Below are 72,089 nucleotides of genomic sequence, written 5' to 3'. Positions count from 1 at the left end.
GACACTTGGGACCAACTCAAAGCAGCCTGGTGACTCTCACCCCCGGGGGAGGCATCCCGGATGGGACAGTGGTCCCGGAACGCAGGAAACTTTGTGAAGTAGAACTGCCGGCGAGACGCCCCTCCCCCCGCTGGAGAGGTGAACTCGAACAGCTGGGAGAGCCGTAAAGGAGGCCGCTCGGCACAGCGCTGGGACTCGGAGCAGCCACTGGGGCTCCGGCGGCTGCCCAGGGGAAGAGTGGCGAGGAGAGCTGTGTGGACTCAGGACACCGGAGCCTGCCCTGAGGACGAGGATGAGGAAGAGGAGCGCGGCCGCTTGGATTCGGGGTGACTACACCAGAGCTACAGGCCGTTGCCAGAGAAGGGGCTGTGTGGCGAGCTGTTTGGACTCAGACCGCTTCTGAACCCCGGGGCCTGCCCAGAGGAGTAGGAGGAGGAGGAGGAGGAGCACGGCGGGTCGTTTGGACTCGCAGTGACTGCATTAGCGCTCCAGGCGGCTGCTCAGAGGAGAAGGCGAGTGGTGAGTTGTTTGGTCTTAAAGTGACAGCTCCTGAACACAGAGGGGCTGCCTGGAGGAGGAGCGTGGTGGGACGCTTGGTCTTGAGTGGCCGCATCAGAGCTCCGGGCAGTTGCCCAGAGGACCCGTGCTGCGGGTCACGTGGACTCAGAGCCACTCAGAGCGACCGCTCCTGAACACCCCGGGGGTTATCTGGAGAAGGAGGAGGAACGCGGAGGGTCACTTCGACTCAGAGTGATTGATTGCCCAGGGCTACGGGTGGTTGGTGGAGGTGGAGGCACGCAGTGAGTTTCTTGGACTCCTAGTGACCCCACCGGAATACTGGGCGGCTGTCTGGAGGAAGAGGCGTGTGGCGGGTCTCTGGGACTCAGAGCGATTGTACAGGGCCCCAGGTGGCTGCTCAGAGGACGGGCCGCATAGCCAGGCGATTAGGTGCAGAGCAGGGTCCCAGGATCTAGGAGGCTTCTTGGTGGAAGAGCCGCACAGAGACAGGCTTAGGGCGGAGCGAAGGTTCCAGGCCTGCGGGCAGATTCTCTGAGGAAGGGCAGCCTAAGGAGAGTCATCTGCAAAGGGTGAGGCTCCCAGGCCCAGGAGGTAGGGCCGGGCCCCTGGGAACTTTGCAGAGGAAGGCAGCCCAGCCCAGGCGGTAGCTGTAAATTGAGGGGAACCTCTAGGAGGGAACTGACCAGCGAGACCTCCCCACCGGGTGAGTCTTCCCTGCTGGGTGAGGTTTCCCCACAAGGACAGTAAAACCAGAGACTCAGGCCCAAACAGGCCTTGCCTCAGCCCACAGCCTAGGTCCCCTTTGGATGACCTTTGGTCAACAAGTGGAGGCACCTCTGCCCACTAGCAGGGATTATACCCACCTGAAGGCCACCACTCCTAGAGAGGCAGCTTCCTTGTGGAGCACCGCATTATCAACTTCCTCCAAGACTTCAGCCTACTGAAGGCTAAGGGGGGATATATATAGAAATCTTCAGGGACATTGTAAGTCAATAGAGGAAATCTGCAATATCTCAGTGGTCCTCTGATACCTGAACAATATGAGAAAACAAGGAAAGAAAATGCTGCAAACAAATCTAGATGTTACATCAATAAAACTCAGTGACAGCATGGCAGAAGAAATGACAGAAAAGGATTTCAGAATGTACATAATTAAAATGATCAGAGAAGCAAACGATGAGATGAAAGAGCAAATGCATGCACTGAATGATGAGATGAAAGAGCAAATGCAAGCATTGAATGATCACACCAATCGACAGTTAAAAGAGCAAATACAGGAAGCAAAAGATCATTTCAATAAAGAGTTAGAGATATTGAAAAAAAAACAAACAGAAATCCTTGACATGAAGGAAACAATAAACCAAATTAAGAACTCCATAGAAAGCATATCCAATAGGATAGAACACCTGGAAGACAGAACCTCAGACATTGAAGACAAAATATTTAACCTTGAAAACAAAGTTGAACAAACAGAGAAGATGGTAAGAAATCATGAACAGAATCTACAAGAACTATGGGATATCATGAAAAGGCCAAATTTAAGAATTATTGGGATTGAGGAAGGCCTAGAGAAACAAGCCAAAGGAATGAACAACCTATTCAATGAAATAATATCAGAAAATTTCCCAAATCTGAAGAATGAAATGGAAAATCAAGTTCAAGAGGCTTATAGGACTCCAAATACACAAAATTACAACAGACCCACACCAAGGCACATTATAATGAAAATACCAAACATACAAAATAAAGACAGAATTTTAAAGGCTGTGAGAGAAAAGAACCAAATTACATTCAGGGGGAAACCGATACGGATTTCAGCAGATTTTTCAATCCAGACCCTAAAAGCTAGAAGGTCCTGGAACAACATTTTTCAAGCCCTGAAAGAAAATGGATGCCAACCAAGAATCTTATACCCAGCAAAACTTACCTTCAAATTTGACGATGAAATAAAATCCTTCCATGATAAACAAAAGCTAAAAGAATTTACAAAAAGAAAGCCAGCATTACAGAACATTCTCAGCAAAATATTCCACGAGGAAGAGATGAAAAACAAAGAAGCAAATCAGCAAAGGGAGGAATTATCCTAAAGGAATTGTCAAATAAAGGAGGAAACAAGTTGTGTCAAACAAACAAATAAATAAAATTTAAAAAATGAACCAAATGACCGGGAAACCAAATCATATCTCTATAATAACCCTGAATGTTAATGGCCTGAATTCATCAATCAAAAGACATAGACTGGCACATTGGATTAAAAAGAAAGATCCAACAATATGTTGCCTGCAAGACACTCACCTCATAGAAAAAGATACCCATAGACTAAAGGTGAAAGGATGGGGAAAAACATACCATGCACATGGACTCAGCAAAAAAGCTGGAGTATCCATCCTCATTTCAGATAATGTGGACTTCAAGCCAAAGTTAGTCAGAAGGGATAAAGAAGGTCATTTCATACTGCTTAAGGGAAGCATAAATCAGCAAGATATAACAATCATAAACATCTATGCCCCAAACAGTGGCTCATCCATGTATGTCAAACAAACCCTTCTCAATTTAAGAAACCAAATAGACCATAACACAATAATTCTAGGTGATTTTAACACGCCTCTCTCACCACTGGACAGATCTTCCAGACAAAAATTGAACAAAGAAACCATAGATCTCAATAACACAATCAATAATTTAGACTTAACGGACATTTATAGAATATACCATCCAACCAAGAGCGAATACACTTTCTTCTCAGCAGCACATGGATCCTTCTCTAAAATAGACCATATATTATGCCACAAACCTAATGTTAGCAAATACAAGAAGATAGAGACACTAGCATGTATTCTATCAGATCATAATGGATTGAAGTTAGAAATAAATGAAAGAGTAAAACAGAGAAACTATTCCAACATCTGGAGATTAAACAATATGCTATTATATGATGAATGGATAACAGAAGATATTAGGAAGAAATTAAAAAATTCTTAGAGGTAAATGAGAACAAAGAAACATCATATCAAATCTCTGGGACACTATGAAAGCAGTACTTAGAGGGAAATTTATTTCATGGAGCACATTTAATAAAAGAAGTAAAACTCAACAAATAAACGACCTAACACTACAGCTCAAAGCCCTAGAAAAAGAAGAACAGACCAGCACCAAAAGTAGTAGAAGACAGGAAATAGTTAAACTCAGAGCTGAAATCAATGAAATTGAAACAAAAGAAACAATACAAAAAATTGACAAAATAAATAGTTGGTTCTTCGAAAAAATAAACAAAATTGATTAACCTTTAGCCACACTAACAAAGAGAAGACGAGAGAAAACCCAAATCACTAAAATTCGGAATGAACAAGGAAATATCACAACAGACAGGATTGAAATACAAAACATAATTAGAAGCTATTTTGAAAATCTATACTCCAACAAAATAGAAAATTTTGAAGGCATCAACAGGTTTCTAGAGACATATGAATTGCCTAAACTGAACGAGGAGGACATAAACAATTTAAATAGACCAATTTCAAGTACTGAAATAGAAGAAGTCATCAAAAGCCTAGCAACAAAGAAAAGTCCGGGACCAGATGGGTTCTCAGCCGAGTTCTACAAAACCTTTAAAGAAGAGCTCATTCCAATACTTCTCAAAGTATTCCATAAAATAGAAGAGGAGGGAACCCTCCCAAACTCATTCTATGAAGCCAATATCACCCTGATACCTAAACCAGACAGAGACTCATCAAGGAAAGAAAATTTCAGACCAATATCCTTAATGAACATCGATGCAAAAATCTCAACAAAATTTTAGCAAATCGCATACAAAAACATATTAAAAAGATAGTGCACCATGATCAAGTGGGTTTCATCCCAGGAATGCAAGGTTGGTTCAACATCAGGAAATCAATAAACTTAATTCACCACATTAATAGACTTAAAGTCAAGAATCACATGATTATTTCAATAGATGCAGAAAAAGCATTTCATAAAATACAGCACCCCTTCATGCTCAAAACACTAGAAAAAATAGGGATAGTGGGAACATTCCTTAACATTGTAAAGGCCATTTATGCTAAGCCCATGGCTAATATCATTCTAAATGGTGAAAAACTGAAAGCATTCCCCCTAAAAACTGGAACAAGGCAGGGATGCCCTCTTTCACCACTTCTATTCAACATCGTTCTTGAGACTCTGGCCAGAGCAATTAGACAAACCAAAGAGATTAAAGGGATAGGAATTGGGAAAGAAGAACTCAAACTATCCCTGTTCGCTGATGACATGATTATATATTTAGAGGAACCTGGAAATTCCACCAGAAAACTCTTAGAACTCATAAGTGAATTCAGTAAAGTAGCAGGTTACAAGATCAATGCCCATAAATCCAACGCATTTTTATACACGAGTGATGAACCTTCAGAAAGAGAAATTAGGAAAACTACCCCATTCACAATAGCCTCGAAAAAAATAAAATATTTGGGAATCAATCTCACAAAAGAGGTGAAAGACCTCTACAATGAGAACTATACAACACTAAAGAAAGAAATTAAAGAACACCTTAGAAGATGGAAAGATCTTCCATGTTCTTGGATAGGAAGAATTAATATTGTCAAAATGGCCATACTACCTAAAGTGCTATACAAATTCAATGCAATTCCAATTAAAATCCCAGTGATGTACCTTACAGAAATAGAGCAAGCAATTATGAAATTCATCTGGAAGAATAAATAACCCAGAATAGCTAAAGCAATCCTTAGCAGGAAGAGTGAAACAGGGGGTATTGCAATACCAGATCTTCAACTCTACTACAAAGCGATAGTAACAAAAACGGCATGGTATTGGTACCAAAATAGAAAGGTAGATCAATGGTATAGAATAGAGGACATGGACACAAACCCAAATAAATACAATTTTCTCATACTAGACAAAGGTGTGAAAAATATGCAATGGAGAAAAGATAGCCTCTTCAACAAATGGTGCTGGGAGAATTGGAAATCCATATGCAACAGAATGAAACTAAACCCATATCTCTCACCATGCACAAAACTAAACTCAAAATGGATTAAGGACCTCGGAATCAGACCAGAGACCCTGCAGATTATAGAAGAAAAAGTAGGTCCAAATCTTCACCTTGTTGGTCTAGGATCAGACTTCCTTAACAGGACTCCCATAGCACAAGAAATAAAAGCTAGAATCAACCACTGGGATAGATTCAAACTAAAAAGCTTTCTCTCAGCAAACGAAACTATCAGCAATGCGAAGAAAGAGCCTACAGAATGGGAGAATATCTTTGCCAATCATACTTCAGATAGAGCACTAATCTCCAGAATCTATAAAGAACTCAAAAAACTTTACTCCAAGAATTCAAATAATCCAGTCGACAAATGGGCTAAGGAAATGAATAGACACTTCACAGAAGAAGATCTACAAGCAATCAACAAACATATGGAAAAATGTTCAACATCTCTAGTAATAAGAGAAATGCAAATCAAAACCACCCTAAGATTCCATCTCACCCCAATTAGAATGGCGATTATCAAGAATACAAGCAACAACAGGTGTTGGTGAGGATGTGGGGAGAAAGGTACACTCATCCATTGCTGGTGGGGTTGCAAATTAGTGCAGCCACTCTGGAAAGCAGTGTGGAGATTCCTTAGAAAACTTGGAATGGACCCTCCATTTGACCCAGCTATCCCACTCTTTGGCCTATACCCAAAGGACTTAAAATCAGCATACTACAGAGACACAGCCACATCAATGTTCATAGCTGCTCAATTCACAATAGCCAGACTGTGGAACCAACCTAGATGCCCTTCAATTGATGAGTGGATAAAGAAACTGTGGTATATATATACAGTGGAATATTACTCAGCCATAAAGAATGATAAAATTATGGCATTTGCAGGCAAATGGATGAAATTGGAGAATATCATGCTCAGTGAGATAAGCCAATCTCAAAAAGCCAAAGGACGAATGATATCGCTAATAAGTGGAGGATGACACATAAGGGGGGGGAGGGAAGGGTTAGTGTTAGGGTTAGAGTTAGGGTTAGGGAGGGGGGCAAGTATGGAGGAAGGAAGTACTGTATAGAGGGTAAAGAGGGGTGGGAGGGGTGGGGGGAAGGGAAAAAATAACAGAATGAATCAAACAACATTACTCTATGTAAATTTATGATTACACAAATGGTATGCCTTTACGCCATGTACAAACAGAGAAACAACATGTATCCCATTTGTTTACAATAAAAAAAAATAATAAAATAAAATATAATAAAATTCAAGCTCATCAAAGCTTTTTCTTGTTTCCTCCCTGAGTTTCATCTGTGACTCTGGTAAACTGAACATGTGTTGGCCAGAGTCACGCATCCTTCACTGGCCTTTATTGATTGCTCTCCACTGGTCCACAGGTCTAGAACTTCATTTCATCGTGGTCACCTTAGAGGGCCATGTACTCATCCAATTCCTGTCAGAATGTCCACCCCATATTTTCTGTGGTCAATTTTTTTTCTCTGTGTTAAAATTATTATGTCATTTAAAAGGATATAAGCAGCTGGGCACGGTGGACACATGCCTATAATCCCAATGGCTCAGGAGATTGAGGCAGAAGAATTGAGAGTTCAAAGCCAGCTTCAGCAACTTAGTGAAGCCCTAAATAGCTCAGGGAGATTTTTTTCTCTAAATAAAATATATAAAAGGGCTGAGGATATGGCTAAGTGATTAAACACCCCTGAGTTCAATCCCTGGTACCAAAATAAATAGATTGATAGATAGATAGATAGATAGATAGATAGATAGATAGATAGATAGATAGGTCATCACATTGTAAAAGATTTGGTATAGTGCAATTGCTCAAAATCATTTTTCCATATTAAAATTGTTTTAAGTCATTTATAATGATATAAGTCACCACTTATAAATAAAATAAAAATTAAGATTATTTTCACACAAGTAGTAAATATATACATGATTAAATGCCTCCACCAAGTTTCAACTCTTTTATACAAATTATGTTTACATGACACAATCTAAACTGTGAAATTATTTTTTTTGGAAAAGGAAAGAAATTAAAGTACAATTAATTGTTTAATTTTAAAAATGAATTACATTAATTAAATATTAAATTGTATTATCTTCCTTGACAGGGGGAAGGTTTCTGTTTTGAGTTATTTCTCTTGAGAACTGGGATTACAGTTTAGTAGGAAGATCACTTGGCATGAGCAAGGCCCCAAGTACAATCCCCAACCCTAAAAAAAGAAAAGGCAAAGTATTTCTCTTGAAATAGTTCTGTGAGTGTTTCATTAACATTCAATTAACATTGAATGTTGCATTTAAGATTTTATGAAAGTATTGACTAGTTTTTCTTATTATTTTGCTATTTTTATTTCAAAATACAATTAGAATCTATTTTCTTAAAACAGAAAAATGACTTTAGGAAAAAAAATTAGTATTTAAGTAATTTCATCAAAAATGTTAATGTAACATAATCTTAAAAGATACACAATTTTAACAATATTGGCAGGCAGAAGCTGGCAATGATTTGTATGCATTTGCACTCTGAAGCTCATGAGGGAGTTCCGTTAATAAAACCTTGTAAAATTCACAATTTCTGTTGGGTACATAAACAATTTAGTTAACATATTGTTAAAATTTGTGGTCAGAACCACTTTTGGTACAATAAATTACGATCTCTGTGGTCTTCTTTTAAAATTTATTTTTATTGTAAACAAATGGGATACATCGTGTTTCTCTGTTTGGATCTCTGTGATCTTTATCTTTCTAAATAGATCCCACAGACATTTGAATTTGCAACACCTGCAAATAAAAGTCAAGGAGAATTCGAATGCTCTAAAAAAGACTAACCTAAAAAATGAATCATGAAAGTATATTTAAATATTACATGTATTTCCCCCAATTATTTTGTTGTTGTTGTTTTTCTTGTTTTTGTTTTGTTTTGCTTTTGTTTTTGTTGTTTTTGTACCAGGGATTGAACCCAAGGGTGCTTAGCCACTGAGCTACAACATCTCCAGTCCTCTTTTTTTTTTTTTTTTTTTTTTTGGAGACACGGTCTTGCTGAATTGCATAGGGTCACAATTATCCAACTCCATAGTATACATTAATGTTTACGGCAGCTCAAGTCACAATAGCTAAGCTATGGAACCAACATAGATGCCCTTTAACAGATGAATGAATAAAGAAAATGTGGTATGTATGCATAATGGAGTATTACCCAGCCATAAAAAAAAGATGGATTTTATGACTTTTGCCAGTAAATGAATAGATCTGGAGACTATTATGCTAACTGAAATAAGCCAATCCCAAAAAATCAAAGGCTGAATGTTTTTCTGATATGTGGATGCTAATACACAATAAGGGGTGGGGTGAATAGAAGTTCATTGGATTAGACAAAGGGGAATGAAGGGAAGGGAAGGGATGGGAACAAGAAAGACAGTAGAATGAATCAGACATAACTTTCCTATGTTTATATGTGAATATTCTCGACCAGCGTAACCCCTCATCATGTACAACTTTAAGAATGGAATCCTAATTAGATTAAGTTATGCCTCATATATGTATAGTATTTCAAAATATACTCTACTGTCATGTATATTAAAAAAGAAGAAAAAAAAAGTTACCAGCTGCCAAAAGCTTATTTTCAGAAGTTACACCAAAGAAGATTGAAATTATACAGCCAGAAGAACTTGAGTTTTGTTTTTATGATCCTTTTTACATTCTATAAATGCTACTCTAATTTTGTTGGTGATTTTTATCTTACAGATACAGAATGAGAAATCAATAAAATCTATATAAAGTTGTTCTCTCTTCAAATTCCATTTCTTTTTATTTTTTAATTTATTTTTATTTTGTTAACAAATAGGATATATGTTGATTCTCTGCTTGTACATGGAGCAAAGGCATACCATTTGTGTAATCATTCATTTACATAGGGTAATGGTGTTTGATTCATTCTATTATTTTTTCCCTACCCTGCCCCTCCCACCCCTCTTTTCCCTCTATACAGTCCCTTCTTCCTCCCCCCCCCCATTATGTATCATCATCCACGTATCAGCGAAATCATTCATCCTTTGGTTTTTGGAGATTGGCTTATCTCACTTAGCATGATATTCTCCAGTTTCATCCATTTGCCTGCAAATGCCATAATTTTATCATTCTTTATGGCTGAGCAATATTCCATTGTATAAATATACCAGTTTCTTTATCCATTCATCAATTGAAAGGTATCTAGGTTGGTTCCACAATCTTGCAATTGTGAATTGAGCAGCTATGAACATTGATGTGACTGCATCTTCGTAGTATTCTGCTTTTAAGTCCTTTGGGTATAGGCCGAGGAGTGGGATAGCTGGGTCAAATGGTGGGTCCATTCCAAGCTTTCTGAGGAATCTCCACACTGCTTTCCAGAGTGGCTGCACAAATCTGCAACGCCACCAGCAATGTATGAGTGTACCTTTTTCCCCACATCCTCGCCAACACCTATTGTTGCTTGTGTTCTTGATAATCGCCATTCTAAGTGGAGTGAGATGGAATCTTAGGGTAGTTTTGATTTGAATTTCTCTTATTACTAGAGAAGTTGAACATTTTTTCATATGTCTGTTGATTGCTTGTAGATCTTCTTCTGTGAAGTGCCTGTTCATTTCCTTAGCCCATTTGTTGATTGGATTATTTGTATGCTTGGTGTAGAGTTTTTTGAGTTCTTTATAGATTCTGAAGATTAGTACTCTATCTGAAGTATGGGAGGCAAAGATTTTCTCCCACTCTGTAGGCTCTTCTTCACGTTGCTTATAGTTTGCTGAGAGAAAGCTTTTTAGTTTGAATCTATCTAAGTTATTGATTCTTGCTTTTGTTTCTTGTGCTATAGGAGTCATGTTAAGGAAGTCTGATCCTGGGCCAACATGTTGAAGATTTGAACCTACTTTTTCTTCTATAAGATGAAGGGTCTCTGGTCTGATTTCAAGGTCCTTGACCCATTGTGAGTTGAGTTTTGTGCAGGTTGAGAGATAAGGGTTTATTTTCATTCTGTTGCATATGGGTTTCCAGTTTTCCCAGAACCATTTGTTGAAGAGGCTATCTTTTCTCCATTGCATATTTTTGGCACCTTTGCCTAGTATGAGAAAATTGTATTTATTTGGGTTTGTGTCCGTGTCCTCTATTCTGTACCATTGATCTATCTGTCTATTTTGGTGCCAATACCATGCCATTTTTCTTACTATTGCTTTGTAGTATAGTTCAAGGTCTGTTATTGTGATACCACCTGCTTCACTCTTCCTGCTAAGCATTGCTTTAGCTATTCTGGGTTTCTAATTCTTCCAGATGAATTTCATGATTGCTTGTTCTATTTCTGTGAAGTACGTCATTGGGATTTTAATTGGAATTGCATTGAATTTGTATAGCACTTTAGGTAGTATGGCCATTTTGACAATATTAATTCTTCCTATCCAAGAACATGGGAGATCTTTCCATCTTCTAAGGTTTTCTTTAATTTCTTTCTTTAGTGTTCTGTACTTCTCATTGTAGACATCTTTCATCTGTTTTGTTAGATTGATTCCCATGTATTTTATTTTTTTCCAGGCTATTGAGAATGGGAGAATGGGGTAGTTTTCCTAACTTCTCTTTCTGAAGATTCATCACTTACGTATAAAAATGCATTGGATTTATGAGCATTGATATCATGTCCTGCTATTTTACTGAATTCACTTATGAGTTCTAAAAGTTTTCTGGTGGAATTTCCGGGTTCCTCTAAATATCTAATCCTGTCATCAGCAAATAGGGATAGTTTGAGTTCTTCCTTTCCTATTCGTAGCCCTTTAATTTCTTTGGTTTGTCTAATTGCTCTGGCTAGAGTCTCAAGAACGATGTTGAATAGAAGTGGTGAAAGAGGGCATCCCTGCCTTGTTCCAGTTTTTAGGGGGAATGCTTTCAGTTTTTCACCATTTAGAATGATATTGGCCATGGGCTTAGCATAGATGGCCTTTAAGGAATGTTCCCACTATCCCTATTTTTTCTAGTGTTTTGAGCATGAAGGGGTGCTGTATTTTATCAAATGCTTTTTCTGCATGTATAATCATGTGATTCTTGACTTTATCTGCATCTATAATCATGTGATTCTTGACTTTAAGTCAGTTGATATGATGAATTATGTTTATTGATATCCAAATGTTGAAACAACCTTGCATCCCCAGGATAAAACTCACTTGATCATGGTGCACTTTCTTTTTAATATATTTTTGGACATGATTTGCTAAAATTTTGTTGAGAATTTTTGCATTGCTGTTCATTAAGGATATTTGTCTCAAATTTTCTTTCCTCAATGTGTCTCTGTTTGGTTTAGGTATCAGGGTGATATTGGCTTCATAGAATGAGTTTGGGAGGGTTCCCTCCTGTTCTATTTGATAGAATACTTTGAGGATTATTGGAATGAGCTCTTCTTTAAAGGTTTTGTAGAACTTGGCTGAGAACCCATCTGGTCCTGGACTTTTCTTTGTTGGTAGGCTTTTGATGACCTCTTGTATTTCACTGCTTGAAATTGATGTATTTAAGTTGTGTATGTCCTCTTCATTCAGTTTAGGTAATTCATATGTCTCTAGAAACTTGTTGATGTATTCAAGATTTTCTGTTTCGTTGGAATATAGATTTTCAAAATAGCTTCTAATTATGTTTTCTATTTCACTCGTGTCTGTAGTGATATTTCCTTGTTCAATCCAAATTTTAGTAATTTGAGTTCTCTCTCTTCTCTTTGTTAGTGTGGCTAAGGGTTTATTTATTTTGTTTATTTTTTTCAAAGAACCAACTATTCATTTTGTTAATTTTTTCTGTTGTTTCTTTTGTTTCAATTTCGTTGATCTCAGTTCTGATTTTAACTATTTCCTGTCTTCTACTACTTTTGGTGTTGGTCTGTTCTTTTTCTAGGACTTTAAGCTGTAGTGTTAAGTCATTTATTTGTTGACTTTTTCTTCATTTATTGAATACATTCCATGAAATAAATCTTACTCTAAGTAGTGCTTTCATAGTGTCCCAGAGATTTTGATATGATGTGTCTTTGTTCTCATTTACTTCTTAAGAATGTTTTTTTTATTTCCCTCCTGATGTCTTCTGTTATCCATTCACCATATTAATATTGTATTATTTAATCTCCAGCTGTTGGAGTAGTTTCTGTTTTTTATTCTGTCACTTATTTCTAACTTCAATCCATTATGATCTGATAGAATACAAGGTAGTATATCTTCTTGTATTTGCTAACAGTAGCTTTGTGGCATAAAATATGGTCTATTTTAGAGAAGGATCCATGTGCTGATGAGAAGAAAGTGTATTTGCTCCTTGTTGGGTAGTATATTCTATAAATGTCCATTAAGTCTAAATTATTGATTGTGTTATTGAGATCTATGGTTTCTTTGTTCAATTTTTGTCTGGAAGATCTGTCCAGTGGTGAGAGAGGTGTGTTAAAATCACCTAGTATTATTGTGTTATGGTCTATTTGGTTTCTGAAATTGAGAAGGATTTGTTTGATGTACATGGATGAGCCAATGTTTGGGGCATAGTTATTTATGATTGTTATGTCTTGCTGATTTATGCTTCCTTTCTTTATCCCTTCTAACTAACTTTGGCTTGAAGTCCACATTATCTGACATAAGGATGGATACTCCAGCTTTTTTGCTGTGTCTGTGTGCATGGTATGTTTTTTTTCCCATCCTTTCACCTTTAGTCTGTGGGTATCTCTTTCTATGAGATGAGTCTCTTGCAGGCAGCATATTGTTGGATTTTTCTTTTTAACCCAATCTGCCAGTCTATGTCTTTTGATTGATGAGTTCAGGCCATTAACATTCAGGGTTATTATTTTGATATGATTTGTATTTCCAGTCATTTGGCTCATTTTTGTTTTTTGACATGACTTGGTTTCTCCTTTATTTGACTATTCCTTTAGGCTAGTTCCTCCTGTTGGTGATTTGCATCGTTGTTTTTCATCTCTTCCTCATGGAATATTTTGCTGAGAATGTTCTGTAATGCCAGCTTTCTTTTTGTAAATTCTTTTAATTTTTGTTTATCATGGAAGGGTTTTATTTCATCATCAAATCTGAAAGTAAGTTTTGCTGGGTATAAGATTCTTGGTTGACATCCGTTTTCTTTCAGGGCTTGATATATGTTGTTCCAGGCCCTTCTAGCTTTTAGGGTCTGGATTGAAAAATCTGCTGATATTCTTATTGGTTTCCCCCTGAATGTAATTTGATTCTTTTCTCTCACAGCCTTTAAAATTCTGTCTTTATTATGTATGTTAGGTATTTTCATAATAATGTGTCTTGGTGTGGGTCTGTTGTAATTTTGTGTATTTGGCATTCTATAAGCCTCTTGTACTTGGTTTTCCATTTCATTCTTCAGATTTGGGAAATTTTCTAATATTATTTCATTGAATAGATTGTTCATTCCTTTGGTTTGTTTCTCTATGCCTTCCTCAATCCCAATAATTCTCAAATTTGGCCTTTTCATGATATCCCATAATTCTTGTAGATTTTGTTCATGATTTCTTACCATTTTCTCTGTTTGGTCAACTTTGTTTTCAAGATTAAATATTTTGTCTTCAATATTAAAAATTTTGTCTTCAATAAAAGATTAAATATTCTGTCTTCCAGGTGTTCTATCCTATTGGTTATGCTTTCTGTGGAGTTTTTAATTTGGTTTATTGTTGCCTTCATTTCAAGGATTTCTGTTTGTTTGTTTGTTTTTTTCAGTATCTCTAACTCTTTATTGAAATGATCTTTTGCTTCCCTTATCTGCTCTTTTAACTGTTGATTGGTGTGATCATTTAATGCCTGCATTTGCGCTTTCATCTCATCCTTCAGTGCCTGCACTTGATCTTTCATCTCCTCATTTGCTTCTCTGGTTGTTTTAATTATGTACATTCTGAACTCTCTTTCTGACATTTCTTCTGCCATGTTGTCATTGAGTTTTATTGATATAGCATCTAGGTTTGTTTGGGGCATTTTCTTCCCTTGTTTTCTCACATTGGTCAGATATCAGTGGGACTCTGAGATATTGCAGATTTCCTCTATTGGCTTATAGTGTCCCTGTAGATTTCCAGTCTATCACCCCCTAACCTTCAGTAGCCTGAAGTCTTGGAGGAACTTGATAATGCAGTGCTTCCGAAGAAAGCTGTTCCTGGCCTGCTGCTGGGTGCGGGACTCGGGGCTGGGTGTGCTCGGAAAGCTTCTCACTAGGTGGGTCTGCTCAGAGAAGCTGGCCATGGAATGGGCCTGCTGCTGGATGGAGTCAGGCTATTTGGGAAAGCCTCTCGCTGCCCTGTCCTACTCTGAGAAGCTTCCCACTGTCCCGGCCTGCTGCCCAGTCCAAGCTTCACCCAGTGGGAGCGACTCACCCAGCGTCTCTGAGTTGGTCCGAGTCTCTCAATGCCTCCCCTTCTTGAATTCTGAGTTCTGGAGCAACAGGAGATGCAGTCTCCCTCTAATCTGCCATCTTGAAACCTCCAAAATTCCATTTCTAATTATATATTAAAATGTATCTATTTTTATTTTTCTTCTTTAGTTGGCTTAATGACTGAAGTAATGACCACATATAAGGATGGTTCTCATTTTTTAAGATAATAAAAAACTATACCTCTAAATGATTAGAATTTAAAAATGTTTGAGGACAAGGAACTTTCTTGAACTAAATCTACTTCTTTAAAAACTGTATAAATTGTTTTACTTAATTTTCTTCTTTCATTTCCTAAACCTTCCTCCTGAGAGAGTGCAGGAAATAACAGGAGAGTGAGGAGTCATCAACAGTGATCCTCTACCCTCCCCTGTGCCCAAACCACACTTCAGCTAGAGTGGAAGCACAGAGTCACCTTGGAGGTGGTCCGAAGTCAATCAGGAGCTTGACTTCACTTCCCATCCTCCCTCCTACCACTAGTGACCTAGAATTTTCTAATCATCAGGCTTCACATCTTGCTTATCCTTTTCTGCCACTGCAACTGCATCCCATTGAGGTCCCTCTCCCCTGACACCTGGATGCCATGCTTGCCATCCACTGCAACATCCTAGTTGCTTTTAGTCTGATCCCACAACATAAATTCACCGGAATGTTTAAAATACTGCCACTCACATTTGGATTTGGATTTCACATTCAGTTTTGCTGTCAAATTTATAAGGACTTATAGTTTATTGTTAGTTATTTGATAAGGTCTGAGATCTTATTTTCAGGACTTGCATATTCTAATACTTTGTTTTCTTTATTGCTGTTTTTATAATATTTTATTGAATTGTCATCTACACAAAAAAAGTATACAACTTACAATTTTGTAGTTTGAAGAAATAGCACAAAGAAGATATTTAATTATTGGAATAACATCTGAATGGCTCCCCTCTGGACTCCTGAAGACACACATCTGTACTGTATACCCACTCCCGCATCTCAGTAAATTAAACACCATTGGTCTAGTTACTAAGAACAAAAACAATGAGGCCTTCCTTTACTCCTTTCTTTGTCACCTGCCTCACAGGAAATCATTAGCAAATTGTAATAACAATACCTTCCATATATTTCCAGAATTGGCCATGTCATCATCTATATGCAAGAACCTTGTTCAAAACCATTCTCATCTCTCATATGAATTTTATAGTCGCCCCCCCAAACTGGACCTCTTGCTTCCATTATTCCTCCTTTTGAGTCTATTCTCAATATCATGGCAGAACTGATCTTTTTATAGTATTAGTCATATTTTGTCACTCTTCTACTCAAAACTTTCTATGAGGTCCCTGTATCAAAATAAAAGTGTCCTGTTATGTGTTGGTTCCTAAACTCTGGCTATGTCTACTAGTGTTGCCCCTTACTCCTCTACTCAAACTAGCCTCCTCTCTATTCTTTGGAAAAATGGATATATCCTCAAATCAAGGTTTCTTCATGGCTGTCTTTCCTCTGCCCGAAATGCTCATTTTCTACAATGTTTGCATCCTCACCTTCTCCAGATGTTAGTCATATGCAGAGTTGACATGCTCAGCAAAAACAAAGAACAAGATATCCAGCTCGATTTTAACTTCAAGTAATTAATGAATAGTTTTAAGATGAAATTACCCATATAATATTTGGAACTTGCTTGTACCAAAAATTATTAATAGTTTATCTGAAATTGTCTAAAATCCTTCAGGAAGAATGAATAAAAACTAACCTCTTCACTGTAGCTCTTCTAGTTAAAACAATTACTTAAATAGAATAGATGATTTTTGTGGCATCACTGTCCTCATGCCTGAATCCAGGTAAATCAGAAATGTTTACAGAACAATGTTTGCACAAAGTTTATTTATATTTATATTTGATTTTACTAACACTCTTGACGCTCTTATTTTCAGTATCTCTCTCTCTCTCTCTCTCTCTCTCTCTCTCTCTCTCCCTCTCCCTTCCTCCCTGGTACACATCTGTGCTCAACTACACTTACTTCAATCAGTATCCTTCTTGTTTGCACTATTATAGCTGTAGATTATACAATTTTATTCAAAGAAAGAGAGGAGAAACAATTTTGTTGAAATTAAAAAGAATTAATGTCTGAAGTTTTGTGGAAGATTAATGTTTCCTGTGAAAATCTGCTCATAATAAGTTTTTAAATTGTAGTAAACTTAAGTGAACTCAGTCTTTCTGCAAAGAAATGAGTGGGGTCGTTAGAGCCCAAGAAAGACTGTAATTAGCAGGCTTTAATGTGGCTAAAATTATCAAATAAGCATGTAAAGGAGAAGTTGGTCCATTCTGATGAATTCAATGGAAAAGTAGAATAATGCACACAAAGACATAGAAAGTAATATGTTGTTTGAAAGCTCTTCACTTACCTCCAAATTTGTTACCAAATTTTCATGGACACAAAGCAATTGTTACATGAAAATATATGAAAAATATTTTTTTTCTTTTTTTGCAGTGCTGGGGATTGAACCCAGGGCCTTGCGCTTTTGAGGCAAGTACTCTAGCAACAGAGCTATATCCCCAGCCCATACTTTTATTTTATTTATTTTGTGGTGCTGAGGCTCAAACCCAGTGCCTCACATGTGCAAGGCAAGTACTCTACCACTGAGCCACGATCCCAGCCCTGAAAAATATTTTATATTGTCTAATTTGAATCCCTGAAGCTTCTTTGGAGACTCTGGTTCTAATTCCTTTCTTGTGAAGAAAGGAAACAGTCCCCAGGGATGACTCCAGAAAAATTTCAAAAGCAGCTCTCCTACTCCCCCACTTGGAGGAGGCAGCTATTGCAGAGAGTACAAACCACCACTTCAACTTTGTGCAATATAGTTTCAAATACTGATGGTACCCAGAAATACTGTTTTAGTCAGGCCAAAATATCTTAAATCTTTAACCTACATGTAGAAATCAATTTTCCAGACATTTAATGGTCTTAATTATATCCTTGAGATTACCCATAAATCCTTCACACACTTCAAATCTAGACACACTAAATTCTTGGCCTTCAGTTTCCTAATTTAGAATGAAATTTCCTTATCTCAGGAAAACTGTTCTTTAACTCCAGCAATTCAACAGGTCAGGAAGATAACAAAACACAAAGGACAATTTTCAATAATTTATCAACTCCAGAAATAATTTAAGAGTCAAAAGGTGTCTTTAGTGTCCCCAAGCTAAAAAACCTGTTTTCTTCTACCCCAAAACACGTTCACTCTCTTCCTCTTTTAGTCCCATCTAAGCCTGGTCTGTCAAAGTTTCCTTAACAGTATGAGAGACATTTTGCAAAGCACCTTATTTTGTTGGGTACAGCTGTACTTCCATCCCTAGCCTCCCAAGGTTCCAAACACTTAGCAGTTCTTCATTTTAAGTAAATCCTTACACATTTCTTTCCAAGAAGGAAAGCACCTGATCAGACTCAAAACTTAAATATAAAAAAGTACAAAGATCAAAAACTCTGATAAAAATGAAATCTCACTTTTCTGGGGGAAATTCTGGCATCACTGAGAAGATGATAAGCAGAGCAGATGGATGGAAAAAAGTCTGTTCCTTGAAATTGCCAACCCACCTACACAATGGTCAAAATGACTGTTCTGTTTTGCCTTTGGATATGTACACAGGTGGCTCGCCCCTGGTCTGTCTTTTTAAGCCCTAGTGTACCAGTAATAGCATCGTCTATGAGACACTTTGAGGAAGCCATTGGATTGATTTGGGGTGGTTTCAGTTCTGGCTTTTCCTCCTGTCTTTATTTCCTTTGGCTTTCTCTGGTTGGTGAACAAGGTGCCCCTGTTCCTGTGTGTGAATGTCTTTATTGATTTCTGCTGTCACACCTAATTTCCTTGCACAAAACATTAATCCCTGGTATATGTCTTGGGTGAATTTGTCCTTTGTTGCTGTAAGAGATTTAGTAATCCATTCCCTTTTTAATAGAAATCCTGCTGAAGCTGAATACTCCTCTTAATGTTTTCAAGAGACTTGAGGGATCACTATGTAAGTTTCTCGGTTTCTGAATTTCTTCTAACATTTAACATTTTAAATACCTGTATATAAAAAAGAAAAAACACACAAATATGCTTAGATTTTTACTGTTCACACTGCAAGGGATATAACTATGTCACTTTATCTTTCAAGTAGGCTTGTATATTGACATTACGTAAGAAAGAGGAAAAAACAAATAGAAACTATTCCTCACATGTTAAATTTCATAATTAGATTTCCATAGAGACAGAAGAACCCTCTGACAAAAGCAGTTAGAATATTTTCTGATTTTTCAAAGTTCCATACTTTACTTACAGAAAAAGTGCTATATATGCACCTACATTGATGAAAAACAGTGAGCATTATCTGGTTTATCCAACATAATTTATATCTTAGCCCTGAAATTTACAAATTTCTTCAACATATCCAGTTGACTAAGATTAAGTGTGAATTATCTACAGTTTCGAGGGATGCATTTTCTATGGCATAGACCTATCTATGTGAAATGTACATGAAATTTGCACCTTATTTTTTTTATTAGAAAAAAGAATAAAACTAAAGGAGGAAAAAAAAAAAAAAAAAAAAACCCACACAGCAAATATGAGTATCTAATGATCTAATGTAGAGAGCGCCCTCATGTGGTATTGCACCAAACAAAGTTTGAAAGCATTGATGAACGTATTTAAACTGCTCTATGGATAACAGTTCTGTTGTATCATGGAGAATAGTGTGCCCATTGCAAACATTTCAGTACAACATTGTAAGTAACTATATACAGTCAGTGATGACAGGCACTTAGGATAAAATTTTAGTGCTTTCAGTTAGCCACCAAAACATTCATGAAGAACACCCAAAGGTAAGCAGATTTTAACGGGAACTAGTAAGACTCATTTGTTTAAGCCTCTGATTTCATATTTAATTCACTTATTTTCTTCACATTTTAATAGTTCTACATGAAAGACGTGTCAAAATAAACAGGAAGAAAAAAGTTCTGCTACTCAATCATATTACCAACAATATATTATCTTTCTCATATGCACATGTGTGTGTATGTACACACATGTACAATATCTCATTTAGCCCTTGGCCATTGCCTGTAGCTCATTCTTATTAAGGCCACCTAACAACATTTATTTTACCATCACCCAAACGAGCAATTATATACAAATGGTGTCATACAATTTGTAAAGTTGGCTGGTTTCTGCATATTTCATGAACCTGAAGATTTTGTATCCCAAAATAAAATTATTGACAAAATATGTATACTTTATATTCATTAGTGGATACCCTCAAGTAGCTGGTAGTGTTTTAAGAGTTAAGTTGTAATAAAAAATCATAAAGGACTGTAGCATTTAGCCCACTATTATATCAGTGAGGTGCAAAGACATGTGCAGATGTCAATAACAGAGTAACAGGACTTGAAGTTCAAAGGAAGACTGTTTGGTCACTGAATAAATATGTTACCAAAATTGAGTCCTTTGCATTACAGACTACCAGGAATCAAGGTGAGATGAATGAATTGGGAATATTGCAGCATTAATAATAATGAAGTTAGAGCTTCTATTTAATAAGTACTCACTTTATGTCCAATAATGTACAAAGCCCTTACTAGAATGTATTTTAAATTTCACAATAATCCCACAAAGCAAATACTATTAATTACTTTTAATTACTAATTATAATCTTAAAGATTACCAAAACAGTACCTGAAGAGGTTAGGTATCTCACCAAAAGTACCACAGACAAAATATCTCAGAGCTAGGATGTTCTGGTGGCAATAAAATTCACTGTCCCCACTGGAAACTAAGATTGGAAGAAAAAATTCCAGGAGAAGGCTTTAGTAGAATTAAGGGGAAAAGTCATTTGGTTGGAGTACAAGGAAAAATTGAGGCCAGGGGAAATTAAAATCAGAAACAAGAAAACTTACTGAGATCCACTATTTAATTTTTTAACTCTATATAAATAAAATAATACTTATTCCTATTATCCCCTGGGTCTGGTCTGTATAACAGAGTTTTAGAACTGGAAAAATTCCTATCTTATGAAATCAGTGTTTCTAGATCTTACTGGTAGTAAAAGGCAATGTCAGAAACTGAACACAGATTGAGTCCATGCCTTGACACACATTTCAATAGCACATCATTTGTCTATAACACTCCTACAAGAGTGATCTTGCAAAAATACAAATCTGACAATAATCATACAATAAAAACTCCAAAATCTCAGTGACTTGAAACTACAAGATTTGTTTCTCCCACACACTATACTTTTACCATGAGTTAATTTAAAATCTTGCTCCACATTGTTTTCACTGGGGGATCCAGTTGAGGAACTCGAGCTGATGGAAAAGCGATCATGTGGAACATTGCCAGGACCCACAGCAAAAAAAGAGAGAGTGGGGCATTATCTTAAACTTTCTGCCCAGAAGTGGCAACTGGTATTTCTTGCTCATATTTAACTGAAGCAAGTCAATAAGTTCAAGGGCTAAAAATTGAAACTTAAATGTGCCCAAGAGGAGGAATGGAAATATTGGTAGTCATTACTAATGGGCAACACATTAATTTCCTGTTTAATTAATGGAGGCCAGCTACCCGTAAGATAAAATTCAATCATATTAATTTGTCTAAGGAAACCCTCTGATGTGACCTCTACCTGCTGTACCTCATCTCCTGTAGATTTACCATGGTTATCCTTTATTTTAATTATCTTGAATTAGTAATATCCCCCAAATCATCAAGCTCTGTCATGCCCCATACATTTGTACATGATGTACATTCTTGGAGTGTTCTTGAAGTTTTCTTACAACCTATGTCTTACTGATGTAATCCTACTTTTTCTTCAGGGCCAGGTTGGGGATTTTCTGCACTACCAAGTTTTATCAGATCACTCCTTCCTCCATCCATACAGCCCACAGCCCTACACTTCTTCAACCCTCATCAAGGGATATCGCACTCACTTGCTTATAAGTAATTCTCACTTATTAGGTTGTAAGTGCCTTGAATGCAGAATTTTCAGATCATTGCTACTAATAAATAATGTTCAGTTGAAGAAATAAATTTATCTGCATTTTAATAGAGGATGCCAAGGTTTAGAGGTTTAGTGAAATAAATAATAATAAGCCAAGAAGATTTGAACAACAACAAAAAAATGGAACAGCAGGACCATAGGCATATGGGTATCGAGTTTTTTGTTTTGTTTTGTTTTCTTTTCTTTTGCTTGCTTTCTGTTACTTAAAAAGCTAACATTTCTTTCTAAGTAATTTTTAAAATTTAACTTGGTGATTCTTGGAGTAGAGGATTTATATATACATAAATCACTTTGGAGGTTTTTTTCAAATTCCATCTTGTGAGGACTTCTCTTTGGAAGATCAAAGTGTTCCCCTGAAATGACTTAGAGAATCATTACTATGCTGAGCAATGTGCTTTCCCATTTAGTGGTTTTACTTTCCATAGATAACCAGAAGTATATAATTTGTCCTATTTTACAGGGAAACAAATAGGTTAAGTGAAGTTAGAACTTGACCTGAAATGGGATTCAAATCCAAGACTTTTGGATGGTGAACTCTTGCTATCAGTATGCCATCTAAACAATACATGTAGGTGGATGTCATGAAACATCTATGTGCAAATGTATCACATGCATGCATTTATGGGAATTGATGTTCAAATAAGTCATCCTAAACTGTGTTCCAATAGGAGTCTTCTAACAATATATTTATCCAAATTGCATTTATAAGTTGGAAACTTCCAACTTTTCCACTTATGTAGGTGAAAGTTGGGAACTCAAAGTTTTTGTTAATGTCTTACTTCCTAAGCAGCTTCCATTTTCCCAGTGTAGAGTCTATGCTGATCCTGGTGCTGTGTGGTTGTTATACACCCAAAGTCTCATGACCATTCCATCCTCCCAAAACTGAACTCATGGTTGGATAGATTTCTTCTAATTCTTTGGTACTTTCAGTATTTGAAGAAAAAAAAATATACTCTTTTCCAGAAACTTCTCCTACCATGAATTTCTTAATATCACAAGGTAACTGCCAGAGATTTCTCAAATACATTCTCTGAATGTACACAATTACTTCTGGGCCAGGTCTTCACAATTATTCTTTTCTGGACTCAAACTGTATCCATTTGTGCCAAAAGAATTTTTATCAGAAGGCTCTTCTAATCTTTGAATCTAAAAATTAGTTTCTTAAAGAATCTATCAAATAAAGAATGAGAAAATTTGTTTCTACCATTCAATTCAATAATCCTTTACAGACAGGCTTTATAGGGAAGTATTAAAAGCATTTCCAAAAATTATACTTAGAATAAAGATTTTACTCCTTTATTCCAACTTGCAGTGATATTCCGGGCTTGGACTTTGTATGAAGCCCGCAAGTGCAAATTGCTGTTTCAACATTTAAAGAAAACAATGAGCATACTTTACTAAAGCAAATTATTAACATGAATACTCAGTGATTTTTGTGTTCTACAGAAATCGGGATGAGTAATATCTGATGAAAAAGTGCCAAGTGGTCAGGCTATTCCTGTCGTTCTTTCAGACAAACAGACGAATCATGTTGCCTCAAAATTATTTCCTACAAGTCATTTCATTCCTCCTGGTTTTTAGGAGAGTCATTTCAACCTAACCTAAGCCTTATTCAAAGTCTGGGCTTAGACAAATAACCCATCCTCAGACATTTCACAAATCATTACATAATGCTTTATTTCACCAACTCCATTAGGCTCCTTTACAGAGACTAGTTGCCAATTTAGTGAATCTTAATGGTTAACACTTTTTTGTCCATTCATACCTTCTAGTTAGAACATATTTAATAACACTTCAAGTTGATTTATCTCCAAAACACAACTTCTTTTCAACTTTGCCTAGTGATTAACAGCCTAAGATAATTCTATTTTCCAGGATATTGTAGAGTAGGCATCTCAAAAAAGTGATATTTTAATAATAATGTATTGACAAAGGTTAAACTTTTTCAACTCTTATGTATGGATATTACAAGATAGAAAGAAAAACACATGGTTAGTAATGTAGGTTTATATCCATTAGAGCCATGTCAAAACATCATTTGACTCACTGAGTAACTTTTTGTAAAAAATGCACACGTGTGAAAATACAATTATGAAGATTAGGGAATAGGTTCTTTAAAATTACATGTTTCATGTTTCAAGACAGTATGATTTTCAAAAAAAGGACTTTGGAGTGAGACTTAATTCAGCTAAGATTCTGTCACTGGACCAAATTAACCACATAATCTTAGGACGATATTTTAATCTTAATGAGCCATATGTTCCTCACCTGTAAAATGGGAATATCAACATCATCTCTAAATTTCAAAGCTGTAGTGAAGATTAATAAAAATTGAGCTGATTTATGTAAATAAAACATTTACAAAATACTTGGTACTATCTACCTGTTAGGTAAACAATATATGATTTCTGTTCTAATTAACATCATCATTCAAAATATGTCGCTGAGGTTGATGCTTCATAGGTGCACATAAGTAATCACCTGTGTGTCTGGAATACATGCAGACATGTTATATACTGGAACAACATAGAATGTGAGGATGATAACAATATGCTCTGGGAGATAATAATACATACATTTAAAAACTTTGCTGCTGCTTCCAATATAGTCATAAATTTTTTTGTAGTTGGACAGAATGCCTTTATTTGTTTATTTTTATGTGTTGCTAAGGATCAAACCCAGTGCCACACACATGCTAGGCAAGCACTCCGCCACTGAGCTACAGTCCCAGCCCTGATGTAGTCATAAACATGATGGAAAAAAGAAAGTAGAACTCTTTGCAAGTAATATCTTCTATTAAAAATAATCACAGGAAATTTTAATTTGATATAAACAAATTGACTTATAATTTTAAAAGAATCTGACTACTGAATTTGGAATACCCATTTTAACATATTTTATGTTATTTTATGAAAATAAAATATTGATGTTTTCAGTGATTTTACATTTTTAAAAGCAGTACCAATGAGGAAAGTTCTGTGGCACTAGTTTCCTAGTTCTTGGCTTCTGTTGTTTTAAGTGATTATTTTTGCAGGTGGAAAAGTCTCTTGGAAAAGGAACAGAGAAAATCAAATTTCTTCCATTAAAATGTGACCTGAACAATAAGCACTATTATTAGGTGACCTTCATGGTGGTTAATCTCAGTTGAGGGCACTTACGCTGTTGTCTGAAACAATCCTGGGTTTTTCTTTTTCCTCATATCAGACTGGGTTTCTTAAAGATCTTAGAGAAGCAGAGATAAATTATCTAGCTTAGTACCTCTGTCTTACAAAAGTCCCCAAAGATTTAAATGAGCCACAGAAAATACAGAAATTGGGAAATACTGACGAAAACAGAATACATGTTAGGGATACATATGTTCAAGAGATCTGGGAAATCTTCAACAAAAGATGAGATGAGAAAGACATGTTAATCAAAAGAGTTATGAAATTTATTTAATGCTTCTCAGAAATGCACAGAAAAATTATCTAATATCTTGGTCCTGTGTAAACCCATAAAATATGGTGTTGAAAAAAGTATTTATTTTGGAAAGAGACTTAGGTCCTATCCTGAGCTCTACCACTAAAGAACTACACCACCTTGGGCAAATTACTTAACCTCCTGAGTCACAGCATAAAGATGATAATGCTACTCTGCAGATGGTTATGAGAATTAATTGAAAAATGCATGCATAAAACTTACCAGGAACCCAATATATGGCACTAAACAAGTGTTAGATTCACAGATCTCCAAACACCTACACCCTCAGCATCAATTATGATGGTGAGTATTATATAAGAAATATCATGTCATACAATATGACCAGGGCAACAATGCTATGTCATTTGTGTGATTCTAGCATTATCTCAAGTGCCCCACTACTTGGGAGGCTGAGACAGGAGAACCAATAAAGCCCAGGAGTTGGTGACCAACCTGGGCAAAGTAGCAAGACTGCATCTCAAAGAATAATATATTTAGGAATTTTTAAAGTTCATTATTAAATGATAAATTTAAATCGGCCTTGGTGGGAGTATTTTCATAAGGAAGATTGGGAAATGCTTCAAATCAGGGGCCTTTGCCAAATGAAAACATATATGTATTTATTTATATATATGTAAATAAATAGAAGAAAAACTAGATTAAAGGAAGGGGAAGAGGGTGAAGGAGGAGGGAAGGAAAGGGAAAGTACTGGAGAATGAAAAAGAGCAAATTATGTTATGTGCATATGTGATTATATTACACTGTACCCCACTATTAGTGTAATTATTATACACTAATAAAAACAAAAGCTAATTTAAATGAAAAAGCACTATTGATTAAAAAATAAGTTCATATAGAAACAATTAACATTCTATGACCAACAAAGACTCACAAGTTCAAGGTTTGCTTCCCAATGCAGCAATGTTCCTTGAACATGTGAGTCTTTGGGGGACACTTCATATCCAACCTATGACAGTGAGCACCTTAGGTTGAGATTCCCCAGAAGCACACTGACGTGGACACTCGTGTGCAAAAAACTGATTAAGGATCCTTGGAATTAACTACCTCTGAAGAAAATGGAAGGAAGCAAGAATAGGCAAAGGAAGAAGTTGAGCTGCTGTATGGTCAACAAAGACTTCAGTCAATCCCACAGGGAATTCTGGAGTTGGAATAGTGACAGGCCAGACCTTTAATTGATTAGTTAGCAAGTACTCACTGATTAAAGAAGGAAGAATACCCTTGGAGGAGGAAGAGGAGGCAATTCCTGAAAAGGCTGCTGACAGCAACACTCCCAGAAGCTAGGGTATAAATCCTTGATTCTTCCATGGGCCTCTGGGTGGCACATCACAGTGTCTGCTACAAAGACTGATAGAGAATTCTGAAGAATGAGAAACTGAAGATGATAGGTTCCAGCACTAATTCCAGAAGATAGAGTGCTGTGAATATGGATAACCAACTGAGCAATTCCAATGTTGATAGAAATACTCCCATAGCAGAAGTAGGATGCCAGACTAGATCTAGTCACTTGTAACTCTTTTACCCATACTTGTCTTCATAATATGAGTTTATTAAATTAGGTGAATCCAAGAATACAGCTCTCATTTGTAGCATTACTTTTCATAAATGCTATATCTAATTTTCTACTATTTTTGATGCTGCTGACAATATAGCTACTATTTTTACTCTTCCCTCAACATTTAGATTTTACATTGTCTTATTTTCCAAGCAACAAGTATCTGTTCCCTTTTCATTGTTCAAATAACAAGGTGAGAAAATGTAGGTTTTTCTAAAAATGCTGAAGTGTGGATTAAGATCTTCAAAAAACAGAAACATGTAATTACAAATGTCCACTCATCCTTATCTAATTCCTCACATAAATACCAGAAATGAGGTCACAGATTCTATCACAGGGAAGCATTTAAATCAAGTATAATCTTTGTTTGGAATATAAAGAATACATTAATGCATTAACAATTCTGATTCCTTCTCACCCCACATCCTACATGGGCAAGCAAAAGAGTTCTTGTAGGAGGAATGGACTGGTTGCAAAATAAAAGCTGTAAAATATATTTATCAGAAATAATGACAGAAGACAGAATTATCTTTAAAGGCAGGGGCATGACCAATTGAGTCATCGGTAAGGGTCTGATTCTAACAAAGGAAAGAGACCGAGCTTGCTTTATTTAAGGCAGTATAGATCAAAAGGGGACCATTAGGAGCTTCTTCGAGAAAAACAGGATAGGGGGTGGAGGTAAGCAAGCCATTTGGCTGTAGCAGGTCACTCCTACATTCAGGGTTTGCGTTTGAACTTCATCGATGAACCAACAGAGTATAACTACATGACTCAGGCAGTTCCTGAGGCCAGATCCTCCTGTCTAATAGTTCAACCAAGCTTGGTTTGCATGCAAGCCATGGGTGGCTCCCTGCAATGCATTATAACATGTCTATATGAAAAAATATGGGTTTCTAGAGTAATTATATTAAGCAATACAAATAATGTCTTCTCAAACATTCAAATAACTCAATTGCTGTAAGTAATATTTAATCTCATTACATAAAATGATGTTCTTGGAATTTACAAGTCAGAACAATTATCATTTGGTTGTTCAGCAAATATTTGGGTGCCTATAATGGGACAGACACCAGATATACAGCAGTGAACAAAACAAAGATTCTGTTCTAATGAAGTTATATTCTAGTGAAGAAGGTAATACATGAAAACATATAATTATGAATAATACTGAAAGAATAAATAACCAAATAAGTAGGCAAATGTATCTGTTGTAAATAAGGGGTCATGCTTTGCAAAGAATTAGGATAAGGTAACATAACAGAGGTGTCTGCTCTAGAGTGAGTAGTCTGGGAACATTTTTTTCTGGGGCTTTACCTGAACTGTGATCCACATGACGAAGCAATGCCAGGCACAAGAACGGCAAGTGGAAAATCCTTGAGGCAGCAAGGATGTTCCACACTCAGAAAGAAAGCTAGTCTGGGTGGAGTCCATGAAACAAGAAGAGGAGGGAAAAGTCAAGTGGGAGAATAAAAGAAGGACCCAATCATTGAGGGATCTGTAAACCCTGTTAGGAAAATGAAGAGGGAAAAATGGGAAATAGGAGAAGGAAGAAGAGTAATGGAAGGAAGGAATCAAGGAGAGAAGTAGGGAAGGAGACAAAAGGAAGGCAAGATTTTTTTTTGTTTATTTGTTTGTTTCAACCATAGAATAAAATATCAGAAAATATAACATCTTGTTAAAGAGATAAGCTTTCAAGTCCCAAAATGGGGCACACTAGAATTCTGAGGGAGAACTAATGCAGACTGGCCTAGGGTCCCACTCTGCTCCACTGAGAATTCACAAGAGAACCCCGTGACTAGATGGGTCTGAAAGAGGAGAATACCAGAAATTAGCCAAACGCTGGGCACTTCCCCCCGGTGACACCAATCTAAAAAGTTGACTTACTAGAACTATAAGATTTTAGTTAAAATGAAGGTGTCTGGTTTTGTTTTGTTTTTCATAATGTTGCAGCATAGAAACAGGATTGAGGGCAAACTGATTACAGGCCCAAAAACAAACATGCAGGGCCAATTAGCAAGCAGGTCTGGAATTCACAGAACAAAAAACAAAATAAATACCACAAAGGTTTAGTAGGGAGAAAAGTGTTTCAGGCCAGGGAATAAAAGAGGTGATTTTCAGAGAAGGTCAGGACAGTTGTTTCTAGCCCAGTGTGCCTCCCATTGAATGTTCTGCTTGCCACAGTTGAGGGATCCACAAGCAGAAAAAGATTTCTAACTCAGTTTGGTTGTATGCTGTACTCTCTCAAGTCCTCAGAAACTCATGGGTCCTTGTGTAAAAGGAAAAAGCATAAACTTTACTTTTCTTAATATCTGTATTGTTAAACATGCTACTCCTAGAAAAACATCTTAGAATCATAGTTTGCATGCACATACCTATAAATCCTAAATTGAGTAACACTAGATTAATATAATCAAATTAGAGACATTTAGCTAGAGTGTATTAACTTAGTGAATTTGTGATGACTAATGTCCAGTATTCACAATCTCAAACAGAAGGGTGTACTTTAGTATAAAGCTTCATAGAAGTTAAGCATAAACACTCATGCAATAGAAGAGGTTAGGATGAAAGCTCGCTTATCTAATCTCTGTTTACTGTTTAAACTGTTATTGAAATTATTTTTGGTTATAAACCCTATTGAACTCATTGAGTTGAGATTCACAGTTCATCTCTGGCAATATATAAAAATGCTTTTAAATTATTATTTTTATTTGCTAATTATCTTTATTGTGGTACTATGTCACTTCCTTTCAAGCTATGTACCTTAGTGTTTTGATTAAGAATCAAGAGACCTGATTTCTAACCATTATTATGGTACTTGTTGACTATGGAAAAAACATAATTTCCATGGAGGTAGAAACTACATATATTATTATCAATACCAAGTTTTCAATGCTTAGCAGGGACATGGGCTGTAGAAGTGGCACAATAAACATTTGTTTCATGAATAAATAAATGAATGGAGTTACTTAACCTTCAGTACCTCAGTTTTCTCACTGAAACAGAGGGGATCTATGTATCTTGCCTACCTTGATATGTTATTAGAAGTTCCTGGGAATCACTGTTTCTATACAAGAAAATTATTTTATTACAAGCAATGCAAAAATCTAAATTCAGTTTTCATGATTCATGGAATATTGGTCTATATTACAATGGTACTCTATAAGTCTTTCAATTGATTTTTTTCAGAATAGTTAAAGGGAAAAAAAGCTTACATAACATTTTGAAAGGATTAAAATAAGCCATTACTCTTTACTCTTTGTCATTTATGTTACTGGACCAGAGCAAAGATATGGATAATTTCACTGGTACATAAGTCAACAGTCACCTGTTCTTGGCATTATAATATGTTTTTGTACTTTTATTTGAATGAAAGTTTGTCTAGTTCTGCTAATCAAACTAAAACAAAATGATGGGGTTATAGTGATTATATCTGGTTCAGAATTTCCTCATCTTGGACCCTGCACCTTAATCCATGTAGAAGGGCATTACTTTAGATGTGTCCCACCTTTCTTTCTCCCCTAAAGTGAATCACTTATTTTTTAAGGAAACTCAGTGAAATACCTAGTGAGTTACTAACTTAGGCAAAGAAAAATGAGTTAAGTCAACGTAGTTGAATAATAGAAACGGAAACATACCGTATGCACATTAAAACGTGATGAGAATTAAACTAGAGCTCCTTACTATGTCCCCTACCACCCAGAGATAACCCTTCCTCGAATGGTACAGGGACTTGGAAACTATCAGATATTAACCATAGCCTATTCTTTTCCACTTTGAGGTATAAATGGAGAGTTTCAGTTGCTTTTCTTTAAAATATTGAAGTAATTAAAAATGAAAGCAAAAAGAAATCAGCGACAGAAGCCTCCCAGTTACCTTCAGTTTGAAGAAAGTAGTTAAATGAAACTATTCATCATCCAGATACTTTTTAAATTGACTGTGTTTTGGTTCCAGAACATAGTTCCTGACCTGCTCAGTGCTTGGTCGTGACGCCTTTCTGGTTCAGTAATGGGGTCAGCTGCCTCAGACCCTGAAGAATGCAAAAAAAAATCTCAAGAAACTGACAATACTCAAAGTAGACCAGGTCATTAATTGTAAATATCAACATCATCGAGTAATATAAAACTTTTTGTCTAGTTCACCCACTCAATCAACCTGCTGCACTTTGCAGGCAATAATTTGTCGTATTAACCACCAAGCTTTTTGTTAAATCTGCCATCAACATCTAGGGTGTTCTAACTAGTTAATTCAAAAAGACAACTTTCACGAATCTTGGAAAAGTTCCTTTCTAATAGATACAAAATCCTAGTGGTAACTTCTCTTTTGTAGTAAAGAAAAAAGGTTTTGTTATTTTAAATAATGTTTTGGGTTCTTGTGAGGTTTCTTTTGACCTAGAGAAATAACAAATGGCATAAGCATATTACTATGAATGAGTTCACAAAATTTAAGTGTCTAAACCTACTAAGAAAGACACATTTATTGAAAGGCAATAACTTCTTACTACATAAAAAGGCTACCATTAATTGTTCAAGATTAAATTAGCTGAATAACTCATAATGGAAACTGACAATACACTTGTGATTGTGGGCTGCCTATTATAGTGGAGTCAATATCTATAGCAACAAAACAAATAATGAACTTTTAAGAAGCAAATTTAAATGATGATATGCAGGCTAGTTGTATTTAGTAGTATTTGAATGTTAGTTATGTATAGCAAAGAGAATTTTTTTAAATACAAACATTCCTTCACAGTACCTTTTAAGACATAGTTCACAATGCTTCATATTTAATTTAGTCAAAGCAACACAACTTGTATGGACATACATTTCATAGACATACAGAAATTTAGCAAATGTTTAGGGTTTTATTCCTTAAGGAGAGGGAGATGTACTGGTATTTTCAAAGTCAAATCTAAATGAAACTAACTTATATTTACCCAACCCACTATTAAAACACTGAAGAATCCTGAATGCCACTAACTAGACTTTGGAATTTTTGTTTCTTAGACCTGTAAACTCTGTTTTATAATCCTCTGTTTTACTCTTAAAAATAATCACCCATTTGTCATTGAATTTAATAAAGGACTTCAGGTTATTCAATTAGGGTACTCATTTCAAAGATGGTAAGAGGACTAGAATAAAATCATTCTAAAAGAGTTAGTCATAACCAAGGAGAAACCAGGCATGATCACGGGAAAACATTTCTCGGGATAATTTAATAGCATTACTAAAGGTGTGGGAAGCCATACCCCACCTGGATGATGAGGAAGGGGGTGATTAGCTGAGCCATTGTCTGAAGCCCACTGAATCACTGGTACTTTGAAAAATGATTGGCTCTTTTTTCCTAAAGATGGGTTTTAAATTTTAAGAGAAATTCCAACCAGCAGAGCTGAGAGAGAAAAAGAGCACAGAACTTGCATGGTCCTAGATTTCTTAAGCCCAGGAGTAAGGTAAGATATCAAATCTTTGCTTTCCTAATTTTCAGAACAAAATTCAGTGAATTCTGCTCTGAGAGAATACCAAGGACTACCAAAGCTTGGTTAGGTCAGTGATTTGAGCTATGACAGGAGCTTTTACATCAGAGAACAAGAGGTAATAAACTTCCACAGTAAACTATAAAGCAGTTCTACATTTTAATTTCATATTCCATTTCCCTAAATTAGAAAAATACTGACTTAATGGCTACATTTACTATACTTCAATATTAATAGATTTTAAATGGAAATTATCTTGTTTTGAACTAGTATCATCAGATCTTTATTGTAGCACTTTTCCAATGTAAACATTAAGATCGTTTTAATAAGGACCCAGGTAGTTGACCCCAGTCATGAGTCTCCCAAGGTCTGATAGACATAGTCCCCCAGTGCACAGCATCGCAAGGATGAGACCATATTATTCATTAACCCATTCAACTACATCATATGCTACCAAATGAGTCTGTTGGTCAAGCAATTTTGGTTTCTATAAGATGCTGATCTGGAGTGAGAAGAAAGAGTTCTGTTATAAATATTTACTTTTTATTTTAAATCATAAAATGTAATACTGAAGAATTTGCTCAACTATTTCTCTGATTGAATAATACCACTTGATTATTTTGTCATTACTTTATTTTTGACATGAATTTTAAGGAGAGAGTCTTTTTAAATTATTATAATTCATTTTCTAGGAATAATCATCTGAAAATGAAAATTATGATTTTTCTTGGACTCTTCGGAGTCACATTTTCAGCCCCGGTAAGTGTCTCATTTTACTCTTGATCTCAGAGTGTAAACCTATGGCCATCCCTTTTTACCATTTTTTTTTTTCTTTTTCATTCTTAGCTTATCCCACGGCGCCTTATGTCTGCTAGCAACAGTAATGAGGTTAGTTTCAATAATTAAAACAAGATCCTCCATTTTTTTCATAAAACCTCAGTGGGAAGAGATAAAAGGCCTCCTTTGATTTAGCCTACATCCTATCCACTAGCAAGCACATATCCAGATAAATTCCAAACAGTGTTTGCTACGAATAGAAGCTTGCTTATAAAATAAGCTTTGCCTCCTTGTTTAATTGGGAGTTCTTCAAAGGCAGAGACAACATTCTCTACATATTTTGTTCTAACAGCCCTTAATTCAGATGTATGTTGATATATAAAATGACTATCTAAACCACTGGACTAGGATAAAATTGTGCAATCTCATACACAGCAGAGATGACGTGATTAAATCTCAAGCTTGCTTTTTTCAACTGTAACCTCTAATCGCTGTGATTTAAGTATGTAAGCTTTGTGGGAATAACGTCTCATTTCTAACAGGAAACTGATCAACCAACTCTGACTTGTACTGTATTTGTAGTAAACATTGTTCTTAATCATTTTACCATGTATAGTAATCTTTTCATATTATCTTTCCTTTTCTAGTTACTTCTGAATCTTAATAATGGTCAACTTTTGCCACTACAGCTTCAGGTATCTCTACCTCAATGATCGGCTTAAGGAGAACATTTTCCTTCTGTTCATCTCTTATGGCATTTTGTATAAGAACAAAATGATGTACCCTGATTCTGCTTTTGAAATTTCCATTTTTAATATTATAAATTTGTTCTATATTTTATTTTTTGTTAGTTTGTTTTATTTTGTTTCATACCAGGGATTGAACCCAGGAGCACTTAAGCACTGAGCCACATCCCCATTCCCCAATTTTTATATTTTTTAAAATTTTGAGACAGGGTCTCCCTAAGTTGCTCAGGGCCTCACTAAGTTTCTGAGGCTGGCCTTGAACTTGCAATCCTCCTGCCTCAAGTCACTGAGATTACAGTTGTGCACCCCTGGGTCCAGCTCGTTCTATATATTCTAATGAACATTTGAAAATTAAAGTAAAAAACTATAATCTAGCATTTATTTGTTGAGAACTTATTATATATATTACATATATATATAATATATATATTATATATATATATATATATATATATATATATATATCAGGCACTAATTTTCCCTACTATGAGATAGTTCAATTAACTATTTTACACAAAGTCATAACTCACCTAACTAGTGAGAAAGGGGGAAAATCGAGATTTGAAACCAATCTGGCAACTGCAGAAATGGCCCTCTTTTATTTTCCTCTTTTTGCTCCATATTTCTCATGACCACTAAAAATTTATTACTGTTTCGGTGGCTCATGAGTCAGGATGCTGTCCATTTTGGTAATGCAGCATTGAAAATATAGAAATTATTTAGATTTTTTTCTTTCTTACTCATGACTGATTTTAAATTCTTTTCAATATAAAAGAGACCGTCTTCTTTCTTTGTATCCTTCCAGGGCCCATTTAATTCATGGATTCCTCCCTTCTCTGGCCTTCTACAACAGCAGCAGCAGGCTGGGGTTCCAGGACATCCCCAGTTCTCACTGTCAACTCTAGACCAGTTTGCTGGACTATCCCCAAGTCAGATACCTTTCCCAAGACAAGTTGGTTTTGCCCAAGGATCCCAGGCTGGCCAGCTAGGCCCCTCACAGCCTCAGGCACCATCCCAGACCCAGCAGGGTCCCAATCATGTAAGTAGGGCCTCTTCTATCTTCTCGTCCTGAGAAAAGAGAAATGCACGTTGAATGTGGCAATTGAATATGAATCATTTTTGGAATAAGGCAGAGGAGACCTAGTCAAGAATTTTTTTTTTCATACTGTGTTTCTACAACCACTGAAATTCTTCCTTATATTCTCTGATTTTTAACACGCAAAATAACAACAATAATAATAATAATGTTCAAATCAGCTATTCTGGATACAACCAGAAATCAAAAGCATTAAAAACAAGTTTCAGACAAGATAATTAGGAAAATTTCATTTTAAAAAGAAGACAAATTTTGTTAATGATAATTCATACAATGGGTCATCCTTTTGCGCAGAGCTTGGTAATGCAAATGATAAAGTTACATGGTGAGATTTATAGATAGCAGCTTGATAATTTTAAATAACAAAGTTTAGTTTTCTTATATGGCTCTTTTTTTGGCAGATGATGCCCTATGTATTTTCCTTCAAAATGCCTCAGGAACAAGCACAGGTGAGTGAACAGAATATCATTACTATTGAGACATGTGGCTGCTTGCATCATCCACTGTTTTCTTTTGTTCTTTAACTTTCTGATAGCCAGGCTGTTAACACCCACACCATGGTATCACTCTGTCTAGATACCATCATTGCTGGACTGGCATTAGTCTGTGGATGTTGGGCTCACTTTGCAACTTAAGAACAAGCAGCTAAAGAATCTCTAGGACACCTGAATTCCCAGGATATTCCTCTGTTGGAAATAAAGGAACTTCACTAATCCCCAGGGGATGCCCTCTCTGCACCTAAAGTACTGGCATTTAAGAGTACATGAAGAGAAATCCAGTGACTGAATGCACAATCCTAAATTTTGTTGCAGGGAGAGACACATTCATATTTCTGGTTCTCCTAAAGCAGGGCTATAGAAATCCACACCTATTAAACTGGTAAGTGTAGTATGATGTAGAGATAAGAAACACTTTCCCACATTATTTGGCAGTTAAATTCTACAGAAAACATATCCAAGTCCTTGCATGAAGTATTTCCAATTTGACTCCATATTATAATCAAATGGTGATGATTTCCACTAAATAAGAGAAATTTTTTAAAAATGAATGCAAATTAATAGAATTATATTAATATGGAAAAATATCAGTATTAGGACAATTAATAATATGGGGGTTCAAAGAAACAGGACTAGAGATAAATGATATCATTCACCAGCAGAAAACCAATCTTTTCACAAAAAGTTACACTACTTGGCTCTTCTGTAATTATAATTATGTGACTTTGTCTCACCCCACCCCCATTACAAAACAGAACTTAATTCTAGACATTATCTCATTCTATGCCAGCAGCACTTGGAGTTAAATATGTGACAACAGAACTATGTCATTTTAAGGATCAGGAAACTTAATCTTAATGAGATCCAATTTCCAATCCCAATAAAGAAAATAGCTGAGTTGGTATGTAATTCTCCAGCCTTTCTTGAACTACTAAACCTGTGGCTTTCCACCTTAACTTTACTTCAAAATCACTGGTGATAATTCTGAAAATTACAAATGACTGAACCCTATCCTACACTTAATAAATCAAACCCTACAATTAGAAGACAAATTGCTTATCTTCCAAAATGCTCAATAGGTGATTTTGATCCTTAGGATGGACTAAGAACCACTACACAAGCCAGGCCCAGTGGCACACACCTGTAATCCCAGTGGCTTTAGAGGCTGAGGCAGGAAGATCTCAAGTTCAAAGCCAGCCTCAGCAAAAGCACTGCACTCAGAAATTCAGTGAGACCCTGTCTCTAAATAAAATACAACATAGGACTTGGGATGTGATTAGTGCCCCTGAGTTCAATCCCTGGTAACTCCCCACCCAAAAGAAAAAGAACCACTACACAAAATATACTCGTTCTGAAACCACCATTGCTGTTGTTCTGAAATCTCATGTCTAATATAATCACTTATTTAATGATGTAAAAAAACAAAATAGCATAGAAAACTTTATGTATGTGCAAGTAAGTAAGACAAGTAAGTGGAAGCCTGTACATGATAAGGTAGGTAGTGGGGATTTTGTTACTTGTCTATTTCTGGATTTTCCTCATATTACAAAATGCACATGAATTATTTTAATAAAATGGCAATTTTTACATTTTCTAATATTTGCAAAGTAAAGTTTTCAAGATGTACTTTTATTTTAAAAAGGCCTATTTTACCTTGTTTAATCTGCTATATCCTAAATTGTTTGATTAAGTAACCCTAAACACAAACCATGTGGGATTTAAGTTTGAGAAGGACTGCTTTAACTGCTCTTTTGTTCATACTTAATATAAAACTGCTATATATAAAACAGCTTTTAAAGAATATTGACATTAGAAGAGTTGAAGTATGACATATGCTGATCTAATGGAAACTCTCATATGCTTTTCTGATTACAAATAGATGCTTCAATATTATCCGGTGTACATGCTCCTACCCTGGGAACAAGCTCAACAAACAGTCACTCAATCACCCCAACAAACAGGGCAGCAACAATTTGAGGAGCAGGTACTGAAAGTGTTTTACTTATTTTAATTTTTTTCAACTCAGGGCATTGTGCATTCTAGGCAAGCACTCTACCACTAAGCTACATCCTCAGACTTATCTGGCTAGTTCTACCTGACAATATCGAGATTAAGGCAAATTCCCAGAGAAAAGAATAACTAAATATATTTGACCTGGCAGATATAAGAGGATATATAGTGCTTTCTCCTATAAATCACTCGTGTAAACTGATTTGGCAATACTTCAAGTCGTCTGGACTCTAAATGAATTAAATCAGTGAATGAACTCTAATAAAATCAGAGGCAAAAAGCTGAATCACCTCTGAAAATGAAGTTTTCTCACTTTAAACTTTGTCTATAAATGCTCGCATATAGTTATTATTTAAAATAATAAAATGTAAAAAACAATAGCAATCTTGAAATATCCCTTGACCACTAGATCTTGAGTTAAAATAAGATATAAATATATTTAATTTTGTGAGTCCACAAGGACTATTCAGAATTATACTGTAAATTTAGGTGGCCCATGAATAGCTAGCATTCTTTCAGTTAAAATGAAAATGTCGTTTTGAACAGTTTAATCACCACTTTAAAATTTGTCTTCACAAATTGCAGAAAACTGAAATTGTACTTTAAATAACTGGTGATATTAATTCTAATTCCATCATGTTTCTGTAAAGAGAATTTTATCCTGGAAATAATATGGTATTAAAAGTATTCTTATTAATTTAATAATAATTGTTATCATCTGAAACATAAACTTTAAAAAAATTTAATTAATATAAAAGATATAATCGTAAATAAAAATTCATCATAAACTTGTGACAAAAACCATCAGTAAAACTAATGCATGTTTCAAAAATCTGACAGGTACCATTCTATACTCAATTTGAATATATTCCACAACAAGCAGAACCTGTGAGTAAATGAATATCTTCATTTTTAAACTATCCTTTGAAACCATTTGTTTAATTCTTTATTAAAGATATAAACGTCTTTCAGCTAAATACCACCAGGGACACTTCTCTAGTTGAACAAAGTTGTAATAATCCACATGTTACTATGAGGAGAACATACGGGACCTATGAGATGTCTTCATAGGAAGATGTGAGCATGACCTCAAAGGATTTATTTGGCTTACATTAGATGTTTGGGAGAGAGTTCAGGGAAGTGATCTGCTCTGATGTGGGTATAGTCAAGAAGTGGGGGTGGTTCCATGATAAATACCTTCAAGATTTGTATCCAGAAGATATGGATGAGGCAAGGCTGTAATTGGTGCCTGAGCAGCAGACATAGTATTAGCCAGACTGTGAGGACACGGGCAGTTCTGTGACTTGCACAGTGACCTTGCTTTCAGCAAGATTATCTTGTTTTTATAATTTCATCACATACAGAGACAAACTTCTCTGATGTTGGTGTCCTCTGAGACTGTTGATGCTTGACAAGAGAACACAAGAGCCAAGTGGGAATGTCAGGAAGCAGAGCTTCCAGAAGTGAGACAGAACTGAGTGTCCAGCCAGGGCGCTAATATGACTTTTTGAAACTTTCTGGTTTTTCAGGGTGTACCAGGAGGACAACAGCAATTGACTTTTGACACCCTCTTGGGCACAGCTCCTGAAACTGTTGTGATGGTAAGACTCCTGACAGCACTTTGCTAGCAACTGGAAATCAACAACTGATGATTTGTAGGTTCCTTCACTAATGTTTGTTTCAATATAAACTTTATTATGATTCCATCAACAATCATTGCTTCTTCTGGAATATTTTTCAGTCAGGATTCAATTCAGTCTGTTCCACAAATATTGTTATCTATTCCAATCACTCTTGTTTATCCTTATTCAAAAAGCAATATCAAGAGACAATATTTATGAACTACAGTCATAGACTTGCTAAAAATAATTTATGATATGGAAAACCAATAAAGACCTTACCTCTTGAATATAATGCCTGATTTTTATCTCAATCCTGTGGCTTTATATTCTTCCCAGTTTTGACCTCCAACTAGAACCTGTAACCACTTTGCTTTCATTCTCTTTCTATAGCCAGGAGGAGAAGTGATCCCGTATTTACAGAAAGAGGGGATAAAATTTATCCATGACAGTGCAGGAGTTCTCGTGCCGTCAACTTCACCAAAACCCAGCACCACCAAGGCTTCTGCTTCTGCTGTAGATCCAACTATTGCCCCCGTGCTTCCAGAAGAGAAGGTAGAGTAACCAAAGATTCACTAAACATGAGAAATATCTGTCTAACGGAAAGTATAAAGCTAACCAAAGATTCACTAAACATGAGAAATATATAACGAAAAATATAAAGCTAGTACCTAATTTATAGACTCTGTCATGAAAATAACAATAAAACAGAAGTGATATTGGCCAAATTATATGTAACAAGTTCCATCAGAATGCACCAATAAAAAATATGGGAAAAAACCCAAAGTACTTAATAATATAGTAGAGTATGGTATTAATCAATCACTTTTGATAATCAGAGTATAGTTTAATTTTAATTTAATAAGAACTTCTTATGAACGCCCTTTTCTCACTAGGCCAAGACTGATAGCCTAAGAGAGCCATAAGATGTTGTTCTAAGCATTCAGAAGTTTTGGGTAGGTATTTGCCAAAAGTCATGCATCAAAGAAACTAATAAAGAATTCTTAACAAAATGATTATGAAAAACAATCTAGTGTTTATATATATCTACAAAAATGTAATAATTATGAGACTTTTAACAGTTTTTAAAAACCAATATTGACTTCTGACTATACTAAATCAGTTCTCCCAAATCATTTCATTTTGCAAGCTAAGCATTATAATAATGCCAATATATCCATATTATCTTGAAATAAAATAAAATATCAAAATAATAAAGAAATTGCATAACGACCAGGAAATTTCAATGTTGATGTCCTTAGCAAAACAACCTGATTAATTACCTGTCTAAATGAGTTTTGCTGACTACTGTAGCTACAGTGGGTGTTTGATAGAAGGGCAGGCCTGGAATGACACTAAAAAGTAAAAATACACATGAAAAATCAAACTATTTGACCTGAAGTGCAAACTAAAAGACAAATGTTTTGAAATCTCCTTCCTGCTGCCTATGAGTCTCTTCTGATTCCTACTTCTCTGAAAAAGAATATTCAGCATTCTTCAGATAAAAAAAAAAATTCTATAGAAATACAATCAGGAGTAAATACTATCCATATCTCATTACAAAAGTCTTCTCATTAATGTACTATTTTGTACAACACAAGTTATTTAGTCAGAAATACTAAAGGGATGTCAGTACAGCTTGGCCTTTGCTTAATGTGAAATCAATACCAGTGTAACTAAAGCTTTCTATTTCTTTAGTAAGCAATTTACAAAACATCTAGGAAATTTTACACAAACCAGCCTAATGATTCCAAAATGCTCTTTTACCTTATTTTACAGAGAAAAAGATGTGGCAGTGCCTTGGATGTCATTTTAGACTATTAGCTTCCTCAGTGCTATTATCAGTGCTTTGAAATGTGCAAAATATCTTCACTCTTCTCCTGAATTTGTCCTACTTATAAATGGTATTGTCATGTTTAAATGTTATAGAAAAGCAATACAATCATGCAATAAGTCCTGTATTTATAAAACCTTATTTCTTTTCAAATATTCTATCATTGCCTAATCTGAAATATAATAACACAAAAAGCAGAGCTGATATCATTAAATCAATTGGATAATTGTACTAATAAAGGATGCCTCTGTACAATTGTGTCATCCATGAGAATAAAGATATACAGTCAATTGATTTGTGATGGGTGTGATAATTGGGACTTGTCCTAGCTTTCACATGTCATCATCTCTTTATTTTTCCTGAACCTATTCAGTCAGCTTCCTCCTGTTGCTTTCCCCATGAAAACCAAATTTATTTGGTAACAGATGTGAAATATATGTTCTCAACATAACACGTCTTCATAGAGAAATAGATGTCCTCTTCCAAAAAGATAAATCCTCAGGAAGATATACGCTTGGTCTGAAGAGGCAGGATCCTACGGAGACTAGAGCATTGATTTTGAATTTCATCATATTTTTGCCTTGAACCTTTGAGAAGTCTTAAATAATCTTAGATCTCTCAGGTATAAATTAGGTATAATAATACTTGACTTTCCCTATTTCTGAAAGCACTAATTTAAAAAGCTAAGGATAACTGGATGACTGGTAAAACATTATTTCTGGATGGTTTTGTGAGGATGTTTTAGAAGATACCAGTATTTGAATCAGTAGACTATAAAAATCACCCTTATGGCTATGAGCAGTCATCATGTAATCTAAGGGCCTGACTAGAACAAAAAGGTAAGGGAAAGGCAAATTTGCACTCTCTCTCTCTCTCTCTCTCTCTCTCTCTCTCTCTGAGTTAGGACAAACATCTTCTCCTACTGTTAAGCACTGGTGCACTCAGTTCTCCACCCCTTCAGACTGGGACCAGGATGTATTTAGTTGTGGACGAGTACTACCCAGCCTGCTTTCCTGTGCCTCCCACTTGCAGAGGGCAGACTGTAGATCTTAGCTTGCACAATTATGTGAGCCAATAGCTTTCTGTGTATTCATGTTTATATAATTGCTTCTGTCTCTCTAGAGAACATTGTTTAATAATATGGAGATCACATAAATTCAATGTCAAATATACAAAGGCATGAAGTAAATAAGCATGATATAAATGAAATAATATAATAATAAAATCTAAGAAGTTTATCAAGAATAAATATTTTATTGAAAACAGTATCAAACTAACTATGTTGAACTCATTTCTTTATTCTAGGCAATATTAACATAGCATTATTACCCTGGAAAATTTTAACTAATCCAGTTGAATGACTCAAGGATTGAAAATAAACTTCCTAATCCTTGTCCTATACCAATCTGTTATAGAAAGATGTTGAGTTTTGTTCAAGTATTCATCTGCAAAAAACATGTTTGAATACTTGAATACTAGAATCACTATCAATAAATGTTCTTTGTTTACAAAATATTTTATGAAAGAGCTTTAAATTCTATCATTTTGGTTACTAAAAGTAGGAAGACAAGAGGTGAAGTTTAAGGAAATAGCACCAGAATACCTACAAAGAACTATGGTTTTTGTTTGTTTTAACCCTAACACACCACCTCTCTCTCAGCCCTGATAAAAACAAAGATGCAGTTATGTTTTGAACAGGTTTGACCAGAAAATTTCTATGTAGAATAATTTTTCTAAAATCAACTTTACTTTTACTTCAAAGGGAAATGAAGGGAAGGGGGAAGGGAATGGGAAAGACCAGTATAACTCCACATCATGTACAACCACAAGAATGGGAAGTTATACTCCATGTATGTACGATATGTCAAAATACACTCTACTGTCATGTACATCTAAAAAGACCAAATAAAATAAATAAATTCATAAATAAAATCAAATTTGCCTTCACTTTGTGTTTAACAGTACAGCTTCAAAACTTTCCCTCTCCACTCCTCTCCACTGAGTTCTTCCTACAAATGTATTTTAAGAACATTAGTTCTAGACTGGAATACAGAATCCATGCTTGACCTCACCCCCAGTATTAACGTCTGTTATTGAATTAAAATAGAGATGAGACATGAAGAATCCCCAAGAAGACAAAGTTAGTTAGGCCTCATGGTGACTTAACCTTGCTTTATTTGCAAACATAAGCCAAACAACTTAAGCTATTTCTTGTTAATGCCTATATTAAGAGAAAACAGAAATTCAGCTCCACCAGTCAGAAACACCAACAAACACAGAGGGACTTTGCGGCAGGATAGACCAAATAAGGCAACTGTCTAAGGGTAACCAATGTCTTTGCTTTAACTCTGTGCCACCGAAAAATATAATTCTCCCCCTTGTGGTTCCTCAGTGAAGCTCCCAAATCACTTGTGGTTTGGAGTGATCAATTAATTTATTAATTACTGTTCACTAAAATAAATTCAAAATTTTTATGGCGCTTCCTTTTAACATTTTAACACATCCATATCCAATCTTTCATCATAACTTAATAATACTTGACAAGTATAAGATTAATTGTAGAATTTGACAAGTCTAGATAAATATATATACCTTATAACAACCACCACATCCAAAGACAGAACAATTCCAACACCCCCATAAAATTCTTCCTGCTCTTTTCTGGTCAATCTAATCTTCTTACTTATTGTAAACAATTTCTTCTTTTATTTCTATCAACATATGTTAACTTGGCCTGTTCTATTTAAATCATACACGGCATTTCTTTGGTCCTGGCTTCTTTTATTCAATGCTTTTGTGACTCTCTCACGTTGTTGCTTCAATGTTATATTATATTATAGGAATATATATTACATTTTTTTATCCACATCTTTTATTTTAGAACATGTGTGGTGTTTTGAATTATTGATCAGCAGGAAAATAAAGCTGCTATGAATGTTCGCGTACACCTCTGTTTGTAAAATTGTGTTTTCATATCAAGGATAAGTAGACGCAATAGGAGCCTTTTAAATATGTGCTAGTGTAGCTGTGCCATGTACCCTGGTAAACAATGTATAAGAATCCCACGCCATCCACCTTCTAGCCAACATTTATAATTGTTTGCCCTTTTTAAAAAAATATTTTCCTTGGTTCCTCTCCTGCCATACAACACTTTTAATCTTTGCAGAGCTAGAACTCAGTTCTTTTTTTCTCTCTTTTTCAAAAACAAGTGCATGAACATTTCTATTGTGACTTTAATAGCATTTATAAGGAATCACGGAGTTCTAAATCTAAACTTCAGCATATTTATAGTCTCATATATTAAATACTGTAGTTAAGGATTCTGCATTTAATTTTAGCTACTTTAATGAGTAGGATGAGACATCGATGGCTTTTTGTTTACATTTGCTTGATGACTAATTATGTTACTTTATTGTCAATGCTTACTGGCCTTTTGTATATCTGTGTGTGTGTGTGTGTGTGTGTTTATGTGTGTGTGTGTGTGTGTGTGTGTGTGTGTGCGTGCGTGTGCGTGTGTGTGTGTGTGTGTGTGTGTGTGGTGTGCTGGGGTTTGAACCCAGGGCCTCTCAAATGCTGGGCAAGGGCTCTACCACTGAGCTACATTCTTAGGCCCCAAATATCTTTTTTGAAGTTTACTATTTTCATATTAATTAACTTTTAAAGAATATAAGAAAAAACAAAATACTCTATTTTCACTTACATTTTTTGATTCTTATCCTGCCTTCCTATAGGTCTATTTTCATCTGAAATAATTTCCCTTTAATCTGAAAATTTTTTTCCCAAATTTTATTTTGTGCTTAATGGCTATGAATTCCCTCCATTTTTATTTTTAAAAAATGTCATTTTTTTATGTCCACGTCTTGTAGATAATTTTTTCTGGTCATAAAATTCTTTTCTTTTCACACTTCAGAGATGTCATTACATTATCTTCTGGCCTCCACTGGTTTGGATGAAGTTTCCCTGCATACGATGGGTTTTTTAAAAAAAAAATTTTAGCTGTTTTAAGACTTCCTACATCTTTGGCATTCTGCAGTTTTACTATAATAGACTTAGGTGTATTTACCACTGATGAATCCTATTTACACTGAGCTTCCTGGATTTGTGTGTTGGTTTTGATCAAATTTGGAAACGTTTCCTTGTGACTCTTCTACTTGTTTTTGGTTCCATTTCTCTCTTCTCCATTCTCAAACTCCAGTTGCATTTATATTAGATTATTTGATAATCATGGAGCCTTTGTTAATTTGTTTTTCCTGAGTGTGTCAATTTGGAAAATTTCCATTGACCTTCATATTCATTAATACTTTATTATATTTATACTGCAGTTTAATATCATCTACTGGGTTCTTTATTCTTAAAAATTTTAATTCTATGATTTCCATTTGATTTTTAAATAGTTTTCTAATCTCCCAGAAATTTCCAGATTCTTCCTTTAATGTATTAATCATTTTCCTGTCAATCCTTTAACATGCTTTTCCTAGTTATTTTAAGGTTTTTGTCTGCTGTTTTCAGTGTCTAGATGGTGGGTCTGTTTCTATTGACTTTTGCTTTTGAGCATAGGCACATTTCCTGATTTCTTTCACATATCTATTTTGTTGTTCTTGTTTCTTTTTTCAACTGCTTACTAACATTGTAAGTGACAAAACAGAAACTGAATTCTACCATCTTTCTCCAAGAGTGTTCCTCTACATTGATCTTACGGTGGCTTATTTTATTTTTGTTTGTGTTGTCGTTACTTACTTGTTTATATATTTATTTCACACTCATCCTTAATACTAGGGCAAAACTCAGTCCTATCAATGTAGGCTTTGTACCTGTGGGTCACTGTTCTGATATTCCAGTGGAAAGCCAGGGTGTCTATCCACCTAAGTTGGTAGAACTCTAATCTCAGTCTCTACAGCAAGGAAACTGCTGAAATCTCTAAACTTTTCAGATTTTTGACTGTTGTTTTCAAAACCCTGGGCTTCTTAACCTCTCACCTTACACATGCATGGTTTGGGAGTCCACCAAGGATTTGGATGAAGAGTGTACTCAAACTTCAAGGCTCTTACTTCAGAGTTACCCTTCTTTATGAGACTGATCCCCTCTGCTATTCCCCAACTTTCTCCTCTGATGCCTCAGGCGAAAATGATTGTGACTTTCTTCGGGTAGGATAACCCACCCCACACCCAGCAGGTGGGAAACATAGATGAAGACAGTCAAACAAATGTGGCTCTCACCCTTCTCACCAAGAGTCTAATTTTCTTGAATTTTTGCCTGCATTTGATCACGGTGACTTCAAACTGTTGTTTTCATCTTTGGTCCATTTATAATTGCTACCAAGATAAAGTTTAGTGCAACATAAGCCTCTTTATCAGAGAATGCAAATCTATATTCTTAATGTTTTCCCTCATAAGGATCTCTTGAATTGTTTTGTCTTCATCTTCACTGTCACCACCTTTCCTGAAGATCACCATCGTCTTTCAGGAAGATTAATAGACAACACCTATAAATGTGATAGGCTAACAGAGTGATCATTCAAAAATGGCAGACGGATTATGTCCCTCCCAAGCTTCAAACTATCCAATACATTGAACTCTGTTTAAATTTCAAACTCCTCTACCTGGCTTAAAAATTCCATCATCACTTGTTCCTAATGATACCTTAGTCGTACCTGCCCTTCATTGTTGTACTCCAGTCAATGTTAACTCCTTTGTCTTTCATGGAATAAGCCACGTACCTCTGATCTTTGAAATTTCAGTCTCTTTTTCCTCTGTTCATAACATTTTTCCTAATCCTTTTCATTTGGCTAAAATCTTATGAACTTTTATATCTTAATTTCTGTGCATTTCTATGGTGGGTACCATAGAAATTTCCTCAGTCATTTCAAAATAAATTCTATTGTTACTTTTATTTATCTAATAGGCTATAGGTCTGGATACGGACTTCCCTAATTGCCATTATATGGTGACATGCACCATGCCTTGCAAATAATTAAGGCAACATAAATACTTAATGAATTACCAAATACAACTGCTTTGGAAATAACTTAATTCTCCCATTTCATAACTTAACTCACAAAGGCCAAAAGCTGAGTGGCCCTATTTTTCCCCCTCAAAAAAGAAGACATTAAAATGCTACCAATACACTTTGTATATAAATCAAACTCTCTTAAGAACTTTGCTCATTCTTTATATCTTGAAAATAAAAAGGTCAATATTTATCTTCTAAGATATTGCATTATGCTAAAATCATTTTATAATTGTTTTCAAAACTTTTCTTGTCTCAATCAAAATGTATCTTATTTTTAAATATAACTGTGGATGATGGATTGTGGATAACTCTTTTACATTTAGATCACATGAGAGCAAGGACTAAATACGTCAAAACCATGGAGAAGTGGGCTTCAGGCTTAAGTCTGACAGGAAGACTGATGTTCTTGGGTAAAATAATACTGATTTTACTACAAGGAGAAAGAAACAACATCAAGGGGTACCTGACTCTTCAGAAAACCTCCAAAGTAAATGTGGACTCAAGTGAAAAGAAATGCAAAGAGAAAATGATTAGTGTACTGTTTGAAACAAAAGTAGAGACGGAACACAAAAGGTTTCTGGCATTTGAAGTCAAAGAGTATTCAGCACTCAATGAGTTACACAAGGAATTTGAAACTGCAGGACTTAGAAGATTTTCTCCGAATTTGTACTTGGGCTAGTAAAAGGAAATGAATGACAGGAATCTTTTACTAAGTAGAATTGTTTTTTGTTGGTTTTTTTGCATCAAGTTTGGGGAGTGGCTAACTGAAATAGTCATAAGAGAGCAATTTTAAAGTTTCTCTTCAGCAAAATTATTCTAATTTCAGAAACAAAAGCCAGTTATGTTTTAGGGAATACGAAACATGAAAAGACTCCATATATTCTAATCTTTGCCAGGGAAGCCCAGGTTCAATAGATGGAACATAAACTGAAAGATAATAAAAAATATGGTAGCAAATGAACCCTTGTTTTTATACGAAAAGTTTGTTTGGAACTATGCAATTATCTGTCTAATTTTCTTGTAATTTAAATGACTTTTCATAAAGAAAAAATATATAACTGCTTAAAGTATTTAAAATTGAAAGACTATATATGTTTTGTTCAAACAATTCTGAATGAAACCTCTTATAACAGAAAAACAATTTTTAAATAACAGATTATAAAGTTATATAACTCCACTATGATTCACTAGATGGATTTTTCCCTAATTCATTTCATGTTCCTTATGCTGTGGTTAGGAACTGACTAATGCTGAATTCCAGTCACATAGTTTATTAGATTTGTAATCTTACATTCTTAACTTGCTAAGCCCACTTTATTCATCTATAAAATAGGGATATAGTTTATCTCACAGGGCTATTGTGTATGTTTATGCATGTGCATACAATGTTATTATGTATATAGAGTAATTAACGTAAAGCATTTGTCCATTTTTAGCACATAAACTTTTTGACCATATTACCTTAAATAATAGAATGCTAATATATCACTTTCTCATTACAAGGACCTTTATGATTTAGCATAACTGAAATCTTTGTAAATTCAGAAATCTTATATTCTGATAATTCAAAGATAAAGATAAGAGTGTAAAAACTTGAAATTCTGGTCTGTGAATGTGGAGATCAGGTGTATACTGAAGGAGACTATCAGTTCAAGCACAAACTTTTAATATTGATACACTGACATATAAAGATATCATTTTTGTTCAAATTGTTAAAGTTATGTGGAAAAGGGGGTAAAAGGGGTTTAGTGCTGAATAAGTGAGTGGTTAACAAAGATCAAGACTTGTCCAAATTAATTCAGTTGGTAGGTAGAAGGACATGATTAATACCAGGAAGCATGACTATGCAAGTCTTTTCCTAAGCTTCTGTAAGAAGAGCATGCATAGGGGGAAGGGAAATTTCTATTCAAAAGTCATAAGAGACTGACTACAGAGCTCTGTGTAACCAGTCATGTAGAGTGTGTTTATTTCAAGTATTTATCTTCTTTTTAAAGGTTTCAGAAAATTATATAGATATTATATGATATCATATAATTATACATCATGTATATATATACAATAGTGCCTAGAAGGAATTCTTTAAATAAATTACATTTTTTTTTTGCAGAGGGAGAGGGAAGTTCTGTATTGAGCTACATAAGTTATTTCTAAACTATGTCATATATGACAATTTTATCATTTAAGTCATTTAATTATATATCACATTATTAATAAAATTTGTTATAAAATTATACTGGTAAAATCACTTCATGTGTGGAGAGGAAGTAAAGAACAGGGCTTTTCAGCTGCTGGCCTTTGGCCTATCAAGTATAACTGATAAAGAACATCAGGGAAGTCCAAAGTAGATGCTGAGCAGCTTAATTCCTACACTGAATAAGTATTTATTAAGCACATACTTGGTGCCAATGTAAGCCAGATTCATTCCATCAAACAGTGACGTGAACATGGGCTAATCTCATAGCAGCTCTGGCACTTTCTCATAGTAACCTAAGTGAAAGAACTCTGCAACCATTTCTCTTTTTAATATTTGGTAACCAACTAGCCAAGGAATTGAAGAATTGACAATCACTGAGATTCTAGGACATTGACACACAAGGATTCTAATTATTTTTCAGGAATTCACAGCTACTAAGTTCATTTCTAGTTGTATGTATAATATCTGGAGAAACTTTAAAGAACATTCAAGGATTAATTTGTCTATGTCCACTCTCTTAGAATGAAGACATCACCGATATTTTAAAATAAACATTTTTCCCTTAGTACTGACAAAGAAGTCAACCTAGTCAAAGCTGAATCATTTCTTATGATCTTCAGAGAAAACTGTGACGACTGTTTAAAAAGTACCCATGTATCAAATTTCTACAGACTCTATAGGCCACCAATGTGGAATAAGATATTAAGATATTTCTGCTCTCTTCTTGAGGTAAGAATCAGTTAATCCACTGCTAAAACCTACCACAGTGTGGTTTACAATGTACATTTCCCCACTTCTAATTCTAATCCATTAAAGATAGTAGGGCTTTTTTATTTGGTTGATTGCTAAAATGTTCCAGCAAGCATTCTCATTCCTATATCACCCTAGTCTAAAAGTATTATAGTTGAAAGGACAGAGAGAGGTAATCTAACCAATTCCATTGGCTACACAAAAAATTCCTTCTGCAATATGTCAGTTGGTGATCACCCAGCCTCTTTTCAAATATCTACAGACAGGGGTGCTTTTATTCTTTAAATAGCCTTTCCTTATAGAGTATTTTTGCCTCTCTCAATAAAGTACCAGGAAATACGCTTATGACTTCTTTATATGACAATGTTTCCAACTTCTTTCATATGAAGCCACTCAAACACTTTTATCCAGGAAAAATCATCTTAGCTGCATGGATTGCACTTGCCTTTCAAAAACAAGCATTTGCTGAAGACATGAAGAGTGAACATTGTAATTAGGTAAGGGTCTTTCCTATTTATTAGATTCTAGCCACTTGAATAAAGATTATCACAAGGAAGAAACAAGAGATTCCACAGCATGAATTCAACAACAATTACAACTTGTTAGAAACACTTTGTGGTTGTTGAAATGACACAATCAGATCATCAGCCAGAAAGATACTTACTCCCCCATAATACTGCTTGGTTTCAAAGGCTTCAGACTCATCTAACTGATTAAGTCCCTATCCAGTTCACATTGCCATTTAAGATGCTTTCATGCACCTTTCTATTAGATGATGAGGCTAATTATCTGAGGAAGTCTGAGGAGGTGTGGCAGGAAGACGTCTGATCTACTCAAAGCTGTACTCAAGAGTATACTGAGCTGATGGCTTTGATCCTGTTGAAACCACCACTTGATGAAGTCTGACAGAATGATGAGTGCTTTTACACATTTCGTAAAATTTTGTTTTCAATTACGGAAATAATTCCCTTTACAGATGAGAAAACAAGGACTCAAAGAGTCAGATTTTTCCACATACAACTAATAAGAGGAAGATCTATTTTTTTTTAACACTCTTTTTTTTTTTTATTGTAAACAAATGGGATACATGTTGTTTCTCTGTTTGTACATGGTGTAAAGGCATACCATTTGTGTATTCATAAATTTACATAGAGTAATGTTGTTTGATTCATTCTCTAAATACAGATCTGTTAAATCTTCCCACCTCATCTAGCTTGGAGGAATCCAAGATTCACTTTATTGTTCCTACTGCCTCATTGTAGCTAGAATGTCAATAATAGGATAACTTTATGAAAATGCTGGTTTAATCAGGATTCTCTGTGGGCCAACACAAATGGGAGCCAAAGACAAAAAAGGAAAAATGTGCTCATTAGAGTTCAGTTTTATAATACATATCAATGTCGGAAATGTATGCATTCTTCGTGTTGGGATTTTTTTTTCTCAGAGTATTTTCTGAAGAAAATAATATAAATTATTTTAGTAATTATTTTAAAAAATATATATAAATTACAATACAAAATATTTTCTGAGGAAAATAATACAAACCCTAAACTGACAACTTTATCTTGAGAATGAACCACAAAAATCATTTCAAGGGCTGGGGTTGTGGCTTAGTGGTAGAGCACTTGCCTGGCATGTATGAGGCACTGGGTTCAATTCTCAGCACCACATAAAAATAAATAAATAAAAAAAGGTCCAAAAAAATAAAAAAAGATCATTTCAAGTATAATTAACAACTTGAGAACTTTGAACAAGTTTTTTTTGTTCTTCCTTACTCACTGAACTTCACTTTTAAAAAAAATGCCTTTATCGTCTACTGTCACAAAAGAAATTTTAATAGTTTAGTTTTTTCAAAGTAGTTTGTAGAGTTGAACCCAAACACTTAAAAAATTTGTTTTAAATTCAACCCAATATATTAAATAAAGTATAGCCACCACTTATTGAACAATAATTATGGCTTCCTCAAAAAGTAGAAAAGATATATTCAATGAAGTAGAATTCATGTTCTGTGGATAGTAATCCAATATTTTCATAACATAATGGTACTCCAACTTATAAATCTTTAAGTCTTGTTGAAAATGAACAAAGACCAAAACAACCAGTAATTAAATTATCAAAATAATTTACAATATGCCTACATCCATTTAGGCTATTGATTTTCATTATTTATATCATTATCAAATTTCTTTATTATTGATACTTGTATCATTAATGATCTCAAGCAATCAAAGTTGATAACTGGTAAAATATGTGAACAACTGGCACTTGGAAGGTAGTATAAGTTGACACTGACACACGTGAATCTAAGTGATTATTCTTATATTTCACAAATATTATGGAAATGTCAACACAAAAAATTCCCTAATTATGGAAGTGTTAAAATAAAAAATTGACCTTAAAAAATTGTAAGGGAAGACTGCTCCTGAAAGATCTAGCAAGGTTTCTTTTTAAAAGGACAAATACATGCAAAGAGAGAAATAGTCCTTCAATTTAACTAAAAACTATTCATCATCTACAATGTGCACAGCACAGAATTTTATATTTTAGACCCAATAGACTGAAATTAAACATTTAAAATAATTTGGAAATGATCACAGACCAAAGGTAAGAAAACAACTGATTCACATAATTTGCCTATGCATTTGTACATGGATAAAAATAAGGCTTAGTTACTGAAAACTGTTTTTAATCCCTCCCCCTTTGCAGATACCATTTTAAAAACTTTGAAAGCCACTTAAGAAGAATAATTACAAAGATCACTGCAAAAAGGTGCTTCCATACATTTATTCTGGGGTCAACAATATATCACAGTGTCATAATAACCTAACATGTTTGTCCATTTATTCAAACAGATATTATAAAAAATAGCATCAGGAAGTATTATGTGATAATACAAAGTAGTAAACTCTTCTCTGACCATATTTGATTTTTTATACAAATTAGCCTTTCTCTTTCTGGATGAGAGTCCTCTGGTCCTTTTATTCCCATCACAAAGCAATTAATTGATCTCTTCAGGTTCCTCAACTACATCAGGAGCTACTCAAACACATATACTTTGAACAATAGGTATTTACTAGTCACCTACTATAGGGAAGTCAGCATGCTAAGTGTTGGAAGTTAGGAATTGAACATGCATCATCCTTTCCCTGGATACTTCCCTCATTTAGAATCCAATAACAGAGAAAGACTTCAGAAACTAGTTTTCCTAATATTTTGAGTTTTTAAACTTCAAATGGGTAAGAATAGTACACCAAAGAACTAACTACATTCACCTAGATTAACCAATTGTTAAAATCATGCCAATTTTTATATTTTTATTTCTTTATATTATGAAGTACATTTTGTGAGTCACCTACTGGAAGTTAGAATAAATAAATTAGAATGGAAAAGAATAGAACACAATAGCACATACCTCAAAGTAGAATGGTATAGAGCATTTCAGCGTGTTCCTCTTATAGCAAAGTATGAATGTTTTATAAAACTCTTATTTCAGATGTGTGTGTGTGTGTGTGTGTTTGTGTGTGTGTGTATTATGACATATGGTTTGTTGTTGCTGCTGCTGCTTTATTAGAGCTTTATTGTTATACATAATAGTTGGGTTCATCCTGACACACTCAAAGCTATGAATTTCATCTTCAGTTCATGATCTTCCTGAATCCCTCCCCCTTTGCAGATACCATTCTAAAAACTTTGAAAGCCACTTGAGAAGAATAATTACAATCTTACTGAGAAAGATAGATAGGAAAGGGAAAGCACTTGAGTCAGGGAATCTGATTAAAGGACTAGTGTAAACTCCAGGCAAGAACGAGGAACTAAACTGAGGAAAGAGCAATGAGGATGAATGGATTGGCCAAGACTCCACAGGAAGGGCAAACTTAATGGCCATTTAATGTGGAGGAAGGCACAAGGGAAGAAGATGGTGGCCTCAGATTTTATACTTGTATAACTGAGTAATTGATGATCATCAGCTGGGGAAATAAATGAAAATGAGCAGATTTGGAGATATTAAGTTCAGTTTTGAATCAGTTGAATTTGTTGTGCCCATCAGACATCCAAATGGATTGTGAAATTAGATAAAAGACTCTGGGTGCTGGGAAAAGACTTTTATCTGCAGGCATAGTTTAGGGAGTCAGAAGTAGTTTATATTACTTGGTACAAGAGAAGATTAAGAAGATAAAAGTCCAAGTATAGTTAGCTGAGGAAAAAGATTCAGCAAACAAGACATAAGGTTGCTATTAGAAGAAAAAGAACAGGAAATAGTGGTTTTAAGAAGAAAAGAAAAAGAAAAATAGGTTTCTTAGATGAGAATAATTGTCATGATTAAATGTCAAAAAAAACCAAAACAACAAGAGAACAGAAAAGCATTTGTGGCTTCACAATTGATCAGCGATTGGCAACTTTTGTTAGAGTAACTTTTGTCAAGTAAAAGAAACTGAAACACAAGTTTTAGGAAAGGAGATAAGACACCATGCTGTAGACACACACCTGTCGCTCTGGCGAAATCAACTCTGATCCCAGAGTGGTCAAAATAAAAACTAATATATAACAATGCTAGAGTCGATAAATTAGGTTACTGTTGCAAGCAATTCTCTTTAAGCTACAGAGATAAGATTATATGTTAAATTATAGGTAAAGAAATTCTAATGTTTTTCAGGGTTTATGCTGATTTTCTAACCTGCTGCACAGACAGTATGATGCACTGGGTAAGAGTGTGGGATTGGAAAGCAAATTGCTGATGTTCGATATGGTGTCCATCACAGCACTAGTGAGGATTCCTTAAACCAACTACTAATATCCTCAACTTTTCTGTATCTTTATCTGTACAATGGGATTATTTGATAATCGAGCTCTGTTCTTAGGGTTGGTTGTTTGAGGATGAGATGACATAATATATATAAAGCACTTATGTTTGTGCAGTGATATGTTTCAAATATTCAAGATATATAAAATATGGAAAGAAAACCACCAAAGGATGTCTTTGATAATCATTCAGTCAGTTTCCATGAAACTGCAAATGTCAGTTATTCCTCTATTTCAACACATTGCCATAGTGGATGATTCAACCGAGCAATAACTGATCCCAGGGGAGCGCCCTCAAGCCACAGACTTCTCCATACCATTACACTTCTGAGTGTATAAAATAGCTGCAATACTCCAGTACCAATCACTTAGCATTCCTCTTAACAGCACCTGAAAGAAGAAACTGAGAAGTCTGAGGTAAGAAATGTTTTCAGTATCACTATAAACTAAGACTTTCTATATCTGTATATATATATAAACAGATTTATAGATATATTTTTAAAAACTTCAAATTATTGAGACTATCATGTGTAAAGGTCGCTTAAATTTGTAAATTTAGTATTTAGACAATAATTTTTGAGTATTTTCTTTCAAAACTTTTTCTTAACATCACATTCCACTACAGTAGATTTATATTTTAGAGTGACCATAAATGAATTTTGCAGGAGTGGGTGCTAATGCTGGGGTCAGGAGTGGAGATAGAGGTTTACAGAGCCTCAGGTACATCATTTTAAATTTTATGAACTTCAAGTCAGCAAAGGGAGAATACAACTCCTAGGGATTATGAAGTATGAACAATTGCTGATTTATTTGGAGTTTCCTGTTTTATCTTTAAAATATATGTAGTATTTGTACTCCATTCTACATCATGTTTGTCTCAACATAAAAATTACTTGCATTTTTTCTTCTTAATCCTGAATGAAATTGATGCTTCAGGACAATGTATCTAATTTATCCAGAGCATCATTCATTCTCTTGCTCACAGCAGTGTTCTGCTATGGCTTGAGAAGTAGAAAAATACAAGGAGCTATGTGATGATTGCGCTATACTCTGACCAAAAGACACAATCCGAAAATGCTTGTGTTGTTTATTTGCTTAATGTGGTTTTGAATAGTCCTTGAATCCGATTAAAAATCATTATATTGTAAAAGACCCTCTTGAATTGTTTTCTCCAAAACTATTTCCTCCAATCTTTCTCTTCCTTCTTCTGTATGCTCTCAATGTTTTGTAATTTCTACGCATAGTATATATCACTCTTTTCTGTACATTATAAAAATGTTTGTATCCATCTTCCCTTCTAGTTTCCTGTGAAAGAAATGCTTTATCATATAGCCTTGATAGTGCCTAGCACTTTGCACATAGCAAATAGGTTGTGTGTGTGGATGTGTGTCTCTGAGAGTGTGTGTATGTAATTTTTATCTTAATTTCCTATGCCGCCAACCCCAATCTGCCTATAGAAAGCTAAATTTGGCAAGAATTTTAAATCCTTATATTCTAAAAATCTTTACATAATGTTATTTTTAATTCTACTTTGGATTTTGATTACTGTAATCAAGAGTTCAAAACTGTTACTTTTTCTTTTACATTTTATTCTTTCTCATATGTACATACATACACACTTATATATTAAATATTAAATATTTCTTAAATATTAAGAAATAATGAAATATCCCTAGAATCTCCCTTAATCATCACAAAGCCACCCCAACATCATGATAATGACATGAGAAATGAATATTTTCTCAACGTAAACTATTAAATTAGATATTCTTCAGAAAATCGTATAATATATTGACCAGTAACTGTATTCAGTAAGGTCTATAAAACAGAATTTTTCAAATACTCTATATACCCAAGTCTAGAATAATGTATAACAATCAGTTATGAAAAAATGTTTTGTAGATAAATAAAGGACCAACTCCAGGAGCGTCTCGAGATAACCCCTTTTCCACCTTGATTGCCTTCCCAAACCTCCTATATATTCTTTAGTATACACTGCATACACACCAAAATAGAGAATCAGTGACTAATGATATCATCCCACAACAAAAACTGCCTGCTAATATTACAAATCAAGTAATATACAAATGTTTATTGTATTAGTGACAAAAATTTTAAAAGAAAACATGTTTAATCTTTTATTACAAAATGTAATTATTAAAATATAATTATTAAATTTTTATTTGGCTCAGTTTTCTCAGATGTCTATTAACTACATTATAATTATGTATGCAAAAGAATAAGGATTCTGCAATGAAAATTAAAATAGAGCAAAGTGCTTTGTCCTTTAAGCAAATATACTTCTAAACAGCTTGATTTGAGAGGATTGCCTAAAATCAATACAAATTATTCTGTAACTAAATTAATTTCATGGACATTATTATATGTTATGCTGTTTTAAACTTCCCAAGATAACTAAATAACTGCTTACCCCTCACCATAAAGTTCTTTGAGTAAACCAATGCATTATTTCATTCCTGAAATTTTGTTAACCAATTACAGAGAATTATTCTTAAATAATGTTAATGTTTATTTTTAAAAGAATTGATATATTATAGTTGTCAAATTGCAAAGCATCTTCAATTTTACCTAAGAAAACGTATTATCCATCCATACTAGAACTACATCTTATCCATTTGTGTTAATATTCATTCTTTTTTTCCTGACCTCTAGGATATTTCTGAATAGGATGAAAGCTCTCATTCTCATCACTGCCATCTTGGCAATAGCTGCCAGTGTCCCGGTAAATATCACTTCTGCATCCTAGAATATTTATGTGCTTCTTATTCTAATTCATGAATCTCAGAGTTGTTTTTTTCTCCACATAATGTACTCTACTTTATAAAGATATATAAAATACACACATTTAGCATTATATTACAGAAAATATTGTCAGTCATATACTATAATATGCATAATTCATAAAATAATATTATAGTCATATACTATAATATGCATAATTCAATAAAGCCTTGGTAAAGTGGTGAATTTTTGCCATTTAAAAATACATGTTAACATTTTCCAGGGAAATCATTTCTACAATATTTTCTAAACAATCAAATCCTAGATTTTTTTAAAATGGACTTTATATAGCAATACTAGTACACAGTCTGACCTTTTTCCTCTTGAGTAGGTATGTATTTGTGTGTGTGTGTTTTCATCAGCATGACTTGAATTAATTTCACTGTTTGAGTTTCAGGTCCCTCAAGACCAGGAACGAGAAAAACGAAGTGTAAGTTAATTTTTCTCTTCTTTTCCCACATATAGGTTTTATGTATGAAATATTCATAACTGTAGCTAAAGATATTCACATGTCCAAACCTCCAAAACTCTACTGAGATTCTTAAACATTTTGGATATTAGCACTAGACAGAGGTTTAGACCTCAGGGATTTTATCTGTGCTTGTACAGAAGGAAATATATTCACATCCAATATCCAGATTGAAACATCACTCTGTGATGGGTTGGTTTGTATGTGAGTTGAATTATCTACCCTAATAAAGGCAAGTGACTGCTCATGCTTCTGCTCTGCTTTAGCTCTACAATGCTCGTTCCAGGAAAGTTTTTAAAAAATTAAAGTGAGAATTAGCACATATGGATGTGCGGTCAGCTTTCTGTTACTATAACAAATACCTGGGATATATTGACTTAAAAAAAGGAAATATTTATTTTGGCTCAAGGTTTTGGAGGTTTCAATCCACAACAAATTGGCCTCATTGCCTTGAGCCTTTTGGGGGGCACAATACATGGTATGGGACTTGCGACAAAGGAGGCCTGTTCACTTTATGGAGACCAAGTACCAAAGAGAGCAAGGAAGAGACCAACATCCACAGACTACTTCAAGGACCCACCTCCCAGTTACCTAACGCTTTCCTCAGGTTCCACCTCCTAAAGGTTTCCACCGCCTTCTCAAGCACCAAGCTGAGGACCAAATCTTTAACACAGGGCCTTTGGAGCACTTCAGATGGCATCTGCAACAGTGGACTAGTTTTGGTGATCCCACTAGTGGCAAACTCACTGATACATAATCTTAGTCTAAACAGTTAACCAAAAAAAAAAAAAAAAAAGTTTAAGAAAATAGAATTTGAAGAGAGATAGTCTTATTTGGAGACTTGTTTAAATTTCTGGAAACACTGTTACCTGAAAAGCATGTTTTCTGAGGTCAAAATTATCAAAAAAGAAGAATACAGAAATTGGTATGAATATGGACAGATATGGAGAGAGGGGTGGGGGAAAGAGGTGAGATACAGAAAGAGATCATTTTTAATACATGGTTTGGGTAAAGACCTGGTATGAAGGCAGAGAGAACATTATGGCATGTCAACACCTCCTCATCTTGACCTTATAGATGTAGAAGAGATATTTTTAAAAGTTTATTTTAAATATAAAGATGAAGGAACATGTTATCTCTAGATAATTTTCTAAAACAAGGCAAATTAATCAAATCCTTATTCATAGTATAGATAGAAGAGGCAAATGATTTTAGACATTCTAAATTGTCTTTTTAAGAATAAAGACCCGCATGTTAAAGAGTCATTTTATCTCTCCTCTTTGAAAGGATAAAACAAGCCTTTTTCTTTCTTTCAACAGGTCAGTGATAGCGATGAATTATCTTTGCAGTTTTATGTGCCCCCTTATCAATATCCATTTGGCACATATCCTCCATTCCTAAATCAAGCACATCCATGGTTTAGATACTATTTATTTCCTATCCCAATACCTGTATCTGTCCCTTTACCTACCTCTCCTCCTAATGAAAATTAAATGAGAGAAAAGTCTCACCGTGGAATTTAAGAAGAAATAAGTGGTAAGTATGCATATTACAACCATTTTGGTATTGTTATTTGTTGTTGGTGGATAAGAATACATCATTCCATGGAAAATATGGTGCAATATTGCCAATTAGTCCTATTAAGTTCCCATTGCTTCAATGTTTTCTCTGGTAGGAATAGTTGGCATCTCTTCTCAGAGGCCCATGTATCTCCATGCTTCAAAGAGCATGCCTCTTTAAATCCCTCATTCATTGTGATGCAATAGAAACAAGCCCTTTCTTAAATAAGTATCTTTACAGTTTTTTACCATTTTCTATGATTATCAACAACCATGTATCTTGGACTGAATCAGAGGGCTAAAGAAGGAAAAACTCTAATCAGGTATAGATGATAATAGATGCATTCATGAACCTACCTTAGACTCTTCTGAGCTAGGCTTCATCTTATTCTTAAGAAAATCATGTAACTTTTCTAATACCAAAACCCCAAACTTATCCTTTGAATATGGCATTATAATAAAATTCTAAAGGCTGAATGTTGCACCTGTTACAAAGTCTATAATCTCAGCCTATCAAAAATGAAGCAGATGGTCTGTCGAATACTGGATGAATTGAGGGAGTGTACATTGTACTAAAGTTTATATTAGAACACATAGGATTGTGTGAAAGAAAAAGGCTTGTTTTATCCTTTCAAAGAGGAGAAAGTTGTTTAGGAAACAAACAACTTTCTGCTGATACATTCTACTAAAAGTTCTGACTTTTTTCCTGCATATACTCATTTTTCTTGATCAGAAAGTTTCTCGGTTTTTGAACTAGATATACTTTCATACCAATATTTGTAATTAAAATGCAAAAAACTTACAAGTCCCCTAGAAAATAACCCACTGGGATTAATAACCATATGCTTGTCATTTATTACAGGTTACTGTAAAATGGGATATGAGCCACTTCCTTGAAGAATCTATATTCCTGTTATAATAGAAAAATAAATGTAATGAAGAAGCACATGGTATTCTCTAGTCAATATATTCAGTTTTTTTCTCTAGTTAACATAAAAGAGAAGATCTTGGTTTCTTAATTTCTAAATGCATATTAAAAACATAAAATATAATTTAACAGATTCAAGTAAATATGTCTTGATCAAAATCAATCAACTTGACCAAACTCAATCAACCCTGGAAATAGTCTTAATGACAGTCTATTTAGCAGCTTATGTTTGGTAGTTGTATTGTTTTGACATGAGCCAGGAGTTTTTAATTTACTTAAAAAGTATTCAGATAATTACATCTGTATTCTATCAACAGTGGTGTATTAAGCTTCATCTGTTGGTAAACTATATTATAAATAAAGTACTATCTTTAACTTCAAGAAACTGATAATGGGTGAGATCCTTATAATGGCATTTATATTATGCTTATGGGTTGCAAAGTGCTTTGTTAAATCATTATATCACCAAATCTTCACATAAACTCTGTAAAGAAATTGTATTTAATTCATGTGGAACTTGAAGACCATGGTAGCCCTATGAACCTACATGGTAACGGACATAACACATAGCAGAAAAACGCAAAACCAGATCTATCCAGCTGCCACGCCTTAGTTTCAGTTGCATATTTACTCAAATAAATTCTGATTCCAAGACTCTGAGATGGCAATTTCAAAAGACTCAATAGGTTTCTTTCCACTTTTTATTAGGAGGAAAAATCAAACTCCCACTCATAAGGCTAACTGCCACCTATCTCCTCCTCTGGTAAACTAGCTGTCACACTGCCACCCAAGTCATCTTTTGAAACATAAGTTGAACTTATGTTCAGACATGCCAGGACATTGTCATCCCTATGACCAGCCTCTGTCCCACATAATTATGCCTCTGTTTATGCTACTTTCTCCTGGTGAAGCGTCCATTCCTCTGTTCACTGTTGAGATTCAAGTTTTTTATTTTTGTTTTGTTTTGTTTTTTGTTTTTTGATGCCAGAGATCAAACCCAGGGCTTTGCACATGCTATACAGGCATTTTACCACCACCCTACATCCCAGCTCTTAAAGTTATCTTTTAACACTCAATCAGATGTTATCCTCTGTGAAAAACTCTCTTATCCCTCCAAATAAAATCACCATTTTGGCCCTCTCCTCTGGTATTTTACCTGGTATTTTATTTCTACTCTTTATGAATCTTATACTTTATCTTCAAGTAAAATAATTAATTTACTTTTCTGTATCCTGTGTAAATTCCTGGAATATTACAACAATATAACTGTTTCCCAGTATTTGGCACTACTCCCTAGTACTTAGCAAAGTTGAAGGTATTCAGTGAATGCTTGATGAAATACATTAATAAAACTTCAAATTTCTAATTTTCAAAAAAATGGTTTTTCATATCTCTGACATATCAACACAAGTTGACATATATCAACACAAGTAAATAAAAAATTCCTTATTTCAAGAAAAAAATCTTAAGATTAATATTCAAATGTTAACAATTCTATTCCACACTATTATAACATTAGCACAACAAAATGGTTAATTTCATGACTACCCACACTTGGCTATAGAAATCGTAGGGCCCATAAAATATCAAGTCATGAATAAAATTATTTGTCCCAAGGCAATACAAGCCTTGTAAAAATATATACGCATATGTCTTAAAGAATTTAACATTTTTGTTAACTGTGAGAAAACCAAGTTCAAATGTTTTCAGCTTAGCAAGTATTTACTTGCTTCCATACAGATAAATACACACAGCGAAGTTTTGTGAACTTTACAGAGGAACAATGTATGTATCCTGGTCATGAGTTCCCACAAATCCCATGATGAACCCTTGAAAAGTAAAGCCCTGAAGAAGGAAAAGACAACATGTGAAGAAAATAAACTGTCCTGCAGTAATGGCAAAAGTCACCCAGCAATACTCTACTTGCATAATAAGCCTTTGTTTGTGTTACAATGGCTGCCTTTGACTCCATGAGTTAATTATCAGGAAATTAGAAAATTCTCTTTGAACAAAGGTTACGGTTTTCCACCACAAGATCAAATTGTTCACAAAAGAGACCTTTAGTATCAATGATGGAAATTCTGCCGTCATCCCTGCATAAACTGACTGAAAACCAAGGTTAGTATAATAAGCCACTAGGCATGACGTGGGCAGGAAAACCACTGTTTCCCTTGGTCATTTTCAGGAATTTACAGGTTCATCAAACATTTGAAATAATGATTCCTTGATGTTAAAGTCAGTGATCCCAGTTAAAACTGTGGAAGGGACAGCAGAGGACCAAACAGTCCTCCCCATAAATTTTACAAAATTTTCCAACCTTCCAGCTGATGGGTTAAGGCTACTGGATGACCAGAGAAAGGCAGGCTAGAGAAAATAAAACAGAAACCATGGAGATGTAGGCAATAAAAGCCCTAGGGTGCCAAAGACTAATGTGACTGCTCTGAACTACGAGAGCACCAATTTTGCAAGCAATTTGCTGCCTTCCCTGTTTTTTTTTCCCCCCTTAAAATCTTTGATATACATCTTTGAGCTGCAAATTAGACCTTTGGTTACCTCCGTTTACTGGTGACGAGTTCTGCTTCCTCTAATGTTGCACACCAAGGCAAGCATATTAAGCAGGATTTATTTAAAAGTAGTAATAATACAGACTTCTCCTGGGAGGGAGAAGGGGGCCATGGCTGATGTTCTAGAATCCCAAGAAGTGAGAATGCCCTACATCTTTTATAGGTTACATGTTTTGTTCTCCAGTTCTCTCCTCCCTTCTCTCTCTTTCCTGCCTATGTGAATAGGCCTAGTTTTGCAGGTGAGATGCAAAAAGTGAGAAGTTGATGGGCAGGGGGAGGGCCAAAGTGATTCAGTCAGGCAAGGGCCCAGGGGGCATTGATTAGCAGCTCCTTGCCTGCAGTCCTTGACAAGGACAGGTAAACTTGGTAATCAATGGGCTCCGAGATCTTTGACATTCCATTCTCCCAGGGGCAGTCTCCAACTTCCAGAGGCAGATGGCTTCATCTCCTCGATTTGACCCCATCCCTTATTTCTACACTAACTGCCTGTCCCCAATTCTGGCTTCACTTTTGTTTGGTGTCATCTCATATTATGTCACTGTAACTTTCTTGAGAGAAAAAGGACCTTGTCATTTTAACTGCTAGATTTGTGAAGCAAATATATTCTATTAAAATTAGCCAGCCATTCCCTCAGTGAGTTTGGGCAACATCTTTCATATTCTAGACATCTTTGATTATTGGATTGGTAAGATAATTTCCCAATAAATCTGCCAATCAAACCTCCATTTTCTTTTATAACCCCATGTTGGTTTATAGGTATAGGCCCACTAAGGTACTGTTTCCCAAAGTGCTTTTTTTTTTTTTTTTTTTTTTTTGAATATTGATCTCACCAGACAGCTCCCAAAATAAATATTCTTTCTCAAAGTATTTATTTTGGAAATTTGCTGTCTGCATAAATATAGTAACATTCTGAAAAACTCTTTAAAGTTAAAAGGTCATTTTACCTAATTTTCCCAAATTAAATGACCATAGAATAATCCCCACTCCATCCAAAACAGTTGATAAAACTAGGTGTCCCTGACCTACACTATTTTATAATGTAACTGTCTATAGCGACAATAGATACCACTTCATGTAGAGTTTTGATACTAATAATTTAAAGAGTTCTTCATGGGAAAGAAAAATATATTTATACTATCTGAATATATTTATACTATCTGATTAGTACCCAGAAGGAAGAACCCACATGTCCCCCATATCATTTTTCAGAGTTCATTCATTAAAAAACTGAATAGTCACCCTCACTGTATCTACAAAAAAAAAAAAAAAAAAAATACCCCAACAGACCCCCAGAGATATCAAAATCCACATATGCTCTAAATCCTTATATAAAATGATGTAGTGTTTGCACATAATCTGTTGCACATTAAAGCATCTCAAGATTACTTATAATACCTTATACAATGTGATTCTATATATGAGGTTGTTACGCTACGTTGTTTAGGGACTAATGATAGAAAATCTGCACCTGTTCAGAACAGCCAGCCGTCACAGGCCTATCTCCACAGTAAATGAAGGAGATGGTGAGGGTGGGGAGTGACTGAGAATCTGTGCAGCAGGAGGTTACAGCTGAGTGCACCAACACACCCCTTCTTTCATGTTGATTCTGAGTAGTGCTAAGCCTTAGGCAAATTCAGGTTTTGCTCTTTGAAACTTTCTGGGTCTTTTTTTTTCCAAATATTTTTATTTGAACTTTGGTCAAGTCCATGAATGTTGAACTAGCAAATACAAAAGGTCTTTTATATTGGTTTTGTGTCAGTCATGGTGCTAAAACCTGAGGATTTAGACAAAAGATTTATTTTTCCCATTTAATAGTCTGATAGTCTAACAGGGGGATATAAACATGTAAATAATTTCAGTAAGCGTAATAAGTGTTCCCGTAAACTATTTGCAGAGTGATTTTAAAAGAGAAAGAAAAAAGGGAAGAGGGAAACTAGCTTTGCCTGCCCAAATTAGAAAATGACCCTCAGGTAATTTTGAACTGATGAATAAATAGGTCATTGACAGGTCAACAAACAATATATATTTCCTTAATAAGTACACTCTATGTTCAATAGACTATTTGTTTTGGGATGCTAAGTATTGAATCCAGGTCCCAGGCATGATAGAAAAGCACTCAACCACTGAGCTACACCTCCATCCATCAATAGTTATTTTTAATGACTTTTAACTTCATTGGACAAAGTTTTTTTAAAAAAGAGCAAAAGATGAGAATAAAATACTTTAGACCCTATTTCTAATGAAGAGATAAAGTTCTCTTAACCTTAGAAATAATCTCCATTATGAGAAGGAATTCAATCTCTTTAGTTTAGTTAGTATATAACATTTCTGTTAATTTTTTATACAGGTATAGTCTGATACAATTCTTTATACAAGTATCATCATCTGATGAGTTATTTCTTTAAGTTATCAGGTACTATATACAGCTACTATATATACTATATATATTTCCCTAGAATTGTATTCAATAATGACCAGGCCAAGTTGAAACTTCTGGCCAAATATAATAGGTCAAACAAAACAGCTGGAGGCAACTAACAGCAATTAGAACAGGGTGAAGAGCAAGGCATTGACAACTCAAGTGTCCCTCTCTCCAATAGCTTAAGACAGTTTGTAGATCCCCTTCATAATGCAAGACTTTAGTATGGAAATGAAATAAAAGCAGAGGGGCACATGGAATTCTAGCTGAAGTCCCTGTAGACGGGAGTCCAGCTGAGGTTCAGCTTCCCCAACAGCCAGTGGGAGATCAGTTCTAATGCTCTCAGAGGAAAATCGATCCCAGAAAACTACATCTCTTAACCACTAGTTCTTCTATGAAGTAAATTAGAATTCCAGGGGAAATAGCTAATATGCCTGCCCCCAGTAGAAACTCTTTTTGATTAGGTTCTGGCTGCAACCAGAAAAAAGAACTGATTCATTAACGTTCGTCTTGCACAAAAAAACTACATAGGTAATTATTACCTATGTAGCTTTCCAGGGACATCCCTCCCCTAAAAATTCTGACTCAACAGTGTAAGGTAAGGCAGAAATTTATTCGAAAAATATTTTAGTGTCCAATATGTGCCACGCATATTCTTATGGTTTGGGGAACTTATTTTCTACTAGAAGAAAGAAAAGTAAGTGAATATATATATATATATATATTAGTAAAAATTTCATATTGTGATATGTCATGAAAAAAATGAAAGGTAAAATAAGGAAGTGACAAGAAGTGACTATTTGAAAAGAGTGCCAAAGAACGCTTCTCTTTCAAGGAGGTATTTCAGCTGAAACCTAAATAATGAAAAGGACATTAATGAGAAGAACTAGGGCAAGAACATTCCAGGGAACATAAGTAGAAATAGGAAGTTCCTGGTTCAGAAAAGAGTTTGGCACATTCAAGGAAAAGAAAGGTCATCAAAGCTGGCAAATAGTGGAAGAAAAAGCATTAGGTAAGAGGGATCAAGATAAAATCACAAAGAAACTTACAGGCTGGTAAGGAGTTTAGAATGTATTCTAAGTCCCATAGGAAAACATTGAAAGATTTTAATTGCAAGAGAATAAGCATATCAGATATATGTTTAAAAAAAAGAAAATTTTTATAGATGTGTGAAGAATTATTGTAAGGTGATTAAAACTAGGGAGACCAAAAAAGGAAGTACTGGGTTGGTCCAGATGTGAGATGCCAGTGATTGGAACTAGGGTAATAAAAAGGGAAGATTAGAAAATAGTGGCAAATTCATGGTATGTTATTAAAGCTTATAATTCTTCTAGTAGATTCTTAGGGGAAAGAGACAAAAGTCTACTCATAGGATTTTCTCTTGAGCCACTGGGAATATCATAGCAATGTGAATAAAGCAGAAAAGAGACTAGTAGAAAATTAGTTTAGAAATGGGATATGTTTGGAAATTAAAGATTTTCTTTTGTTCATGATAAGTTCAGGGTATCTATTTTGCATACCAATGGAGATGTTAAAATAGCTATTGGAGACCTGGACCTGAAATTCTTTAGAAGTCAACAGCATGCTGGTAGTATTTAAGGCAATAGGAATCACTGAACAATAATGAAGATGAAGTAGAAAAAAGTAGAGGGATGATGAATTTAGAAAGAATCCTTGAAGTTTTCCCAAACTGAGAGTCTGAGAAAACTAAAAACCAAAGGAGAAATTAAGAGCCATTAGTGATTTGTGAAGGAAACATTACAAGTCATAAAGACTAATCACCATGCCAAAATCTGCTAAAAGATTAAGAGGAGGATATAAGCCATTAGCTCTAAAGAGGGCTACATGGAGACCTTAATTGACTTGGTGGTAAATTTTGAGTGATGTTGGAGGAATGGAAGACCTAATAGAATAAATTCAGGACAGAGTTACAGAGAGTCTTCAGACCATCTTGAGGAAATAATGTTTTATGTAAACTGAATTTTTTCTTGTTTATCTCTTGCCTTTTATTTGTGTCTTTATAATGGCCCCATAAGCCCTGGGATCCTAAAAATTACTAAAGTCTAAAGTTATGAGTACACTGTTGCTAAAGTTATAATGTTACTCTGGGTTCCAAATGACATCAATGTCTTCTCTCAGTCTCAAAATAGTCACCTCTATAAGTGTTCAGGAGAAAGCACTATCGTTTTAAACATTCTCTGCAAGCAGAGATTGTGACCATTATATTCCCCAAAATATCTTATTTATAATAAGAATTATATGTGTGTATATTGCTGATTTAAGGAAATCAGCTACAGGAAAGCAAAATTTTGATATTCTATTTTACTATATTGTTGACAATTTTTAAAAGCCTTACACTATTTTTTCCATGACTTTCACAGATAGCAAATATTTCTAAAGCATGTGAATATCTTTGAGTTTTTCTGTCAATGTCCTGATGACTTAGTACTTAAACACATAAAAACCTATGCTCGTTATTTACATTGCAACTACTGCTTCAAACATTTTATTTCAAGATCACAAGTGTTGAGATCATCCTGGTCCTAATGAGGTGTCAGAGAAATAAAATGAAACGAAAAGTAAAACTACATGGTATGAATATCCTCAAAAACAAGGGAAAATAGAGTATATATCAGCTGAAAAATGCTAATAGAATAACAAGTTGTTACCGGTAAGAGTGCATTGAGTCAATAATCATCATTTTACTTATTGCACACTAGTTTTATAATGCCCGAAACATGAATTTCTGTATTCATAGTGTCTTCTTACCCAGTTCCACTGTGTAAATGGTTCAATGAATAAACACTAATTATCAGGACCTAAACAAAAGGAAGCCCAGCTAGTTTTCTTCCCATAATCCAAGAATTTGAGGGGAGTGGGTTTTGCATCCTAAAAAGAATATGTCACAAGACCAAGGCTAGTGATTTTTTTTTTAAGAATCTTTAGTATTGGGGCCACACCACCTTATTTTCCTAGGAAATGTAAAAGCATGGAAGTTTTGATCCTTTTCAAAATTTTCTTTATAAAACATTTGGGTAGCTCTATTTTGGAGTTCACTTAGTTCATTTCAGAACTCAATCTTTATTCACACCAAAATTTATCTAGTGCTTGTAGATTACCTTAGATTAATATGTACAAAGAATGTCTCATTCATTAGTATTCATGTAAATATTAAACAACGATCTTCACAAGGGCCAGGATGTTCGCTTGCTTTGCTAATTTATCCCTAATGCCTGAAACATTACTTGAAATAATACATGTGCTCAAAGAATATTGTCCAGTTTTGCAAAGACCCTCCAAGAGCCAGATTGGTGTTGGAGGTGGATGGCTAATCATACTACTGCATAAATGGTTTTTTCTTAGTTGTGGGGGAAGGATTCCTACATTTCCAGGTATTCTTGAAATACATATTTCTACTAAAACAGTAATATTAAAGATTTTATGTTTTTAGAACTTCAAAATTCAATAATTAAACACTCAGGTAAAAATTATTCCTAAATCAATGACTGAGAAATTACACATGGAATAGAACACCTCTACAATTTAGGGACTGATCATACTACAATCTTCCAACTCTCACTTGAACCTGAAAACCAAAGGAAAACAGAGTAACAAAACAGCTAGGAGAAGATGGCTGGTCTTATGACTTCAGTAGTGTGTTTAGCAGTTTCAAAACTTTTCCATCTCCCCTCAAAGGGCAAAAATCAACTTTCTGAGAAACAGAAAGTCTCAACTTACTCTGTACAAGCCGAATAAGTATTCTAGGATTCAGAACAATGTTCTCAATTTTCTAAGCCATGAATCAGTTCCAAGAAATAGAGAGGAACCCAGAAATATGTACAACGACGATAATAATATTTCTTGTGTATATTCTGGCAGTTCTACATTGATTCCTGTAAATACCTCAATCTGCTAATGCCTTCACAGCCAAAGTAAAATCATAGTTTAAACTACCCCCAGAAAAATGCAAATAAAAGAAAATATTCTTTCCTAAATTTTTATGCAGAGTACTTGTGTAGCTATATTTTACCAAAATATCCAGCCTATGATCAGCTTTAGGATCTATACTCTAAGTTAGAAAGAGTTGTCCTAGAAATGGAAAAATTATCCCCAATTTAATAAGTTAATATTGTACATCCAAAATGGTTCACATACATTACTGAAATTTAAAAATAAAAAAAGTATTCATAAGAGCTTAAGCAATTAGAATGTATTAAATGCTTTTACCATAAGCATACTGAAGAAGAGATGCCATAGTCTAAATGCAAATGACTCCCCACTTTATACTGATTAAATTTTCATATACAGATTTAACTTGTAAAAAATGTACTCTTTGGCATGTAAGAGTCAGTTTTCTAATTTTTAAAAATCATTAGTAATACTTTTTCAAGGCAAAAGACAAATCACAGCTCATATTAAATTTAGGGTCACTTGAAATCCAGTTTAACTAAAAAAAAATTAAAATATGAAAGAATTGTGGGTAGCTATTTTTCACTTTAGCAATAACTTTAAGTTTATTTGGGCAAGATTAGTTAATAATACAATTAATATTTTAAATAATTCTATATTTTATAAAGCATAAGATTAATTATTTAAAAAGATATGAATAGTCTTTTTTTAAACTTTATGACTGACAACTCTATTTCCCCCTCTGCAATTCATTTGCTAAGATTGACCCAAAGATGACCCTAGTGTCGTCAGATCTTCCCTTTTTGTCATCATCTTATTGGATAAAAAGTAGGAGGGAAATAGAATGGGACTCAAGGTACTAATACCCTATAATTAGTCTTCGGTTATTTATCTTGGGTCTTCTCTACAACAAAGAGGCCAAGGAAGACCTACTGCCAAGCAAGACTGACAGGCACAAGTAAAGGTAATTGTTCTAAAATTGCCCAGAGTGATTCTTTTCACAGTAGTTAGTTGGGACATCACCAAATTATTTTAGAATGACATTTTCTTCCTGTTAGCCTTTATTGCTAAGTTTGAATATGTCCAAGCATTACTTCAAAATTAATATCTAACCTAAACCTTAGATTTTTGTGTGGTGTTATGATTAAATTTATATTTAACTTTACTTTGGCTCAAGATTTGATACTGGTAAATTTAGAGAAGACATCATGAATGCTAAATAAGAACATGCTTGACACAACAAACCCATTCCTACAGACAAACAGGGAAAGTCAACTCAGGAACATGGACCTGATTGATCCTCTAATTATCTTCAAATTTTATTTCTACACAAAAGTCATAATTTTGCTATAGCATAATTATGCTTTAAAATATGCCTTTCATGTGCTCATGAAAGTTGAATAATTCTATAATTCCACAAATTATGTCTTCTTACCAAGTGATGAAAGCAAGTTCAAGTACCCACTAGTTCAAATAGTTGAAATATAAAGCATATTATCTCTGATTTCTATTTATGCAAAAAAGGAAGGAATTAATATTATTTTATAAAATGTTCTCTTTTATATGTGTGGTATTTTATGTGAATTGAGAAGTTGTCTATGATTTTCTAGAGAAAGATTATTTTTTTAGTCAATGATTTTTCAAAGGCAAATAGGATCTGACCTGTTTCCTTTTCTCTACCTAGGGCTTTAATTCTGTGACTTTTCTAAGGCTCCATTTGCGGTGACTCAAGTTTATGCAAATATGGCAATAATAACAGTTACAGTGGATGTACTTAATATTTACTTCACAAATATGCACTTAAAAGTTTAGGTGTCACATTACTGTCTAAAAGAAAATTTATTAAAATTAAGAAGCAAATGTGACACTGTATTCTCTTTTTTTAAAAATTATTTGTTCTAATTAATTATACATGACTGTAGAATGCATTTTGATATATCATACATAAATGGAGTGTAACTTCTCATTTTTATGGTTGTACACAATGTAGAATTATAAGTCTTATAATCATATATGAAGGTAGGGTAATAATGTCTGATTCATTTCACTGTCCTTCCCACTCTACCTACCTTCCCTCCCTGTGTCTAATTCGAAGTACCTCTATTCTTCCCTAGCTCTCCCCACTTGCTATAAATTAACATCAGCATATAGAAAATACTCAGCCTTTTGTTCTTTGGGATTGGCTTATTTCACTTAGCATAATATTCTCCAGCTCCATCCATTTAAGGCTGAGTAATAGTCTGTGGTATATATATATATATATAGACATATATATATATATATATATATGACATTTTATTTATCCATTCATCTGTTGAAGGGCACCTATGTTGGTTCCATAGTTCAGCTATTGTAAGTTGAGCTGCTATAAATATTGATGTGGCTGCATCACTGTAGTATGCTGCTTCTAAGTTCCTTGGGTATAACTATATCCTCTATTATAAAAATAAAGCTGATTTATTTCCTTAAATATTTCAGTCAAAGCCACTGAAATTGTCCTATCTACACTTCTTATTAAAACAGTGAAGTTATTGTATCACTTATGTTTACTGGAGAAGTAGATTTAGATTATGACGAATGCGGTTTTACAACTTTCCGCTCCTGTTCCATCCTATCTACTTCTAATGTACATTGATCATGGACCACCAAATT

At 34.7% G+C, this 72,089-nt stretch overlaps 2 protein-coding genes across 2 annotated transcripts in view; both read left to right on the top strand.

Annotated features, from left to right (window-relative positions):
* Positions 1 to 33,163: 33,163 nt before the first annotated feature.
* ODAM (odontogenic, ameloblast associated) lies at positions 33,164 to 40,126 on the top strand (the record flags this gene model as incomplete). Its single annotated transcript, XM_079153377.1, has 10 exons — positions 33,164 to 33,214; positions 33,302 to 33,343; positions 33,880 to 33,927; positions 34,784 to 35,017; positions 35,476 to 35,523; positions 37,451 to 37,555; positions 38,422 to 38,469; positions 39,111 to 39,182; positions 39,594 to 39,755; positions 40,097 to 40,126. The coding sequence occupies 10 exons, from the start codon at positions 33,164 to 33,166 to the stop codon at positions 40,124 to 40,126; spliced, it is 840 nt and encodes a 279-aa protein (XP_079009503.1).
* Positions 40,127 to 72,007: 31,881 nt separating this feature from the next.
* The window catches only part of CSN3 (casein kappa), a gene marked incomplete at both ends in the record, with an annotated part of 4,381 nt that continues 4,299 nt past the window's right edge, over positions 72,008 to 72,089 (top strand). The window contains one exon of the mRNA XM_079153973.1: positions 72,008 to 72,089. This exon is cut by the window's right edge and continues 35 nt beyond it. Within this exon, the coding sequence (XP_079010099.1) occupies positions 72,008 to 72,089 (82 nt within the window).

The sequence above is a fragment of the Sciurus vulgaris genome (assembly GCF_902686455.1).
Source record: "Sciurus vulgaris genome assembly, chromosome: 9".
In the NCBI taxonomy this organism is placed as follows: domain Eukaryota; kingdom Metazoa; phylum Chordata; class Mammalia; order Rodentia; family Sciuridae; genus Sciurus; species Sciurus vulgaris.
This window is presented reverse-complemented; position numbering and strand designations above follow the sequence as displayed.